The following is a 72,089-nucleotide window of genomic DNA, read 5'->3' as shown; positions in this document are numbered from 1 at the left end:
CTGGTGATTTGATACTTTCGTAATTGATTCTCCATGTCTGCCCACATTACCATAGCCTTCAAGTTTTTATTCCCAATTTGTTGATTGAAATTGCTAGCCACATGGCGAAGGCAAAAACGATGATACCAACGTGTCAATTGACATATAGTTCGTATCGCTGCCATTATACCAGGATGACGATCAGATATGACACATAACCCTTCTCGATTAGTGACATTAATCTGAATACAACGCAATAACATTTATTAGTGCAGTATTATTGAAAAAGTGAAAATAATAATTTGTTATCAATATTAGTGCAGTATTTGGATGTGTAAATAACTTGTTATCAATATTAGTGCAGTATTATTGAAAAAGCTAAAATAATAACCTGGTACATATGGGCAGCCGCCTCTGGTGTCGTGAATAGGTGACCATTTTGCTGGTACCATGTTGTGTAGTCCACACTTGAATCAAAATGGTCATCCCCAACTAGAAGTTCAGCTCGCATGTTCCAACGTTGGTAGTATTGTTCATGCTGCGTTCTCCAATTGACAGTGGACTTTCCTGTCAACTTTACACAATGCACAGATTTATCCAAATTGTCAGTAGGCCACCTTGGACATCTTTGCAACAACCTAAACTGTTGCATGACTCTTTCTGGGTGGTAATACTTTACAATTTGGAAGCACAGCAATGGCGCTGTTGTAGTTCATATATTTCTTTCTGCAAGACACCATGGATGCATATAGTTATCGTATGGTGTCCAAACAACCTGCAATTCCAATTACAATAACTATGTTATAATCAATCAAGACAATAATATAACTAGTAAATTAACCATTGATGCATTGTGATATATTACCTGTTGATTATTATGTGTGTCGTGATTAGAACGGTACACACGCAAAACATGCGTTGGTGTGTGAGTAAATGTTCTCTTGGTATCCACTTATACACAATTAATGATTGTCATACAATATTTAGGGTTTGGAAGTATCAAGGATTACAAAATTGTATAGAAATAAAAAGTAAATATTATACCTGCAACCGTATGGGTCGTCGCCATTTAAATTTGTTGGATTTATTGGAATTGGGGTCAGATATGCAAGATGCTCCCACACCCATAATTGTAATATGAAAACAAGACCTACAATCTCCGTGCTTTTTTTAATAGCAGCAGTACACAACTCTTTATAAAGGTAAGCAAGTGTAGCACTACCCCAGCTATATTCCCCAGCTACACTAAAGTCGTCTAACAGCTTGAGAAAGCAGCAATGCAATATACTTTGGCTCTTATTTCCAAATAGTAAAGTCAAAACCTGAAACATGTATGCCCTAGCATGCTGTTGGGTTGTTACAGCATTGGCACCCTCTGGTAGGTTTGAGAAAGTACCCCTTATCCATGTTATTTTAAGGCCACCAAAATTCAACGCTATTGCAGGTGGTGTCACCCCAAGTAAATTACGACATTCTGTACTCCAAATCAAATTTATTGGCCCGCACACTGCATTGCCATCAATAGGCAATCCTGTAGAGTTATAGTCATTTCACAATTAAGTAGGTGAAATGTATGGGTACTAGATTGCCATCGCTCCACCAAAGAAGTGATAAGAATCCAATCAATATCTATATGTGGTAGGCGGGTAACACGGTATAATCTACATTGATGCAAATATGGGGTGATACACTCGCCTAACTGCGGGAGGGGTGCAAACGATTAAGGTCGCACTCGTAAGGTGGAAACCTGAATTTTTTTTTAAAAAAAAAATATACAATGTTATATTGCTAATGTTTAAATTATTTTCATGTAAATTGAATAATTGTATATATTATTAGGACATTAATAAATTTGGATCTTGCAACGTACATTGCCTTCCATTGCATCATTAGAGATGTGGTATTGTTGTTGCTCCATTTCAAATATATCTACAACAAAATTGAAAGAAACTCAAATAAAGGATTTATGAAGCAAAATTTTTAATAATAATAATAATAATAGTTTTAGCAAAAATAATCATACACACAATAATTAGTATTAACTATAATTGAGATGCTTACCACAATTGTGATGCCAACTAAAAGAGTGAGAATTATAGAGTGATACTTGGAAAAAAAAAAAAAACACACAATCAGATAACCATAAAAAATAATTCATTAATCTAAAATTTGAATAACAAGAGCAACAACAACAACAACAACACCAACAATTATCATAATCATAGGCATACAAATAATATTAATTACAATTACAACAATACATAATATTTTACAATGTATTAGCTTCTAATATTTACAAAGCACATGTTTATACAATAATAATAAATTTGTTAATTTCTAGAGCTATAAGTTAATAAGCAAAGCAAAAAAACTTACATTAACCAAAAACTTACAATCCTTAGTTGTGGCACACTGAAACAAAGTAAAAGAGTAACTTTGCAACCTGAGGAATTGTGATGAGATGCAATTCTAATTTGCACTTCCCTTATCTTTTATTACCAACTGAACAATAAAAAGACAAAAAAGAATCACGTTGGAGATTTAGGCGTGGCAAAATATATTTTCTGCAAAGAATAAAAATCAGATGAGATGAGGAGCAGACAAAAAAGAATCATGTTGGAGATGAGATGAGGAGTAGACAAAAAAGAATCACGTTGGAGATTTAGGCGTGGCAAAATATATTTTCTGCAGAAAATAAAAATCAGATGAGATGAAGAGTTGAGGTGATTGGTTGATTGAATCTTTGTTTTTTTGGTTTACTTTCTTTGCTTTTTTTTGTTTATAGCGTACATGTAAGAATCTATGTACTTTCTTTGCTTTTTTTTTTTGTTTACAGCGTGCACATCAATCATTTTTTTTCTTCCGTAGTGTAAGAATATATGTACTTTCTTTGCTTTTTTGGTTTACTGTGTGCACATCAATAATTTTTTTCTTCTATATTGTAAGAATCTATGTACTTTCTTTACTTTTTTTGGTTTACAGTGTGCACATCAATCATTTTTTCTTTTCTATTGTAAGAATCTGTATACTTTCTTTGTTTTTTTTGTTTACAGCGTGCACATCAGTCATTTTTTTCTTCTATAAGAATCTATGTACTTTTTTTTTGTTTTTTTTACAGCGTGCACTTCAGAAAAAGATTCAATGTAGCAAATGTGTACTTGAATCTATCCTTATCTATTTCTAAAAGAACATGACAAACCAAACTGGTTCAGTCAAAAAAATATTGAAAGAATAATATGCGTACTTTTTTTATATCTCTCTCCTCTATTTCGGCAATGGGAACAATTTTTTTTTCTCCTATTTCGGCAATGCCATTGCCACAAATCCATTCCACATTTTATTTTTTAAAGAAATTACAGGTACACACAATTTTTACAATATTTTAACAACAAATTTTAAGTGGAGGTTGTTATTGTTAGATTAAAAAAGTAATATAGTGATAAATTCAAATTTGAACTAATAATAATTAATTACCTGTGATTTATTGTGAAAATATTATAAAAATATTGTGAGCGTAACACTTTTTTTTTTAAATTCCTCCCCAGATTTCGGCAACAACTTTTATTTTAAAAAACAAAATTTCACCTATTTCGGCAATGGCATTGCCACAATTCCATTCCATTATTCCCCTCCCCATTTTCGCAATGGCATTGCCACAATTCCCAAAAAAAAATTTCATCTATTTTGGCAATACCATTGCCACAATTACCCAAAAAAAAAAAAAAAAAAAAAAAAATTCGCCTATTTCAGCAATCCCATTGCCACAATTTCTTTTTTTTTTTTCCTCACATTTTTGCAATCCCATTGCCATAATTCTTTTTTTTTTTTTCCTCACATTTTCGGCAATCCCATTGCCACAATTGCTAAATTTTTTTTTTATACCCCTATTTCGGCAATGGCATTGCCACAATTAGGTTGTCACCGATTTTTTTTTTCCCTATTTCGGCAATGGCATTGTCACAATTAGTTTGCCACAAAATTTTTTCTTTCCCTATTTCGGCAATGGCATTGTCACAATTAGTTTGCCACAAAATTTTTTCTTTCCCTATTTCGGCAATGGCATTGCCACAATTAGTTTGCCACAATTTTTTTTAACTAATAATAACTAATTATATGTGATTTATTGTGAAAATGTTGTAAAAATATTGTGGACATGAAACCTTTTTTTTACTCTTCCAGAGATTTCGGAACCACTTTTTTTTTCCCTTTTTCGGCAATGCCATTGCCACAATTACCAAAAAAAAAATTTCTTTTTTTTTCCCTATTTTGGCAATGGCATTGCCGCAATTGCCTTTTTTTTTCGGAGCACTCCACGCTCAGGCACACAGGAGACAGGACTCGGGCAACAGAATTGGGTAGAGGAATTTCGGTATCCACATTGCTGAAATTCAACATTTTCTCTCACCACCTTTTTCTTCTTCTCTCTCATACTTTTGGCTGAATTTTGACAATGGTGATACCGAAATTCAGTCTCTCTCCTCAAAATCCCAAATAACTTTCAACAATTCCTATAACGCAAATTAAGTTCAGATTTTGCAATATTAACCCAAAAGACTCCCAAACAACACTTCCAATTATAATTGGGTCCCATGATCAAATCAAAAAAGTAATAATGGGTCCCATGATCAAATTAAAAAAAAAAAAAAAATTGGGTTCTTTTAAACGATTGATGGGTCCCATTAAATATAATTTAATTTCTTTATAAATTGGACATATATTTCAATAAGTTTGCCTTTTTTTTTTCAACTACTTGTACAATTCTACTCCTCTATTTTGCTTGTTCTTGTTTTGGAACTTTTGGTTTCATATTTCCTTTTCTCTATTTCTCTATTTTGAGGAATTTATATCAAACAAATTATAAAAGTATCATATTAACAAATGCCTTCAACATAATTGGTAAAAAATAATTTTAAAAAAATTTTAATACTACTTTCATGAAAAATATAAAAAACCATCAAAACAATTAATTATTTTTTTCTTATAAAAAGTTTTTAAAAATGTCTTATAAACGCCTTGGAGTATTCCTTAAATTTTCCCATTATAAAAATACCACAATTAAAAGATTTTTTTTAATAGTAGGACTGGATTCTAATTTCAAATTCAAAGATTCCTATATTATAAAAATACCCTAACAATAATATAATTTCTAAAACTATACTAGCATTTTTAAACCAATAGTTGAATCCACGATTTTACAGTTTAAAATTCGTAATTTGAGAACTTTATTCCACAGCTTATTTTTAAAATTTTCGTGCCACATTGGCAACGCGATTTAGGGTGAGTTTGGTTCAGCTTTTTGAAAAATCGCATAATGAAAAAGTGGAGTTTCAAAAAGCTGAGTGTTTGGTAAAAGCTGTTAAAAAGTGCATAATGAAAAAGCTGAGTGTTTGGTAAAAACTGTTAAAAGTGGCTTTTTGAGGGATAAATGACCAAAAAGGACAATGTATATATAAGGGAATTTATTTCAAACTTTTGTTTTGTTTTGTTTTTTTTTTTTTTTTTGTGGATGTGAGTTTATTTCATACTTATTAAATCATCTATTTCATATACTTACTAAACAATAATAATAGTATTAATTAAATCTAAATAATTTCCATCAACATGAAGCACAAAATAAAAATGTAAAAAGATGATAAAATATACACCAATAATCTAAGTTTAAATTGTACTACATAAAAATGTAAAAACATATAAAATACATATCAATAATCTAAGTTTAAATTGTACAACACAAAAATGTAAAAAAGATGATAAAATACATACCAATAACCCAAGTTTAAATTGTACTACAAGATATTATAAAAAAAAAAGACAACTACTAATTATTATCCCCCCAAATGGAATTAGCAATGGAATCACGAAGAACCACCATCGCAGGGTCTGTTGACACTTTCTCGTCTTTGACACTTATCAATCGAATCCTCGTCTTTGACACTTTCTCTATTTTCCAGGTTATATGTTGACATCAATATATAAGTGTAAGGTTGAATTTATTCAACCATCTAATTGGCTTTATTCCGTGCCAAATTTGCTTGTAATTCAGCATTTAGTAACCCTGTATTTAGGTGGGTTTGATGTAAGGGTAGTGAGTGAGATAGAGTGAAGATTGCTCAAGAGTGTGCAAGAAAACAGAGACTCGCGGTTGAGACTCGCGGGTGACTCGCGGCTGCAAGCCGCCAGAAGCAGCACACGTGCCAAGCATGCTGGAAGATGAACAGTCGTGCTAGCTGGAGCATTACAGGACAAAACAGGACAACTGGCCATACGGTTATCTCGCGACTGGATCTCGCGACTTGGTCAAGCCGCGAGGTCAAGCCGCGAGCCACCCCTGTTTTGTAAAACCTGACGTTTCACATTCCTCTCCCACTCCAGTATAAATACCCCTTTTACCCACGATTGAAAGAGAGCTTCCAGAGAGAATTTTGAGAGAGAAACCCTAAAGAAAAACAAGATTGATTCACCCACAATCTATACCTTAGAGTCTCTTCAAATTCCTCAACTCTCTTCCTCTCCATTGTCATATCCTTGAGAGGCATTATACCAAACCTGGTTCTCACCATCATCATCACTGTGAGACAGTTGTTTGGATTTCTGGGAAGCAGTTAGGAAGGAACCAATCTTCATTGGTTGATGCTATGGTCTAGTAGCGGAATCCGGGAAGCTAGAAAAGAAAAAGGTTCGGCGCAACCTCGTTGGAGCAAGAAGCTTGGAGGGCTTAGGTGCACTGGGTAGATTAGGCTTGGAGGGTCTATTGCTGTCCTTGTATCCCAACTGTATTTTCTAGTGGATTGCTTACCGCTTGGAGGGCGGCAGAGAGGTTTTACGCCGAGGGCTTCGGTTTCCTCTTCGATAACACATCGCGTGTTGTCTTTGTGTTTGCATCTTCCTTCCTCTCTATCTTTGCCTTTTCATTTATCTGCTGTGGATTTTAATTTGTTATGGCTTAGATAGTATTTAATCAATTTCATATTATAGCATATGTTAAGTTTCCGCACACTAGTTGTTTGACATATTGCTTGAATTGATTAAGTTGTATTTTGGGGGTCTAAACGTTCAAAGGTGTTTTTACACGTTTTTGAACTTTCAATTGGTATCAGAGCGGGTACACTGATATTGGTTTCATTACCATTGTGTGATCCTTGACTCCCTTTTGAGATGGATAGGTCTCAATCCCTAAATGCACCTCCATATTTTGATGGTAGTAATTATGCTTTTTGGAAGGTTCGCATGAGAGCTTTTCTGTGTTCTATTGATGAATCTGTTTGGGATGCTGTTGAGACTGGTTGGACCAGACCTGAGGCAGCCAAATCCACTTGGGATAAGGCAGCACTTGCTGCATCCAATGCTAACAGTAAAGCACTCAATGCTATTTTCTGTGGTGTGTCTCCAGATGAATTTCACAGGATTTCTCACATTACCATTGCCAAAGAAGCATGGGAGATTTTGGAAACCACCTATGAAGGCACGAAGAAAGTGAAGGACACCAAGTTACAAATGCTGACCACCCGGTTTGAGGAGCTCAAAATGAGTGAGGATGAGTCTTTTGACTCTTTCTATGGGAAGCTAAATGAGGTGGTTGTCAGTAAGTTCAACTTGGGGGAGAAAACGGAGGACTCAAAGATTGTCAGGAAGATCCTTCGATCATTGCTGGAAAGTTTTCGTGCTAAAGTGACAGCGATTGAAGAGAGCAAGGACCTTGATGACATCAAAGTACAGGAGCTGGTTGGTTCTCTGCAGACTTATGAGATGTCGCTGCCCAATCAACGGAAGAGTAAATCTCTTGCTCTAAAGACCATTAATGAGAAGGTGGAAGATCAGGACTCATCGGGAGAAGATGTGGTTGACAAAGATGTTGCATACCTTGTCAAAAATTTCAGAAAGTTTTTGAAATTCAAAAATAATGGCAAATTTGATGATAAAAGAAAATTCCAAAGTTCTGGAAGGGAGAAAAGGGATTTCAGAAAGAAAGATGGAAAAGAATCCCAACCCACACAAGGTGTCACTTGTTTCGAATGTAACGGGCATGGACACTTTAAGAAGGAATGTCCGAATTATTTGAAATCAAAAGGTAAAGTGTATGCCACGACATTGAGTGACTCGAATTCATCTGACTCAGAATCAGAAGAAAGCTGTGATGGAGAGGGGAACTATTCAGCTTTTATGACTATTGCTCATGTTGAGTCTTCTGATGAGTTGAATCTGCTTGTACAAGACCTTGGAGAACATAGTGATGATGAATCACTAGGAATTGTTGAAGAATCAGATGCTGAAGAAGATGAAAGCACAGCAAATCTTCAAGAGAATTATAACATACTCTTGGAGAAGTCGGGTGAGTACACAAGGGTGGCCAAGGCTGCTGTGAGAAAAATGAAGAAGGCTGAGGAGGACTACAAAAGTCTCCTAATCCGATATAGGGAGGCCAAATGTGAGATAGAAACATTGAATGGTGAGTTGTCCGAAACTTACACAAAAGTGAGATTTCTTGAGAATGAGGTTGTGCAAGCAAATGCTAAAATAGAGAGGGTCACTACCAAGAAGCTAGATGATGTTATCTCATCTCAAAAGAGCTTTTCAGACAAATCCGGATTGGGATATACCGGAGGAAGTGGTTCATCTGGAAATGTCACTAAAGAAGTGAAGTTTGTAAAGGCCAAAGATCCAGTTGTAGCTGACCCTACTTGTGAGAAGCTCGAGGTGGAGGAGAAGAAGAATGTGGTGAACCAACGGATGCTGAATCCCCGTAATCAATCTGTGGGCAGGTCTGAATCTCGTGCCAAGTCACGCCCACGACCACAAAGAGGTCCTAGAGCGACTTATGTGTGTCATTATTGCGGACTTCAAGGGCATACTCGACCAAATTGCCAAAAGCTGAGAGCAAAGAACAATGCAACTCCTCAAAGGTCAGGAGGACCTAGAAATGATAGAAGAATTTGGGCTGGAGATCAATCTAGAGATCAGAATGGTGATCCCGGAATGATGAACGTGATGAAGATGATTGGTGCATTCACCAACTGCTTGGAAAGCTTCTCACGAAGGTTTGAAAGCCCTAACTCCCGTACCCAATCCTATAAGGAAATCACCCCAAACGCAAGTGACGTGTGGGTGAAAAAGGGTACTCATGCATAAGCATTATAACATGTCCATGCATTAATACTTCCTATGCTTTGTGACAATGTTTGTTTGTTTGTGTTGCTTGCTGCTTTTGCTAGTGGTTGTTTGCTTGTCTACTTGTGCATTTTTTTAATTTTGTCTTAACAATCTTTTTGCTTCTTGTGTCAAAAATCCAAAAATCACATAAAAATTAGAAAATCAAAAAGCTTGATTGACTTTGTTGAGTTTTTGTCTCAAAACTTGTTTTGCCTTGTACCTTTGTGCTAATGGCTTTGTGCATTTTCGAGCATTGCTTGTTTTCATGCACTCATATCACTGTGGGAAAAATCTTGAAATCGTTGTGATTGTTGTAAATAGATCTTCAAACTTGTCATGAATGATTAGTGAATGGTTATGTTGATCTTGAGACATGCATAGACTTGTGTCTATATATCTTCCCACTATTTATTTTTGTTTTGCTAAACAGAGCTCACCAAATGTAAATCTCCAAATGAAAAGAGATATTGAGCTGCAAAAGCCTGTCGCACATTCTAGTATTTGACTAGGAAAAAGGGTAAGCGATCTTATATTAAAGTGAATATTTATTCAAAAAGCCAAAGGCTTATTCTTTAAAGTGAAATATCAAATATCACTCTCACAATGAGAGGTGATTGACTCAAAAGATCAAAAAGATCAATTGTTATGATTGAAAGTGGAGTCAAATGTAAAGCTCCAAATTATGTTATCAAGTTTTGTGGGAGGTCATATATACATACTTCTATAATTGAGATGGGTCACATGATCTAGTGCTAATTGTGTATGTTTTGGTTGAATTGATCATTGAAACTTCACATTAGACTAAGGACTATCTCATTGTTGATATCCACACACAACACACAAATTTATGCTCAATAAATGCCATATTCATTTGTGTGATTGTACTTGATGAAATGTGTTTTCACATGCTCAATCTTTGTTAATTCAAGCACAAAAAGATTTTTGAGTGTTTTAGGTGTTTTTGGAAAGTATTTTGTTTGAAAAATCTGAAAATTTCAAAAATCCAGTTTTGCCCTGTTTTGGCGGCTTAGTCGCAGGTATGTCAAGTCGCGCACCTCAGTCGCGTCTTCGCGGGTCATTTTTGGCGACTTGTTCGCGAGTGGAAGGTCCAATCGCGAGGTTCACTCAGAGTTTTTCGCGGCTCAGCTCGCGACTCACTCGCGGGTAGACTTTCCAGTCGCGAAAAACACTTAGAAGAATTTTTCAAATTTTTGTCCTTAAGTGTTTTGGCGGCTTGAACTGGCGACTGTGTGGCGACTTAATCAAGTCGCGAAAATCGCGTGTTTGGCAAAAACAGGAGCAGTTTTTAAATTTTTTTCAGTTTTCCCTCGAACATTTGTAACTGTTCATCTTCTCTCTAAACTTCCTCCTTTCCAAACACTCCGTAAATCCTGTTTCAACCCTCATTGGTGCTTCATTTCTTATCCAAATCATCAAGAAAAGGTATGGGTTTTGCTTTCTCAATCTCATTTTCTTTTTCCTGGATATTTTTGTTACAGTTTGGATTGATATTGTGTTTGAAATACTTCTCTCTTTGTGTAATGGGTATGGCGTGTCTTGTTTGATATTTGTCTCGCCTGTTTTCATGTTGAGCGGTCACAATGTGTCTTTCATTGTTCTGATTTTTGCCTATTGCTGAGTCTGATAATCTTTTCTTAAATGGGTTTGGTGTTTATTTGACTTACTCATTTCACTTGCTTGAGTATTGATGTTGGATTTCGGTATTGATTACTGAGTTTTTAAGATATCATAATGTGTGTCTCTCAACCAAGTGCTCTAGTGTGGATGATTTGTTCTTCATGCTGAAATATTTTCCCATATTCATGTCTCTTGTGCTGTACTTTATGTTATCTGCTCTAAATGATCGAATGCTGTATCTGTGTGCATATCATGGTCATGATAACTGTCTCATTGATAGTTGTTAGTTTTTTTATCCATCTATGTCTTTGTGCACTATCACCATTTTGCTGCACCTATCATTTTGTTCTCCTTTGTATTGTTGGTAGTTTGGTTGAGACTGCACTATCTTCAATTTGTGTTTATATATTGAAATTTTGTTTACACTGAATCTTGTTGACATTTATCTTGTGTGGTATTGTTGTTTGGTTCTTTACTGTGGGCTTGTTCTCTTGCAGATGTCTCGTCGATCTTCCAGGGGTAAAGACATTGTTACTGACGAACCAGCAACACCAGTTGCTAAAAGGACTCGACTATCATCTCAGGCTTCTCAAGACCCCAATGAGGATAGGTTCAGACTTCCGCTTAACTCACACGTCTACTCAAACGTGTTTGACAAGTCAACCACTATAGTGGAACGGGTGGTAGAGTTTAACACCTTAGGGACCACTTTCATCCCTCGAATCTTTGAGAAACGAGATTGGGCAAACTTGTTTGGGAACTTTGATGATCCAATGGATGAACTGGTCAAGGAATGCTTCTCCAATGCAACTGATCTTGGACCTCAACTCATTTTCTGGGTCAGAGGAACAGAGTTTAGTGTTTCCCTAGACTCCATCGCAGATCTTCTCGGCATCACCAGACCTGCAGAATGTGAATATAACTCCTTACGATGAACGAACTCCAGAAGTTGGAGAAATTCTTCAAATCCTAGGATACGATCATGAAGTATCCAGTGCAGGAACATCCATCAGCACCGCAAAGTTTGCACCAGAGCTGACCACACTGAAGTTGATCATGTTCACCAATCTCTACCCATTGTCCAACACTACATTCATCAATCTTGGGAGAGCTCTATTCCTGTGTGATCTTATTACAGGAGCCCCCATTGATATATGTGCTCACATCTACTACACCTTGAGGAAGACCGCGTGTAGAACTGCAGCTCGAGGAATTATTCCATTTTGCAGTCTCATCATGAAGCTCATTCTTCGTGAAGGCATTATTCCTCCTGCAGATGGAAAAATGTTGACCCGTCAGCGTCCCATTTCCATGTTCACTCTTCAAGCTAGCAGAAGTCACTCCTCTAAATCACCAAGGAGTGTTCACATCTCTCCGGTTACTCCTTCTGCCCCTGACTCAGAGACACCTGCACATACCACATCTACATCACGTGCTGTTCCTGAAGCTTCACCGGCTAGTATTCCGCAAGCACAGACTGCTCCTCATACTGATAGAGTCGGCAGTGTTCTTGAGCATATTCAGAAACGCGTTGATGAGCTTGTGGCACTTCTCTACTCCACAAACAACCATGTCCAAATGCGTCTCGAGACTATGGAGAATCAGTTGGATGATATTCAACGAAAGTTGGACGAGAGCCTTTAGCTATTCGTGACAAAAAGGGGGAGAGCATTCAGTAAGGGGGAGAAAGTTTCAAAGGGAAGTGTGCATAGTGATAGGGGGAGTACACACATACTTTTGTCATACTTTTGTTTTTAGTCTTATCCTCTAAACTTATAGTTTTTGGTTTATGTTTGTTGGACTAGTTATTGTTTATATGGGTTTGATACACTGTGTTTTGGTGTATAGTTGTTTCTAACTCTTATCATATACTTTTGGTTTAAACTTTAATATATTTTGATGATGTTATTCAGGATGTTTAGTGTTTGTACCCATGTGCTTTTGTAAGCTTTTAGGGTTTTTGTTTTATGCATAGTTTGTAGGCTTTATGGTATGTACCTTGCTTAATGCAGCCTTTATGCTATGTTGAAATCAGTACTTTAATCTAAATGTTCTGCATTTTGGTTTATGTACTGTCACTCTTGTGCCCTTGTAGGATTGTTCCTAGATGCATATACCTTGTGTGTTATGCATTGGTTGAGTGTTGAACATACAAGTGTCTTGCCTTGTGCTTGTTAACTTGTATGTCCTTGTGTTCATTCCAAGTGTGAATGAGCACTGTGATCACTACCTTGTGGTGTTCACTTGGTTGATCAAGCCATGGTTTGTTTCTTAAACCCCATCTATGCTTGATCACATATTGCCTGTTTCATATGCATTTTATGATTTTTTGCATACAATGATCATGGTGTATTGTTGTGTTTCAGGAGTATTATGTTCATATGATTCAAGTGCTTCACAGCTTCTAGAGTGTAAGGTTGAATTTATTCAACCATCTAATTGGCTTTATTCCGTGCCAAATTTGCTTGTAATTCAGCATTTAGTAACCCTGTATTTAGGTGGGTTTGATGTAAGGGTAGTGAGTGAGATAGAGTGAAGTTTGCTCAAGAGTGTGCAAGAAAACAGAGACTCCGCGGCTGACTCGCGGGTGACTCGCGGCGCAAGCCGCCAGAAGCAGCACACGTGCCAAGCATGCTGGAAGGTGAACAGTCATGCTAGCTGGAGCACTACAGGACAAAAAGGACAACTGGCCATACGGTTATCTCGCGACTGGATCTCGCGAGACTTGGTCAAGCCGCGAGGTCAAGCCGCGAGCCACCCCTGTTTTGTAAAAACCTGACGTTTCACATTCCTCTCCACTCCAGTATAAATACCCTTTTTACCCACGATTGAAAGAGAGCTTCCAGAGAGAATTTTGAGAGAGAAACCCTAAAGAAAAACCAGATTGTTTCATCCACAATCTCTACCTTAGAGTCTCTTCAAATTCCTCAACTCTCTTCCTCTCCATTGTCAAATCCTTGAGAGGCATTATACCAAACCTGGTTCTCACCATCATCATCATTGTGTGACTGCTGTTTGGATTTCTGGGAAGCAGTTAGGAAGGAACCAATCTTCATTGGTTGATGCTACGGTCTAGTAGCGGAATCCGGGAAGCTAGAAAAGAAAAAGGTTCGGCGCAACCTCGTTGGAGCAAGAAGCTTGGAGGGCTTAGGTGCACTGGGTAGATTAGGCTTGGAGGGTCTATTGCTGTCCTTGTATCCCAACTGCATTTTCTAGTGGATTGTTTACCGCTTGGAGGGCGGCGGAGAGGTTTTACGCCGAGGGCTTCGGTTTCCTCTTCGATAACACATTGCGTGTTGTCTTTGTGTTTGCATCTTCCTTCCTCTCTATCTTTACCTTTTTATTATCTGCTGTGGATTTTATTTTGTTATGGCTTAGATAGTTTTTAACCAATTTCGTATTATAGCATATGTTAAGTTTCCGCACACTAGTTGTTTGACATATTGCTTGAATTGGTTAAGTTGTAATTTGGGGGTCTAAACATTAAAAAGTGTTTTGTACACGTTTTTGAACTTTCAATTATCTCTCCTCATTTTATGTATGTGCAGGAATGGTGGGACTATCTCTGGGAGAAGAGCACTTCATACAAGGTGGCATTGCTCAAGACCTTCGTTCTAATGGTCGAAAAAGATTAACTTACCGTCCTATTTATGTTGAAATTGGAGTTATACCCCACGTATAGCGTTTTTTTCAAATACTTTATTGAAACATAGTCTGAATGCTGGAAATGATTCATATAGCCAAAACCAATTAGTTAGAACTAGTAATTTGCCTATATAATGTTGTAATGTTTTATTTAAGATAGTTTTGGAGAATGTTGTACATGTATTATAGCATAATTGTTATAAAACTTTGTTAGTAATGAGTTCATTATAAGAAACAACAATTATAAATTGCACACACATAACCATTGTAGTTTTTCAGTTTGAGGAATGAGAAATTAAAAAAAAAATCCTTTGGAGGATATTGTAGAATGAATGTTGATACAGAATGTCTCTCTCTCTCTCTCTCTCTCTCTCTCTCTCCTTAATTCTAAAACAAAATACACATCTCAAACACTCATAGTCAATGACAACCTTTACAAAACACCTAAGTCCACAATGTCCGACCTTAACATTAATATTGTAATTGCCTTGTCACTCAATATAAAATTCAAGTCTCTTCCTTGGTTGTAGCCAACTCATATGGGTTAAGATTAGATGGGACAACAGTGTTAGAATTAGGTAGGCTTCATGAAGGTAAATGACATCATTTTTAGTTTGTGTGTGTTTGACATATAATGACATGAAGGGATATGGGTAGGTATATATAAAGGAGTAAAAGTGAAAGAGGTGAAAATTGTGAATTGAAATACAAAGAGTTTTGTGTGTATGTGTGAGGGAAGAAAATTCTTGAAATATTAAACCAAAGGAAACAAATAATATTCATTTTTTAATTTAAAAAATCTTGAAACATTGAACCAAATAAAACAAAAAATCATTAAATATTATTTAATTTTGATAGGCCACAAACTGAATGACCCCTTGTGATAGAAATTAATTAATTAATTAGCCAAGTTATTAATTAATCAATTTATTATGCAAAAACGTGGTAGCACAAACAAATCACCAATAAACTAATTATGCAGCGGAAAATAAATAACACAGTGATTTGTTTACGAATGGGAAAAACCTAACGGCAAAAATCCCACCGGGTGATTTTCAGGTCACCACTCTTGAAACTCCACTATTATCACAACAAGCGGTTACAAGTAAAGGAATCCCAAGTACCTTACCAATCTATAGTTGAACCTTTACCCCAATACCCAATTGGACTTGTTCTGTAGTGACAGTTCCCCTTTCTGATGCACGACACCCAAGTACGTGACTAACCAATTGTGCGGATCCCAGTACGCGACTTCAATCACCAACTAAGAAGATTGTTGGTTGCAAAGTTTTTCAGTTTATCCACACGATGAAGATCAAGAAAATGTTTGGTCACAAAACCCTACGGTGTACATACACAGCAACTTCTTTAAAGGAAAGAGATGAACTAAGACAAGAACTTCGTCTCCGGTCACAATTTGCTTGACAGAGTTTGCTCAATGCTTGTGCAACTTGTGAACTGTTTGATGGCCCTTAAAAAAATTCTTTTATATGTCTATGGTTAGGAGAAAAGAAAGCCCAAAGACATATTCACAGATCCCAAGAAAATCATATTAGAATTCTGAAATTCTTAAACCTTGACAGATAGGAGGTGTCGAGCAGCTGTTGAGCAGGGGTGGGCACACCAGTCTTTGAACAACTTTCTTAAGCTTGATAAATGCAGCTGTCGAGTTTTAATAAATTTGCACTATCAACTTATTTTCTTGGATAGACTTGAAGGTTTCAACACTTGATCTTGAAAGATGGTTTCTTGAAGTATTTAAACACATCCTAAATCTACCCAAATACAAGTAAAGTGCGTTTTGTCAAAGGATAAGTCAATTACATAAAGTAGTGACATATGTTCTTAACAAGTGAAACACATATGTCCTAACAATCTCCCCATTTTTCAATTCGTGACAAAACCACAACAAACAAATGAACATATGAGAGAAGTCATAAATCAATCAACTCATATTCACTTGTTGAATACAATAAAATTTATCCTAATACAAACTCTTGAAAAACTTTGCACAAAGAGAGTTTATGGCAAGTAGACTTTGACAACCTGTATTTCTGAAACACTTTAAACAAAACTCATCAAGGCATCTTTGTGTGAAACAGAAATAATAGATTGCATACAAGTAATAAGAAGCATGTGTATAAAGGGAGAAAAGATACAACACATGAAGGGTAGGTGAAAGAAAAACATACATCAAAATAAATAGGAGTAAAGTAAAATGTATGTCAATAAATGGTCACAAGACCTCATGTACAAGAATAATTTATTTAAAAAGAGAGAAAAGAAAAGATACATACTATTCTCACTACATCCCTCAAAACATATCAACATTCTCCCTAACAAAATGGTCCTATACTAACTCTCCCCCTAAGAATGACTACTCTCATATCAAAATTACTTCCCCTTTTTGTCACGAGTGACAAAGGGTAAGAGTGTCAAGTAGACATCTTATCGGTAGAGTTAGCATCTCCATCAGCAGAAGCATCATCGTCATCACCATCATCATCATCCTCATCCTCAAAATCAAAAGCCACAGGAGAAGGTGGTGAAGGAGTAGCCTCTGGAGCAAAACCACCCATGGACGCCTATCGTCGTACAATACGACCAACACAAACGTTCAACTGATACAACTTCGTAGAGAGTGTATCTAGGCGAGCATCCATGCGCTGCAGCTGTGCCATGATGTCTCCTAACGTCACATCGCCCGAAAAAGAGGGAGGAGCAAATGTGGATGGAGCTGAACGGGAGGGAGGAGTTGCTGAATCCGACTGCCGTGACCGAAACTGGGCCTCCCTACATTTAACGGTAGCGTAATCTATGGCACATATAACGGTGAAATGGTCAGAAGAGGGAAAAGGAACGGAAAAATGGCGTAAGATACTCGTGATAGGGGAAGGAAAGATGAGCTTATCACAGGACGCTGAATCTAGACAAACATCTATAATAGAAAGAATGAAATAAGAAGGGAAATTTATAGTAAGATGTTCAAGAAGAGATAACAAAAATGAGCACGAGGCTCTGTAATGGAGTTATAGTGAGAAAATAGATGCAAAACAAAGGTTATCACCATGTTCGTGAATCTAGGACCTTTAGCAAAAGGTCGACATGGTGTAAACTAACGCTCACCCCAGTCGGCTGGCGCTTCTGTAGGCTTAGTCCAGCCTATCTCCACAGCTTGCCACACTTTCTCATCTCAAGATTGCAAGAAAGCTCTCATGCGTACTTTCCAGTATGCATAGTTAGTGCCATCAAATAAAGGAGGTATGATTAATGACTGTCCTCTATCCATGACAAATAGGGGTCAATGGATCAACACAGCAAATATTAAACCCTAATCAGAGTGTGCCTGCTCTGATACCACTTGATAGGCCACAAACTGAATGATCCATTGTGATAGAAATTAATTAATTAATTAGGCAAGTTATTAATTAATTAATTTATTATGCAAAAACGTAGTAGCATAAACAAATCACCAATAAACTAATTATGCAGCAAAAAATAAATAATACGGTGATTTGTTTATAAATGGGGAAAACCTAACGGCAAAAACCCCACCGGGTGATTTTCAGGTCACCACTCCCGAAACTCCACTATTATCACAACAAGCGGTTACAAATAAAGGAATCCCAAGTACCTTACCAACTTACAGTTGAACCCTTACCCCAATACTCAATTGGACTTGTTCTGTAGTGACAGTTCCCCTTTCTGATACACAACTCCCAAGTACGTGACTAACCAATTGCGCGGATCCAGTACGCGACTTCAATCACCAACTAAGAAGATTGTTGGTTGCAAAAATTTTCAGTTCATCCACACGATGAAGATCAAGAAGATGCTTGGTCACAAAACCCTACAGTGCACATACACAACAACTTCTTCAAGAGAAAGAGATGAACTAAGACAAGAACTTCGTCTCCGGTCATAATTTGTTTGAACAGAGTTTGCTCAATACTTGTGTAACTTGTGAGCTATTTGACAACCCTTAAAACAATCCTTTTATATGTCTAGGGTTAGGAGAAAAGAAAGCCCAAAGACATATTCACGGATCCCAAGAAAATCAGATTAGAATTATGAAATTCTTAAACCTCGACAGATAGGAGGTGTTGAGCAGCTGTCGAGCACACCAGTCTTTGAACAGCTTTCTTAAGCTCGATAGATGCAGCTGTTGAGCTTTAATGAATTTGCACTATCAACTTGTTTTCTTGGACAGACTTGAAAGCTTCAACACTTGATCTTGAAACATGGTTTCTTGAAGTATTTAAATACATCCAAAATCTACCCAAATACAAGTAAAGTGCGTTTTGTCAAAGAATAAGCCAATTACATAAAGTAGTGACATATGTTCTTAAAAAGTGAAGCATATATGTCCTAACAAATTTGTTCTTATCTTTGATGTGGTACTTGAGAATATATCAATTTTCTTTGCAAAGAATGCTAATTCTATTATTGTTAGTCACGGTTAATCTACAAAGTTTGCTTGTAAAATTAAATTCAAACTAAACCCTAGTCATTGGACATATTTTTTATTCCAAAACTGGGTATCCTTTGTCTATGTAGTGCTCTGTCATGAGTTGTAGAAGGGTAATAAGACATATATTTACAATGCTTAAGAAATTATAGATATCAACATAAAAGAAAAAAAAAGTACCACTGTCCTCCAAACGTCAATGTTTAATCAAATCCTGTTAAAGCTCAAGATTAAGAAAATTTTCTAATGAGCACAATTAGTGCAAAATTTCAAATTTAGCAACACTGTTATTTTCTGTATGTATCTCAAACTAATATGAAAATAACCTTAGCAATATGCAGTCACTTATCAACCAAAAACCACAGTGGTTGAAAAGTGATTCTTAGAACATATATATAGATGCCCTCATAAAGCTTTCAAATCTTCATCATACATAGAACTTTTGTAAATTTACGTAGCAAACTGCCAAACATAAGCATGTATATGGATACTCATACTCCTTTCCAAAAGCTAAATTTAAGAGACCATATTCTGGATTCCCTCACTGCAATAACTGTAGCAGATATTGCTGCCACTGGTACAATTGTGGCAACTGTAGGTGCCACAACCTCAACAAAATGAAAAATTGGGCACCAAAAAACAATTTTTTGACAATTTGCTTTGTTTGTCAAGATGTCACAAACTTGCATGTATCACTATGAAATGAAAAGGTTGATAAGGTCCTTTATTTATATGTTGATAAGATGGGAGAGACCTGATTAGTGATAAGCCTAGTTCTCTTGGACCAATGCACCTCCAATGAATTCATCTACTTCTCATAAATTCAAATACATTGACTTACTTTGGGAAATTAATAATTCTATGATAATTCTTTCAATTTACCTAGAATTTTGTAACTACCATGTCTGCTATTTATTACTATTTAGATTGATTGCAAGAATAATGAATACTTTTTATATGTAATACTCCCACACACTTGTGTTTATTTATTGCATTAGAGTGGCTGAATTTATCCTTTGTGAGCTTAAACTCACTTGCTGTTTCATGCTTTAACACCAATGTTTTATTTGCTGCAATATCATATCACAGAATAAAAATAAAAATAAAAATAAAATTATTGATTTTATTTTTGAGCATTTTTTGTATAATAAGTTTGCTAATGTGTTTAAGGGCCTACTTCTTTTAGCACAAAATAAAGCTTATTTTCACCAACAGCTTATGTATATCTTTTTAAATCTGAACTTTTTCTTGGTACAGCTCTAGGTTTTCCTGGTTAAATAAGCCAATAAAAATACCTATATATATATATATATATATATAAATCCAATAAAAATAACTCATCCAAAAATACACACTAATTTTGGCTATTGCTCTATCTGTCTATAAGATTTCATTTTAGTTTTCTTTCAATGGAATTTGGTTTGAAACCCTGTCTACATTTGTGAAATGTCACATTTTTGGGGGACGACACTAGCAAGAATGTCGATTTGCAAGCGCTTAAAAGGCTGATGAACTTAAATAATGGCATAGTATCGACCAAACTTGTTTCAAAATTACTATTATTATTTTTAAAATCCTGTAGACGCTTATGCAGAATCTAGATAATAATGTGTTTGTGGTAGGCGTTATCGTTGTACTAAAATCAATTGTAAACATACGCTTAAAACCACTGCGTCAAGAGTACTTAGTCCTAATATGTGTGAGTCCTTTATTATTTCCATTGCTGGAGCCCTAATAAACAAGTAATACTATTGGAGAAATTTCTAGGGAGAAGGCTGGCATGTTCTATGTTATTGTAATTTGGTTATGCATATGATAAGATTAGTATACTGTTTGGATTCCAAGAAACTGAAAAATATGTTCCATATCCCTTTTGATGGGATCCATATCACCATTCATAATTAACCAATCAATTAATACCAAACAAAATCATAAACCTAGAAGAAATCAAGTGGTTCTTTATTCCAACCTTTGCACTGAACCCCCTTAAGTGTGATATTCTTTTCCTTAGCAAATCATTTACTCCAGTTAGTTACTGTTACAAACTTAGCCAAGCAATGGACTGTTATGGATATGGCCAATGAAGCATCTGGATCCCTCTGGCATACAATAGTTTTCCCGTCCTGTGTCCATTCTTTAGTTTTTTCTTTCATTATTCCCTGCACTTATGTCCTTGTTTTGAGGATTTTGAAGGGAGATCTACCAAATTATTACTTGATGCGTATATGCTCTTACCATAAAAGGAAAAAATTACAAATATAGACACAATCTCACTACAGTCTGGTGGTAGAAATGATCTTTGTAAGGAGCACATTGTGCATGCCCTTTTAAAGAAATTAGGTTTATTGACTTAATGTGCCTTTTGTTTTTCTGCCAATAAGGGGTCTTCTTCTCCTTGATAAAATATGGGGTTATAAAAGACTTGAATTTATTTTTGACTTCAAAAACTATTGTTTAAGGACAACATCTTTTTAACACCTAATGGTTTCCTTTAGCATTTTTGCTGTTCCTCTATTTTTCTCGCAGTAATTTTTGTTTTATGATTTTTTTTCCCAGTACTTACAAGATCTAATTATGTGTAACATTGCAACCATTATCTCTCCTCATTTTATGTATGTGCAGGAATGGTGGGACTATCTCTGGGAGAAGAGCACTTCATACAGGGTGGCATTGCTCAAGATCTTTTTTTCTGATGGTCGAAAAAGATTAACTTACCGTCCTATTTATGTTGAAACTGGAGTTATACCCCAGGTATAGCATTTTTTTCAAATACTTTATTGAAACATAGTCTGAATGCTGGAAAAGGATTCATATAGCCAAAACCAATTAGTTAGAATTAGTTAGTTGCCCGTATAATGTTGTAATGTTTTATGTAAGATGGTTTTGGAGAATGTTGTACATATATTATAGCATAATTGTTATAAAACTTTGTTAGTAATGAGTTCATTATAAGAAACAACAATTATAAATTGCACACACATAACCATTATAGTTATTCAGTTCAAGGAATGAGAAATCTAAAAGAAAAAAAAAAAAAAAAAAACTGTTGGAGGATATTGTAGAATGAAAGTTGATACAGAAATCTCTCTCTCTCTCTCTCTCTCTCTCTCTCTCTCTCTCTCTCTCTCTCTCTCTCTCTCTCTCCTTAATTCTAAAACAAAATACACATCTCAAACACCACCTAAGTCCACAATGTCTGACCTTAACATTAATATTGTAATTGCCTTGTCACTCAATATAAAATTCAAGTCTCTTCTTTGGTTGTAGCCAACTCATACGGGTTAAGATTAGATGGGACAACAGTGTTTGAATTAGGTAGCCTTTGTCGAAAGATTGAAGGTAAATGACATCATTTTTGGTTTGTGTGTGTTTGACATATGATGACATGAAGGGATATGGGTAGGTATATATAAAGGAGTAGAAGTGTAAGAGGTGAAAATTGTGAATTGAAATACTAAGAGTTTTGTGTGTATGTGTGAGGGAAGAATATTCTTGAAATATTGAACCAAAGGAAACAAATAATATTCATTTTTTAATTTAAAAAGTCTTGAAACATTGAACCAAATAAAACAAAAAGTCATTACATATTATTTAATTTGTTCTTATCTTTGATGTGGTACTTAAGAATATATCAATTTTCTTTGCAAAGAATGCTAATTCTATTATTGTTAGTCATGGTTACTCTAGAAAGTTTGCTAGTAAAACTAAATTCAAACTAAACCCTAGTCCTTAGACATATTTTTTATTCCAAAACTGGGTATCCTTTGTCTATGTAGTGCTCTATCATGAGTTGTAGAAGGGTAATAAGTCAAATATATCTACAATGTTTAAGAAATTATAGACATCAACATAAAAAGAAAAAAGTACCACTATCCTTCAAACGTCAATGTTTAATCAAATCCTGTTAAAGCTCAAAATTAATAAAATTTTCTAGTGAGCATAGTTAGTGCAAAATTTCAAATTTAGCAACACTGTTATTTTCTGTATGTATCTCAAACTAATATGAAAATAACCTTTAGCAATATGTAGTCACTTATCAACCAAAAACCACAATGGTTGAAAAGTGATTCTTAGAACATATATATAGATGCCCTCATAAAGCTTTCAAATCTTCATCATACATAGTACGTTTGTAAATTTACATAGCAAACTGCCAAACATAAGCATGTATATGGATACTCATACTCATTTCCAAAAGCTGATTTTAAGAGACCATATTTTGGATTCCCTTACAGCAATAACTGTAGCATATATTGCTGCCACAGGTAGGAATGGCAACGGGTCGGGTTCGGGCCGGATTTCTTAATGTCCGAACCCGACCCGCGGGTCTGCCCAAAAAACCCGAACCCGCCCCGTTTAATAAACGGGTTTTTTTTTTGCGCCCCAGACCTGCCCCGTCGGGCTCCACGGGCCCCGCGGGCCCCGCCACCTCAGGCGATTCCATGGCCCAATCAAAAAAAAAAATTTTGCCTGAATCTTTAAGTCGTGTAGAACAGAAACCATCACAAGAACAATGCAAAACAAAGTAAAAAGTACAAAAATTCTGCTCAATACTACAGATCAGAGTCTAAGACCATAAATACAGATCAAATCTTTCATCAAAAAAACAAAAAAATACAGATCAAATCGAAGTCTAATCCTACCTCTATTTTAACCACTCCAAAACTCCAAAAACAGAACCATGAAAAACCCCCCAACAGATCAAAGTTTAAGACCATAAACACAGATCAGATCTTTCATAAAAATAAATATAAAAATACAGAACAGATCAGAGTATAAGCCGACAACTATTTCAACTCCTCCAAAACTCCAAAAACAGAACCACGAAAAACCAACAAAAATTCCTTCTTTTTCCAATCAAGGCGAGGTGAGAGAGGTGGGAGGAAGGAGCGGCGTCTGCGGCGAGATTGAGGAGTGAGCGGCGTGGTGAGGGAGGAGCTAGCGATCTCTGCGGCGAGGTGGATGAGTGAGTAGCTCGGTGAGGGAGGCAAGGACCGATTAGACCGGTGAGGTGGAGGAGGGACCGGCGACAGCAAGTGAGAGAGAGAGAGAGTGAGGTAGAGGGAGGGGTGGCTGAGAGTGAAGGAGAGAGAGGCGGCTGAGAGGTGAGAAATTAGGGTTAGGGAAATGATTTTTAGAAGTGTAAGAGTAGTATTTATACCTAGGGTTTTTTTTTTTTTAATAATATTATATATACGGGTCGGGTTCGGGTCGGACCGGGTCGGGTTTTTACAAAAACCCGAACCCGACCCGGACCAGGTTCGGGTTTTTTTTAAAAAACCCAAACCCGACCCTATTTCTTATCGGACCGGGTTTTACCCGGTCCATTAGGGTCGGGTCGGACCGGGTACCCACGGATCGGGCAAAAATTGCCATCCCTAGCCACAGGTGCCACCACATGTGCCAGAATTGGCACCGTTGTTGCTGCCATTGGTACAATTGTGGCAACTGCAGGTGCCACAACCTCAACAAAATGAAAAATTGGGCACCAAAAAACAATTTTTTGACAATTTGCTTTGTTTGTCAAGATGTCACAAACTTGCGTGTATCGCTATGAAATAAAAAGGTTGATATGGTCCTTTATTTATATGTTGATAAGATGGGAGAGACCTAATTAGTGATAAGCCTAGTTCTCTTGGACCAATGCACCTCCAATGGATTCATCTACTTCTCATAAATTGAAATACATGAACTTACTTTGGAAGATTAATAATTCTATGATAATTCTTTCAATTTACCTAGAATTTTGTAACTACCATTTCTGCTATTTATTACTATTCAGTATAAGATCATGTATATAATCAATGATTCAATGCAGAATATTAACCTCAAGCCCAATGGTCAACTGTCAAGGTAAAAAAAGAACCTTTGCTTTTAGAAAATTAGACCAAAGGTTACGAAGAGTCAGTAATAATTAACACCCCTCTATCTTTTCTATTACTTGAAGTTTAATTAGTAAATTACTGATGTTGCATCTAAAAAGGGTAGTAAATTAATGATGATGCATTCACCCAAAAAAAAAAAAAGTAATTAATGACAATTTAAGATTGCGGTGAGAGTTCAATTCTCCTTTTAAGGAGTGTGCTACTTGGCAGGACCTTATGCTCTCCCGCATGAGGTCTCTGTTTAAAATATATATATATATATATATATATATTTATTTATTTATTGATTAAGTCTAATTTGAGTTTCTTATTAGTTTACCTCATGTAAACAAGGAAATAATTTTTTTTTACATTTGCATTGGCCTGCTTTCTTCCAGACAAAGTGAACTTTTTTCTGCTGGTTTTTACGTTATCATGGACTTAATGGCAGGCAAATGGTTCAGCAAGAGTCAGGTTGGGGCAAACAGATGTTATTTCCAGTGTGAAGGTATTTAATGGTTTGAGATTCTGGATCTTCCACACATATCTACATTAAGCATTTTCCTCCTGTGTTTTGTGAAGACTTGTAATGTTGTGTACTAATTTCTGTAAATGCAGGCTGAACTTGGAAAGCCAAGTTCATTGCAACCTGACAAAGGAAAAGTTGCCATTCATGTTAATTGCAGTCCAAGCGCAGCACCAATGTTTGAGGTTGTATATCTATACTATCTTCTAATGCTATCAATTTTTGTTGATTGAGCTCATATAGTTCTTCTTCTTATAATTGTCATTAGGTTGAACTTATTTTCATTGGCTTATTTTGTTTAAAAAATAAGGTGTATAAAAGTACATTTGTACCTAGAAAAAGTGAGTTTTTAAAAAGCCGTAGTAATGAAAATAAGTTGGTATTTTAGGCTAAAACAAACAGTTCCTTTATCATTTTTTGTTTGTTTGTTTTTCTATAAAAGAATTCATTATGTGAAATACCAGTTGAAATTCATTATTCTTTGTTCATTATTTATATATATTTCTAATTTAGATTTATTCCTTACTTAGGGTAGAGGGGGTAAGGAGTTGTCCACAGAACTCTCAGTTGCTCTTCAGCATTGCCTATTAGGTGCTAAAGGTGGAGCTGTTATGAATCTAATTTGAGCAAGAGAAGTCACCATCAATTTATTGCCCTACATATGCTTTCTATCATTTTGCAGTTCGTCCTCTAATTTGTATTTTGATTATAGGTTCTTGCTTTGCTTGAATTGAAAAATGAGGTCTTATTTATTTTTCATAGGGGCTGGAATTGATCTCTCATCTCTAATAGTTGCGGAGGGAAAAATCTGCTGGGATTTTTATATTGATTGTCTTGTTGTATGTTCAGACGGGAATCTGCTTGATGCCCTAGGTTCTGCCATTAAGGTATTTTTTCTCCACATACATCCATACATTTGCAGTTTAATTTTTCTCTTAATTTTGTCAGGATGTCAAGAATTTTTCTGGCTGTTGATAAAGTCTAGAGAGCTGATGAGCCATATCTCCTGTGCTTGAAACATGTCTAAACCAGACTGATCGAATTTCAACTTCACTGAGCTTCATTTTTTTTTTTTTTTTTTCCTGATAAGTCTAATAGATATTGGTCATACTCAGTGCAGAAGGCTTCAGTTTTGTGGGGTCTAGGGGAGCGAATTGGTTGGCATCCTCAACCCCTATTTCGGAGAGGCTCCCCATTTAAACGATCTTCATGCCTATGTTGCATCTATTTTACCACGATAGCAGCATGCATATAAATTTTTGACATCGTTATTCTCCCTAGATTCTCATTGTTGTTCCTTCGTTTTAATTAAAATTCAAATGTAAACAATTTTTTTTTATTAATTTCCTTAAAATTAAATAATAAAAACAATAAAAAATAAATGAAGATTTTACTTTTAAGTTATATAATAAATGCATATTGTGTGAGACTAAAGTGTTTTAAAAGCATATATATATGTGTGTGTGTGTGTGTGTCTAAAATAATTGAATGAAAGATGGTAGATAACTACATAACTAATATAAAATGAGATACATAAAAGAAATATAAAAGGATTTTTCATAATATATTGAGATTTAAGGCTCAAGTAATATTTAAATGGAAAAATCTCAAATTTAATTATTAAAAGCTATTAAAAAAATGATTGAAAGCATATTTAAGTGGAAACCTCAATTCAGTAATTAAGAATAATCTAAATAGCTAAACATTTAAAAATATAAAGTAGAGAGATATACATGAAAATATAATTTTTGTCCTTGAAAGCATGGGAGAAGATATTGAAACTTGAGTGATTTTCACCAAACCAAAAAAATAAATAAAATAAATAAATTCATTAGCATTGAGATATGATGAGAATTGAGAAGTGATACCTTTCAATAGTAACATCCATTTTGGCCTTTAGTTGTGAACAATAATCTCTATTATTTGATCTCAACCTCTCTCTCTATTAATTATTAACAAACCAAAATAAGTAGCACAAAAAAAAAAAAAGAAAAAAAAAAAACCTGCTTAGCATGATATTTCCAATCTAGTTCACCAAATTAAGATTTTTCAAATAAGGCTTAAATTACAAAAAGAATGGTAGACAGTAGTTTCCCAATTAACAATATGAGCAATATGGATAAATAAAAATAAATAAAGAAGAAGCAAAAAGACCAACAGCATACAAATGATTGAGGCATAAATAGAATAAAATAAGTGAAGGGGAAAAATGTGTTACTTTTTCTTTGGAGATCATTGAGTAATTTTTTACTTGCAATGGACAATTTATCTAGGCGTGGTGTTAATGTTGAAGCAGTGTGTCCAATATGCAGAACTTCATGAAACTGTACTAAACAAAAACAGAAGTGTGCTATTGTTGAGTGTAATTCATATATGATATACAAAATAATAAAAATTCATGTCTAACTCTATTTAATGATTGATGCTCAAACAATAACCACATAAATAGGATAAAACTTTAGGAAATTAGGTTAAACAAAAGACAAAAAATACACAAAACCTATTCAATTTGATGGAAAAAAAAATTAAATTAAACAAATACATTAAAAAAAATTAGAGTAAACAAATACATATGTGTAAGGTTGTAGGGAGAAGAAGGGAATAATAGAGGAAAAAAAACTATATGGTAGGTATTTATTATGAATTATCTTATATATATACACTCTACATTGAAGAAGTTGATATGAACAAAAGGTCTCATGTCAGTCTAATTTATAGAGGTGTATGAAGCTGAAATTAGATGGACTTTAACATGTACTTTAAGAAAGGATTAGATGAAGAATTTGGGATTGTAATTAAATTATGATTTTAATTAAGATTCTTATCAACTTATATATTATAATAAGAAAAGAATCAAATGAAGAATTTGGATTGTAATTAAATTATGATTTTTATCAATTTAGAAATTATAGGAGAAGAAAAATAATATATATTTAAAAAGCATCAAGATGAAAGAATCTCTTTTTTATTTAAATTTTATCTTTAGGTAATTCTATTCTATTGATTTTAGGGTTTGTTAATAACATTTTAGATAGACACAACTGTCATAGTTGTAAATCAAATACTACTTTCTTTTATTATTTGATTTGACATATTTATCCAAAAAATATGTATATATCTATTCTTAAAATCTAAAAATTTATTAAAATTTCTGCAATTTGGTGAAGTAACATGGTGCAACCATGGCATCTAAACCCAACTTTTATTATATATAATATGATATGATATTGTAGGGACACGATTTGTAACGACCCAACACGATACCGGGTTCGCACGTAAATAGGCCCAAACAATATGATTTGTAGAGCGTGGGTGTAAAGAACTAAGTTAACTTCTGTATAACAAAAAGACTCACCCTTACGTATATTGAAGGCCCAAAGCAGGCACAACGATTGTTTTCTTTGGTAATTGCTACAGTTCTTTTTCTCTTTTCGTTCTTCTTCTTTTGTCTACGTTTTCTTTCTTTCTTTCTTTCTTTTTTTTTTTCTGATCCCCCTTTTGGATGTTCTTCTCTCAGTTTATATACCACCCTCTGTGTTCCATCCTCACCGCACACGTGTAGATTGGGTTCGGAGGATCTCTTTTTGTCTCATCTAGCACCTCCTGGAACTTCCTATGGGCAGCTCTCCCAGCCCGCCTCCAGGAGAAAGACTCCTAGGGCGAACACGATTTAAATTATGTATGACCACCACGACGAATCCACTGTCTTGTGACTGAGGCCTAGCCTTTCAAACCCACGCTCTATAAATGATATTGTTTGGGCCTTTTTACGTGCGAACCCAACACTATTATGGGTCGTTACAAATCGTGTCCTTACAAATATGATTACTCAACTTGTAGAAAAAGATAACTATTAAGTTAACCCCCAAGATTTAGCAAAAAATAAAAAAGTTAACCCTCAAGATAAATCATCCACAAGCAGATAAATAATTGAAGGTTGTCCGGGTCTCTTCTACGTTAGGTTATATATCAAATCAATTTCTTTTCTTTTTCCTTCGTTCTTACTTGCAAGTTATAATATGAAATCACTTTCTCTTTATTTTTGGCTAAACAACAAAAAGAAATTTCTGGTGTGGACTCATCAACCTCACGTCACGTGACAGCAAGGATAATACAACATGTATTACCGGAGTCTTAATGAGGATATTGTTGTGGGCTCAACACATTCATTGAAGTGTTACTACTTAAACTATTTAATTCTTGTCAAACATCATGTGAAGCAATAAGATGACTCCTACCATCAAGCCACATCCGCACCATAGCTTTTAAAATGCTAATGATTCTGGGATGACATCATTAGATGCTTACAAAATTGTTTTAAGTGCATGATATTTCTATAAAAGAGTGTTTAAATTACACCATAAACCTATCTAGAGTTCACAAATTTTAAGAGCTTCTTCAATGTCCATAATGTTCAGGTACCGTCTTTTACTTCAATCCTTACCTGTGTCTTCTTCCTTTTGGTACTGGTGGCATATTGGAAGAGAAATAAAGCCCGAAGTGCCATCCTGAAGTCACCACCAGGGCCGTGGAAGATTCCTCTTATAGGGAACTTGCATCAATTAATTACCTCAGGATCATTACCTCATTCTTCCTTGAGAGATTTAGCAAAGAAGCATGGACCTGTTATGCAGCTACAGTTGGGTGAGGTATCGGCTGTGATCATTTCATCACCAGAAGCAGCTAGACAGGTACTGAAAACACATGAACTTTGTTTGACGCAAAGGCCTGACTTTTATGTGAGTGAATTTCTCTCATATGATTATTTAGGCATTCTTGCCTCTCCCTACGGCGATTGCTGGAGACAAATGAGAAAAATTTGTGTATTGGAACTCCTAAATGCTCAGCGAGTTCACTCATTTAGATCAGTAAGAGAAGAAGAGGTATGGAATCTTATTGATACTCTTTCTTCGTCCAACGGGCTTCCCATCAATCTCAGCAAGAATATATTCACCATGACAAATAGTGTAACTTCTAAAGCAGCATTTGGAGAAAAGTGCAAAGGTCAAGACGAGTTCATATCTCTGGTTAAGGAGATAATGGTGCTTAGTTCAGGTTTTAATGTGCCAGATTTGTACCCTTCACTTAAATTTGTTGCTTCAATCAATGGGATGAAGACTACCTTGAAGAGACTACACCGAAAGAGGGACAACATTCTTCAGGATATCATTGATGATCATAATATGAACATGATAACCGCTAGCACCACCAATGACTCCTCATGCAAGGAAGATCTTGTTGATGTTCTCCTAAAACTTCAGAAGTCGAGTGACCTCAAATTTGAGATCACAACCAAGCACATCAAAGCTGTCACTTCGGTATGCCTTAATTTGGCTCTTGCAATACTTAGTGTTTTTCAACTATTAATAAGATTTATATCACTCAAAAGTTAGATCAATTTTTTTTTCAGGAAATCTGCCTTGCAGGGGGTGAGACTGCAGCAACAACCTTAGAATGGGCAATGTCAGAGTTGCTAAGAAATCCAAAGGTAATGGAGAAGGCACAAGCTGAAGTGCGCAAGGTCTTAGAAGGAAAGAGGAAAATTGAATATACAGACATTCAGAAGTTAGATTATGTGAAATTAGTTGTTAAAGAAACTTTACGATTACATCCTCCTGCAACCTTAATCCCAAGGGGATGTAGGGAGAGATGTGAAATCAATGGATATGACATACCTACTAAAACCAAAGTTATTGTCAATGTGTGGGCTTTAGGGAGAGATCCAGATTATTGGGTTGATGCCGATTGCTTTCAGCCAGAGAGGTTCCATGGTTCTTCTGTTGATTTTAAAGGGAATGACTTTGAATTCCTTCCATTTGGGGCTGGAAGAAGGATGTGTCCAGGCATAACATTTGGTATTGCAATTATTGAACTTGCACTTGCTCAATTGCTATATCACTTTGACTGGAAACTACCAAATGAAGTCAAACCAGAAGAACTTGACATGACTGAGAATTTTGGATCAACCTGTAGGAGAAAGAATGATTTGTATTTAAATGTTACTCCTCGTATTCCCTTTCTTATGGAGACATGTAGTCAATAGGATGTACATCTAAAGGTATCTGACATGGTACCTAGTTTTAAGTGTCTGTTTGACATTAATGGAGTATGTTTAGTTTGGGTGGTATGGCAAATAAACAAATTTTAAGAGAATAAAGAAGATAAACTTCTATCTTCATTTGAATGTCAGCTTGTGTGTTATAAACTTATAGATACAATATTCCAACAATTTTTGAGCCAGTTCCTCAGGTTGTATGATCGTCACTTTCTGATAGATAAACTAAACTAGAAGTTCATTTTTGTACCTATCTTTTATCCCCTTAATCATGATGATAACAACTTTTGAACCATCAATATTTTTATATTCATGATTTCAGAGGTATTTTTATTGTTCTATACATTTTTTTTCCCCTGAAAGTTTACAACTAAACAAAAAGACTCGTACTCACATTTCCCCATCTAAGATTTCTAAAGACATGCTCTAAAAAGTAAAGAAAGTTACAGGTGGAGAACTTTTAGACCTTAATTGAAGCAGATGATGAGACAAAATAGAAGGTCAAATGAAATAGTAAAAGACAAAAATACACCTAGAAAAAGAAAAGCAGATAAGCTAATAAATTTTTTTTAGTCATGGATTAGCCAGAGTACCTCATGAATACCAGTAAACACAAGAACTAGTTTCAGCCTCAGTAGAAGCAACTGCCTGCTTTGGGAAGTCCGCATTGCTTTCAAACTTGACCGACTGGTGCCAACCTTTTGACCTCCTCACTATTCTGTGAAGAGGACAGTAGTAATCTGAGTAAGATCATCTATACAGATTCTGGCAAAGCTGATTCTGTTCTTGGAGACTTGGACTCATAAATTGTATCAGCATGTAATGGCTTACCAATAGCAAGAGCTATGTAACTAGGCCGTGATTCATTTCAATACTTCCAAGGTCGTTTAATTAAAGCTAAAGCCAAAGAGATTTTGCATAGCTCTTTTCTTGGATAAGGTCATATGCTCATAGCTAGATGCCATTTCTTCAACACCAAAGTGCTTGTTTTGAAAGAGCCAAGAACCCCTTTTCAGAATTGAATTCATTGCTTCAAAGTTGCATTTGAAGCAGAAAGCATTACTTGTTGGACAACACCTTAACTTACTACATCTTCTATGAGCAAGGTTCCTCTATAGATCGGCACTTTAGCCTTTAGATGCCCAAAATTAACTGTTTTGTTTAGTTTTCCAATTTGCACTTCTATCTTATCATCTTGAACCATGATGGACAAACATGAATTCAATAACTTTGAAATGGAAGAGCTTTGTTTGAACTCTAATACTTTGAGATCCTCCATCTATAAATAGAGGAAGAATCAACACAAAAAGGCACTCAATTTGCATGCAGAAAACCCTGCAGAAAAGACTAGAATAAAGAAGCCAATTAATCATGGGAGCCATTCGAATATGGAAAGGAGATCATGCTTTTATTGAAAAATTAATCATGCTATTAATTATTTGAACACTATTAGCAGGATTAATCATGCTATTATATATTAATTACTAATTATTTGATTAAAAAATTATTAATAATATTAATTATTTAAATATTATTACAACAAAAGCCTCTCATACCCCTTTTTACATATCAAATGTTATACTGTGTCTTTTTCAAAACATGTTTAACAAAAGGAAGTGAAGAGATGGTTTGCCTGAAAAAGATATCACATTTGAAGTCGAAGCCACGAGAACTGTCGGAAAATCTTGTGTGGAAATGTGATTGGACGTAATTTGTGATTGAAATTTCAATAATATATTAATATGGACTTTCTAACATGTGTAGACACTCCATCATCTTGTACTCCCTATGGTGGCGGAGCTAAGAATTGTTTCTAGTGGACCAAGTTAAAATAGAAAAATTCTATAAAAAAAAATTATTATATAATTAACGTTAACTTAACAAAGTTGTTTTATAAATAAATAAATAAAAAACAAACAAACAAATAAAGTTGTGCTCTTCTTTCTTTCATGGTTATATAAATCTTGAACTAAATTTTTTAGTAATCTATTTTTTCGACATATATAGTTAAACAATCACTCAAAAACTCATTCTCATATCTATCATTATTATTTATGATCACGTTCAATGAAAGTGATATCTATTTCTTTAAGACTTGTAATGTTGTGTACTAATTTCTGTAAATGCAGGCTGAACTTGGAAAGCTAAGTTCATTGCAACCTGACAAAGGAAAGGTTGCCATTCATGTTGATTGCAGTCCAACCGCAGCACCAATGTTTGAGGTTGTATATCTTATACTATCTTCTAATACTATCAATTTTTGTTGATTGAGCTCATATAGTTCTTCTTCTTATAATTTTTATTAGGTTGAACTTATTTTCATTGGCTTATTTTGTTTAAAAAATAAGGTGTATAAAAAAGTACATTTGTACCTAGAAAAGGTGAGTTTTTAAAAAGCTGTAGTAATGAAAATAAGCTGGTATTTTAGGCTAAAACAAACAGATCCTTTATCCTTTTTTGTTTGTTTGTTTTTCTATAAAAGAATTCATTATGTGAAATAGCAGTTGAAATTCAATCATGGTACAATGGGGAAGAGTTATTCTCGTTGCCAATTTTCTTTGTAGTTCATATATTTTATATATATTTCTAATTTAGATTTATACCTTACTCAGGGCAGAGGGGGTGAGGAGTTGTCCACGGAACTCTCAGTTGCTCTTCAGCATTGTCTCTTGGATGCTAAAAGCCTAAAAGTGGAGCTGGTATGAATCTAATCAGAGAAAGAGAAGTCACCATCAATTTATTGCCCTACACATGCTTTCTATCATTTTGCAGTTCGTCCTCTAATTTGTATTTTGATTATAGGTTCTTGCTTTGCTTAAATTGACAAATGAGGTCTTATTTATTTTTCCCATGGGCTGGAATTGATCTCTCATCTCCAATAGTTGTGGAGGGAAAAATTTGCTGGGATCTTTATATTGATTGTCTTGTTGTTTGTTTGGACGGGAATCTGCTTGATGCCCTTGGTGCTGCCATTAAGGTAGTTTTTCTCCACATATATCCATACATTTGCAATTTAATTTCTCTCTTAATTTCGTCAGGATGTCAAGAATTTTTCTGGCTGTTGATAAAGTCTAGAGAGCTGACTGTTAACAGGAAAGGGCATATTTGTGGGCTGACTAAACGAGGTGGTGCAGGCCTGGATCCAAGCGTCATTCTTGATATGATGTCTGTGGTAGAACATGTAAGTGAGCAGCTAATAAACAAATTGGATTCTGAGATAGCTGCTGCTGAAGCTGGGGAAGAAGAATCATGACATGCAATTGGTGCATTCAAACGAACTGGTGCGCTGAAGTTATAGTTTGGATAACTTACTAGGGGATGAGGATAGAATGATATGTGTTGTAGACTTTGCACGTTAACCAAAATTGTCCAAGCTATTCTATGCAATTTTGCATTTTTACGAGTTAGGTCTGGTTACCAGTTTATGAAAGCTTACCTGCCTGCTCTTAGATTTTGACTGGAAGATGCCAGACATGTTGTCATTATAGTTATAAAGATAAATTTCCTGCTAGTGGAGTAGCATTGCTGTTTGTTGCATACCTAGAAATCGTTTTCACTTTTTTGAACTGTTACCATGCATAGTAGAGCCCAATCTTAAAGGACATTTCACTATTCTTGTGCTTTTTGGTTTTCTGTTATGGATGTAGGCCATCAAATTGAATTGGGAAGAGAATATCTTAGTAAGACTCCAATTGAGTATTTAATAATTTAGTATAACATATAAAGACACTATTTAATGCAAAATATTTGAGCTTACAAGTTTGAGTTCAACTATATTCTATTAACCACTTATTCTTGTTATTATTATTATTTAATGTTGGACTTCACTCACATGTATACCCAATAATAAGCATAGCATTATAACCCTAAGTTTCCTTTTAGTGTTGTCATTAGGCTGGTATGTAGGTTTTAAATTTCATCATAGACTCAAAGTAATACAAACATTACTCCACATTCTATACTTTTTGGTAACAAACCTCGATATACTCTCTAATACATGTTGTCATTTTATTAGAACTAGTCGTAGACCCATGTGATGTGTGGGAAAATTTGATATGATTATGTTTTATTAGATAATTATTGAATTAATATATTAAACTGTATATTTTTAAAAGTCAATATGTGTTATTTGAAATTATATTTTATATTAGAAGTTTTTTTTTTTTTTTTGGTAGTGTAACAACTAACAAATTAAATATATTTTGTAGTTGGATATTATATATAGTGTGATATGTATAAAAATACAATGCAATATATATATATATATTAAATTACTGTGTGAGAATGGTTAGACCAAGTTCTTTTTTTTATTTTTTATTTATTTTTTTTATACAAGATAGAAATTCTACTCTAATATAATTTAAGTGTATATGTGTGTGAAGCTCTCTTGAAGATTTGAACCTTGGCTCTCGCCTCCCACACCCCACAAGCATTTGTACTTGTAGAGTGACTATCACACCAAAGGTGTACAATGGCTATTAGACCAAGTTCTAATCATGTATACTTTGTTTATTATTATATATTTGTACGTGATTCAATACTTATAGGTATATTTTTCTCCAAAACATAGATCCACCTATTTTTCTTCCACACAATTGAAACTAAATGAAAATGTATATAAAGATAACTATGCAATAGATCATAATCAATAAATCATATATCATAAAGTGGAAATATAAAATAAAATAAAATGCAAGAAGCAAACTTTATTTCATCATATGAACAAATAAACAAATTCCACAATATATAACTCTTCAAATTCATAAATCACATGATTACTTAGATTTTATGATAAAATAAAGACCAATCCATCCATCATGACATTGCAGTATAAACTAGATATAATTATATAAAAATCACTTTTTTTTTTAGTTTTTTTTATCATGTTTCATAAACCAAAAGTACCATCTATACATCTAATAAAATCTATAAAGAGTAACACATGAAAATTCTTAATTTGAAGAGCTAATTATATATATATATATATATATATATATATGAAAGTTCAAATATGTGTATAAACACCCTTGAACGTTTAGACCCCCAAATTACAACTTAACCAATTCAAGCATTATGTCAAACAACAAGTGTGCGGAAAATTAACATAAGCTATAATATGGAATTGGTAAAACTATCTAAGCCAAATTAAAATCACAACCCACAGCAGATAATAAAAAGGCAAAGATAAAGGGGAAGGAAGATGCAAACACAAAGACAACACACAATGTGTTATCGAAAAAGAAACCGAAGCCCTCGGCGTAAAACCTCTCCGCCGCCCTCCAAGCGGTAAACAATCCACTAGAAAATATAGTTGGGATACATGGACAGCAATAGACCCTCCAAGCCTAATCTACCCAGTGCACCTAAGCCCTCCAAGCTTCTTGCTCCTACGAGGTTGCGCCGAACCTTTTTCTTTTCTAGCCTCCCGGATTCCGCTACTAGACCGTAGCATCAACCAAAGAAGATTGGTTCCTTCCTAACTGCTTCCCAGAAATCCAAACAGCTCTCTCACAGTAATGAAAATGGTGAGAACAAGATTTGGTAAAAGGCCTCTCAAGTATTTGACAATGGAGAGGAAGAGAGTTGAGAAATTTGAAGAGATTCTAATGTATAGATTGTGGGTGAATCAATCTTGTTTTTCTTTAGGGTTTCTCTCTCAAAATTTTCTCTGGAAGCTCTCTTACATTTGTGGGTAAAAGGGGTATTTATACTGGAGTGGGAGAGGAATGTGAAACGTCAGGATTTACAAAACAAGGGTGGCTTGCGGCTTGACCTCGCGGCTTGACTAAGTCGCGAGATCCAGTCGCGAGATAATCGTATGGCCAGTTGTCCTGTTTTGTCCTGTAGTGCTCCAGCTAGCATGACTGTTCACCTTCCGGCATGCTTGGCACGTGTGCTGCGTTTGGCGGCTTACAGCCGCGAGTCACCCGCGAGGCCAAGCCGCGAGTCTCTGTTTTCTTGCACACTCTTGAGCAAACTTCACTCTATCTCACTCACTACCCTTACAACAAGCCCACCTAAATACAGGGTTACTAAATGCTGAATTACAAGCAAATTTGGCACGGAATAAAGCCAATTAGATGGTTGAATAAATTCAACCTTACAATATATATATATAAAGAGAGAGAGAGAGAGAGAGAGAGAGAGAGAGATGTAGATGGTGGTGGAGGGGGGATGGTGGGATTTGAACCACAAATAGGGGACACCATAAAGAATGTTGCTAGGCTATCACTTGAACCCCAAAAAATTAATCCAAGAGGCTAGACGTAAGGATAATAGGAATTCCAAAAAAGAATTAATAAAGTTGCTTACGTATCTATACATAAAAACATTGATAGCACAATAATGCTCTAAAGTAAATTATATTTTGTCTTATTCTCTTTTTGACTTTTTCCTTAAAGATGTTCAACTAAACAAAGTAAAAACTTACTAAGAGATCTCAAATTAGCTAAAAATTTAATGGTGGAGATGCCTATTAATTGTAATAGAATGAACAAAATAAAAATCACAAACAGATTTGAGAAAGACATAATATTTCTAAAAGAAATTTTACCAAACACATGGGATAAAACAATAATAAAATTACTACATATAAATATATAATACTTTTTGACTTTTTAACACTCTACAAATATGCACATAAAATGTTCATTATCAAAATATTTCATATCAACATCGGGAATTCCCACAACAATGATAGGCCAAATTAAACTGCATTAACAATTTTTAAGTCAATTAACAATAACAAAAGTCTATATCATTGAAAATTTTGAAAAGGAAAACAATAAAATCACTTCAAAAAATGCAAGAATACTAAAAATAAAGGAAAAAAAAAAAAAAAAAAAAAAAAAAAGAGATAATTTTTTATTGTGCATTTTGTTCACCTCAATGGTTTTCCTATTGTCGCCTTAACTTTGAAAATTTCTAACAAAATCAATTGATGTCTTCTCAAAATGGTGAAAACTTAAGCTTGTTGAAAAATATGTAGAACAATTAGTATTGTGGTAAATTTTTTGTTGTAGATGACAGGTGATTGTATTTAGAATGTGCATTGGTATATACCACATTGTAAAACTTAAATAAATAATCAATGTATGAGTGAGAGAGAGATAAGGTTGTGAAAAACTGAAATTTTGGAAGAGAAAATAGTATAACAGTAGATAAACGAAGAGAGATGTATTGCTTGATGTCTTCTCAAAATGGTGGAAACTAAAACTTGATTGAAAAATACTGAGAACAATTAGTATTGTGCTAAATTTTTTGTTGTACATGATGGATGATTGTATTTAGAATGTGCATTGGTATATATAACATTGTAAAACTTAAATAAACAATCAATGTATGAGTGAGAGAGAGATAAGGTTGTGAAAAACTGAAATTTTGGAAGAGAAAACACTATAACGGTAGATAAATGAAGAGACACATAATGCTTGACGTCTTCTCAAAATGGTAAAAACTAAAGATTGATTGAAAAATATGGAGAACAATCAGTATTGTGCTAAATTTTTTGTTATAGATGACAGGAGATTGTATCTAGAATCTACATTAGTATATATAACATTGTAAAACTTAAATAAATAATCAATGTATGAGTAAGAGAAAGATAAAGTTGTGAAAACCTGAAATTTTGGAAGTGGAAACATTATAATTGTAGATAAATAGACACTTAATACATCTCTAGGCTGGAGATTTGGGTGCTAAAACTTGGTTTGGATACTTGAAATTTTAATTTTATCTACTAAAAAGATAATGAATTATTCAATTTTAACAATAACTTGAAATTAGAACAAAGAAAACAAAAAGGTGAAATCAATTTGGGTAACTGAATAGTCAAACATTTGTATCTAAAGAATAATAATGTTTGTTTATGACCTTATTTAATTATTTTATATAATTTTTTTTTAAAAAAAAAATCATAAAGAGAGAAATGATTTAAAAAGAAAAAGAAAAAAGAGTATGATATGGCTGATAAGTTAGCTCAATAGGAGCATAGCAACATTACTTGTTATGTATTAGTTTTTACATATTTATAGATTAAGGATTAAGGATATTTCATATTTGTCAACTTTGTCAAGCAGTTCAGCTTTGGCTATGTGTTTTTGGCTAATAAGTACTTGTTTGCCACTTGTCATGATATATGAAGCATTATCAAAACGGTTCAGCTTTGGCTATTTGTTTTTGGCTAATATAGGGACTCGTTTCCCACTTGTCATGATATCTGAAGCATTATCAAATGTTTGTTTTTTATATTTTATCACTTTAACTTGCAGAAAAAGATAACTATTTAAGTTAACCCTCAAGATAAATCGGCCACAAGCAGATAAATAATTGAACGTTGTCCAGGTATCTTCTACATTAGGTTATATATCAAATCAATTTCTTCTCTTTTTTCTATTTTCTTACTTGCAAGTTATAATATGAAATCAATTTCTTTTTATTTTTGGTTAAACAATAAAAAATGGTCTTTAACGTGAACTCATCAACACCACGTTACATGATAGTAAAAATAATACAATGTGTATTACTGGAATCTTAATAAGGCTATCGTTGTAGGCTCAACATATTCATTGAAGTGTTACTACTTAAACTACTCAATTCTTGTCAAGCATCATCATGTGAAGCAATAAGAGAACTTCTAACACATGTCACACCCCGACAACCGTACAGTGGCTTTTAAAATACTAATGATTCCGGCATGACATTATTAAATGCTTACAAAATTGTTTTAAGTGCATGCTATTTCTGTAAAAGAGTACTTAAATTACACCAGAAACCTATCTAGAGTTCACAAATTTGTAAGAGCTTCTTCAATGTCCATAATGTTCCAGTTAACATTTTTACATCAATCCTTACCTATTTCTTCTTCCTTTTGGTACTGGTGGCATACTGGAAGGGAAATAAAGCCCAAGGTACCATCCTGAAGTAGCCACCAGGGCCGTAGAAGCTTCCTCTTATAGGGAACTTGCATCAGTTGATTACCTCAGGATCATTACCTCATTCTTCTTTGAGAGATTTAGCAAAGAAATATGGACCTGTTATGCGGCTACAGTTGGGTTAGGTATCAGCAGTGATCATTTCGTCACCAAAAGCAGCAAGAGAGGTATTGAAAACAAATGAACTTTGTTTTGCACAAAGGCCTGACTTTTTTTGTGAGTGAATTTCTCTCATATGGTTATTCAGGCATTCTTGCCACTCCCTATGGCGATTGCTGGAGACAAATGAGAAAAATTTGTGTTTTGGAACTTCTAACTGCTCAGCGAGTTCACTCATTTAGATCAGTAAGAGAATAAGAGGTATGGAATCTTATTGAAACTCTTTCTTCGTCCAACGGGCTTCCCGTCAATCTCAGCAATAAATTATTCGCCATGACAAATACTGTAATTTCTAGAGTAGCATTTGGAAAAAAGGTGCAAAGGTCAGGACGAGTTCGTATCTCTGGTTAAGGAGATAATAATGCGTAGTTCAGGTTTTAATGTGCCAGATTTGTACCCTTCACTTAAATTCATTGCTTCAATCAATGGGATGAAGACTACCTTGAAGAGACTACACCGAAAGAGGGACAAAATTCTTCAGGATATAGTTGATGATCATAAGATGAACATGATAACCACTAGCACCACCAATGACTCTTTATGCAAGGAAGATCTTGTTGATGTTCTCCTAAAACTTCAGAAGTCGAGTGACCTCAAATTTGAGATCACAACCAAGCACATCAAAGCTGTCACTTCGGTATGACTTAATTAGACTCTTGCAATACTAAGTGTTTTTCACCTATTAATAAGATTTATATCACTCAAAAGTTAGATCATTTTTTTTTTTCAGGAAATCTACCTTGCAGGGGGTGAGACTGCAGCAACAACCTTAGAATGGGCAATGTCAGAGTTGCTAAGAAACCCAAAGGTAATGGAGAAGGCACAAGCTGAAGTGCGCAAGGTCTTAGAAGGAAAGAGGAAAATTGGATATACAGACATTCAGAAATTAGATTATGTGAAATTAGTTGTTAAAGAAACTTTACGATTACATCCTCCTGCAACCTTAATCCCAAGGGAATGTAGGGAGAGATGTGAAATCAATGGATATGACATACCTACTAAAACCAAAGTTATTGTCAATGTGTGGGCTATAGGGAGAGATCCTGATTATTGGGTTAATGCTGATTGCTTTCAGTCAGAGAGGTTCCATGGTTCTTCTATTGATTTTAAAGGGAATGACTTTGAATTCCTTCCATTTGGGGCTGGAAGAAGGATGTGTCCAGGCATAACATTTGGTATTGCAATTATTGAACTTGCACTTGCTCAATTGCTATACCACTTTGACTGGAAACTACCAAATGAAGTTAAACCAGAAGAACTTGACATGACCGAGAATTTGGGATCAACCTGTAGGAGAAAGAATGATTTGTATTTAGATGTTACTCCTCGTTTGCGTTTCTTATGGAGACATGTAGTCAATAGGATGTAATAATTAAGTGTATCAGAAATGGTACCCAATCTTAAGTGTCTGTTCGAGGATTGATTTATTTTCATGGGATTGATTAATTTTTTCTTTTTGTATTTGAAGGAATCCTGACTTTCATGGGATTGATTAATTTTTTTCCTTGTTGAGCTGATTTCGGATTTTGTTACAGTTTTTTTTGGTGCTGGCTCCCTATGACTTAAGCCTCTGGCCCAATAAATAGCTTGACAATTGGCTAATTGAAGTATTCTTAAAATTTAAAAGTAATCATAACACAAAAATGCTCAAAATTGTTTCATATACGATGTTGGCAATTAAATTAATCATTCTTTTACCAATATCTCTTGAATCACAATAAATTTTTGAGTGAGATACGTTGGTTTGAAGTCTCACTCAAAAATTTGACCCAAATTGTATTTAAAATAAGTGAGAGACGTTGGTTTGAAGTTTGTGCAACAATGTAGTCAACATGTCAAATGAATGAATGATATGTACACATCTGCATGGGTGTGTACTTAAAAAGCACACGTAGACGGACATAAAGCTCAAAGCTCATGGTCTACTGAAGCGTGTATCAGGCACACTTCTGTGGTGGAACATGTGAATGCTTCCTTTTTTATTTCTTTATTTTTTGAGGAAAAATGCTTCCATTTTCTAATTCCTCCATCTTCTCTTAATTCTAGTAGAAATTCTAACGTGGTATAACAACCATGTCTCATCAATTTTAACAATTATAAAATTTATGTTAATTGTACGAAGTAATGGCCATAAAGATTCCAGTTCAAAGTAAACATATATTGCTATTCAGTGTTGTCATTTTCTAGTCGGTAGGTTTTTATTTTCATCAGAGATTCAAAGTCACCCTAGGGACCGAAATTTGTTAACAAATTTCGGTCCATATACTATACCAGTTGGCAATAAACCTCAACACAACCTTCAATATAGGTCTTCATTTTAGGAGTATGATAATGGATATTTGTAAACTGTGACAAGCAGTTCAGCTTTGGGTTTTTTTTTTTTTTTTTTTTTTTTTAAATAATTTATATATTATACGTACTCGATTCCCACGTCATGATATATGATATAAAATGTTTTTTTTTTTTGGTAGCAAAAAAATATTAGTACTCGTTTCCCACCCCACATGTCATCATATATATAATATCATTATCATATGTTCCTTGTTTGTTGTATTACTCCAACTTGTTAAAAAGATAACCAGTTAGTCAACCCTCAAGATAAATCGACCACAGTTATGCAACCAAAGCATTGACTTATTTGTAATATGAAATCGATTTCTTGTTTGTCACTTGCACGTTATATGATATGAAATCACTTTTAAAATGCCAATGATTCTTGGATGACATTATTAGATGCTTACAAACTTTTGTATAATATTTCTATTAAAACGAGTACTTAAGATTCACCAGAAACCTATCTAGAGTTCACAACTATGTAAGAAAGGAGAACTTTAAATAAAAATCCTGATGCTTACAATAAGATCTTCCTCAATGTCCATGATGTTCCAGTTGCCATCTTTTACTTCACTTCTTACTTGTTTCTTCTTCCTTTTGGTGGTGGCATATTGGAAGAGATATAATAAGGCCCGAGGTGCCATCCTGAAGTCACCACCAGGGCCGTGGAAGCTTCCTCTTATAGGGAATTTGCATCAATTGATTGGCTCAGGATCACTGCCTCATTCTTCCTTGAGAGATTTAGCAAAGAAACATGGACCTGTTATGCAGCTACAGTTGGGTCAGGTTTCGGCCTTGATCATTTCATCACCAGAAGCAGCTAGAGAGGTATTGAAAACACATGAACTTTGTTTTGCGCAAAGACCTGACTTTTTTGTGAGTGAATTTGTCTCATATGATTATTCAGGCATTCTTGTCTCTAAATATGGCGATTACTGGAGACAAATGAGAAAAATTTGTGCTTCGGAACTCCTAAATGCTCAGCGAGTCCAGTCATTTAGATCAATAAGAGAAGAAGAGGTATGGAATCTCATTGAAACTATTTCTTCGTCCAATGGGCTTCCAGTAAATCTTAGCAAGAATTTATTCTCCATGACAAATAGTGTAATTTCAAGGGCAGCATTTGGAGAAAAGTGCAAAGGTCAAGATGAGTTCATATCTCTGATGAAGAAGATATTGGAGTTTGCTTCAGGCTTTAATGTGCCAGATTTGTATCCTTCATTTAAGTTTATTGCTTCAATCAATGGTATGAAGACTACCTTGAAGAGATTACACCAAAAGAGGGACAACATTCTTCAGGATATAATTGATGATCATAAGATGAATATGATAACCACTAGCATTATCAATGCCCCTTCATGCAAAAAAGATCTTGTTGATGTGCTCCTAAAACTTCAGAAGTCGAGTGACCTCAACTTTGAGTTAACAGCCAAACACATCAAAGCTATCATTTTGGTATGACTTTATTAAGAGCATCAATTTTTTTCATGATTTCTCTTTCTTTCACATATAATAATCACCATTCACTCTCTTTCTTTATCATCCAAAAACATAAAAAATAGTGTCGGTGTAAATTTGTACAATTACTATAATAACAATGCATTTTTACACAACTTTACATGACATGATCGATATAGGTGAATTATGAGTTTAGTTGGTTAAAATGTGATTTTTTTTCTTTTTTTCTTTTTTTTTGAGAGTGGATGTTTTTTCTATCATACAGGCAGTCAAGCACTGATACGAGTGCTTAGGTGCGCTTTTTTTTTTTTTTTTTTTTTTTCAACTACAATTAAGATTTAAAAAAAATTGAAGTTAATTCAAATCTTTTTTTAGGACATCTACCTCGCTGGGGGTGAGACTGGAGCAACAACCTTAGAATGGACCATGTCAGAGTTGCAAAGAAACCCAAAGGTAATGGAGAAGGCACAAGCTGAAGTGCGCAAGGTCTTAGAAGGAAAGAGGAAAATTGAAGATACAGACATCCAAAAGTTAGATTATGTGAAATCAGTTGTCAAAGAAAGTTTACGATTACATCCTCCTGCAACCTTAATTGCAAGAGAATGTAGGGAAAGATGTAATATAAATGGATATGACATCCTTACTAAGACCAAAGTCCTTGTTAATGTGTGGGCATTAGGGAGAGATCCAGATTATTGGGTCAATGCTGATCGCTTTCAACCAGAGAGGTTTTATGGTTCTTCTGTTGATTTTAAAGGGAATTACTTTGAGTTCCTTCCATTTGGGGCAGGAAGGCGGATGTGTCCAGGCATAACATTTGGTATTGCAACTGTTGAACTTGCACTTACTCAATTGTTGTACCACTTTGATTGGAAACTACCAAATGAGGTTAAACCAGAAGAACTTGATATGACTGAGAGTTTAGGAGGAACCTGTCGGAGAAAGAATGATTTGTATTTAATTGCCACTCCTCGTATTCCTTTCCTCATTTAGACATGCTATCAATAGGATGTAACCGTTAAGAGTATCTGAAATAGTACCTAGTTTTAAGTGTATGTTCAACATTAATGGAATATGTTAGTTTGGGTGGTACTCATCCAAAACAAAATTAGAGAATAAAGAAGATAAACTTCTATCTTCATTTCAATGTCAGCATGCGCATGTGTTATCAGCAATGGCGCCCAAAGCGATGTTGCCAGCAGCAGCAGCCAAATCAGTATCCAACTTGCCCGGCCAGCTCTGAACTGAATGACATGAAGGCTTTTGTCTTAGCCTCGATCAGTCCACGTATTGTGTATTTCTCATCATTTGTTAGCTTAAAATTCCATGCTTAGTTTGTTAAATATGGTATGATGAACTAGAGTTTTATGTTGTGTAAGACTGTGCATCTCTTTTTTTTGTGCTGAAGTACTGTTGCAACTCTTTGTCTAATTTATTCAATCAGTTTTTGGGTACGTACATGAGTTATTTATTTGATTATGCTATGATCGAGCTGATCTAGATTGATCAAATCTTTATCCAAATTCCAGTTATAAATATTAAGAGAAAATTTGTCTGTAACTGTACGAGGAAAATAAAGAGAGACACCGAAGTGTGGTGTTTGGCGAGTTTGTTTGATTTGTTTTTGTTTGTTTTGTTTTTCCGTTTTGGCAACAAACATGATGTCTTTTCTTTTATTAAAAAAAAAACTAAATTAAGATGAAAAATTAAAATTATTTCACTATTTAGTTTATTTTTGCTACTATTTATGAGCCCACTGCACTTTTTGGCACTATCCATAGGCTTCACTGTATTATTTCAACTAATTTTTATCTTTATTTATAGTACTTTCAACAATAATTTTTCAGTTTCAATAAAATAAGTGGTATCCAAACAACCTGAAATAAAGTTGCTTCGAACCGCATCTAAATTCTAAACATTTTATTTATTTATTTTTTTTAAGCGGTTATGCGGACTAGTCAAGAAGGTAAATCTTTACTTGGATTTTTTATATTTATTTTTTACTTGGATCTTTTTTAATTATTTAAAAAGGATTGTATTTTTTTTTTTTTTGTTGCTAAAATTCTATTTACAAGATTGTCACTTTTTAAATTTTTAGTGTTTAATTTAGTAATTTTAAAATTATATATAATTTAATTTGTTGCACCCTAACGCGTAATTTTTCTATTTATATATTTTTCATGTAATATTTCTAACCAAAAAAAAATATGTATTTCAAGCTTTTATTTTATTTTATTTTTTAACTTGTAATCCTCTATTTTGCTTTTTATTTTTTTTAAGTGACTTTAAGGGCATCTTCAATAGCCTTCTCCAAAACTATATTTGGAGAGCAAATCCACAAAAATTAGCTCCAACAATCTCTCTAAATTGTAAAAAATAGTGTAGATAAGTTACAGTACTCTCCACACATGAAGAGTTACTATTGCTCTCCAAATGAATTTTTAAGACTAAAATATTCAACATCTCTCTATTTTTTTTGTGCACATTAAGAATAAAGAATAAAATAAATATGAAAAAATAATATTTAAATGTAACAAAGAATGGTATTTGAAAAAACAGATAAATAAAATTGTTTACTCTTCAAACCGTGTAAAAATTTGGTTAAAAAGGTCATTACCCACTACAATTATTTTTTATTATTATTTTTTTATAATTTTTTAAAAGTCACGATTTTACGAGTACAAAATGGTGATTTGAGATCAAGATTCCGTTAGCTGATTTTTAAAAAAATTCTCTTGCTACTCTGAAAACGGCATTTGGAGCCACAACTTCAGCCTTTTTAACCTCATTTATTACTCCCTTCCCCTTTCAATTCTTCTTTAACTCTCTCTCTCTCTCTCTCTCTCTCTAACTCTTCTACTCACGGAGGCACCGGCTTCGTCTCCGGCGGAAGAACAAAACTCCGGCACCAATTCCTTCACCGTCGACCAGCACACACATTTATCATGGCAAGTTTATTTCTTTGTTTTTCTTATTTTGATTTTTAGGCATTTAAAAAAAAAAAGCTTGTTCATATTATTAGATGTGCTATGATTCTTCCTTCAAGTCTAGCTTTTGAGATGGTCTGCTGTTAATTATTGGAGAAATTACATATTGGAGCAACAGAGTGAATATTTGGTAGTGATGTTATGTTATTGTTTCCTAAAAATTAAAGAAATTTAGGTTCACTACTTCTGCAAATTCTTGTATACTGTATAAAATGGCTGTATATGGTGACACAAAATCATTCAATCAGTGAGATGTTGGTGCTGCTGAAATTTGATTAGGCATATGAATTAACTAGATAATTAGTGATAACAATCCTTAATTTTTGGGACAGGAATTCCTCAACCATCTAAGTAAGGATTCGAATAAGCATCAGTTGTGTACTTTTAATTGCGTAATCTATTTAGTGTTCATGTGTGTAATTTAAATGAGTTAATGAGTTATGTAAGTAAAATCCAGACAAATGGTCATATGAACTGCCAAGTGATCGGTTGGCGGAGATTTCTACAACACAGTTTTGGAAGAAAATTTGTCCTAATTTTCTTGCTGAATAAATCCTGTGAGATGATTCAAAGTGGTAGGCTGATATAAGGGTCTAACATGAACAAATGAAGATTGTTGCTATGGGATACTATTATTATTCAGTAGTTGTGCTGCAGATTATTGTGTATGACTTTTTTTGTGTGGTTCTTTTCATTTTTTTGATGAATAATAAAATTGATTTTGGTTGGTCTTTTAATGTCAAGGTCAAATTTAAGGATGTAGACATGTAGTGCATGGCCAGATAAGGGTCAAGTGAAAATAGACTTGTGAACCTTGCCGCAATAAGCCTTTGTGGAGTTAAGTTGAGTAGCAGATCCCTGATTAACGTAGGATGAACCTTGCTGCAATAAGCTTCTGTGGAGTTAAAAGGTGGTTTTAGTTGGAAATTGGCTTTGCTTAGGCTATTTGACCAGATGAACTTGAACCAAATTGATGTAGGATCTTGTGGTGGGTTTAGAATTAGGAGTTGTGGATCTAGGGTTTAAAAATTGTCAAAGAAAGGGTTTTGGGGTTTTGTTAGAACTAAAAGGTAGTTTGATGAGTTATTAGAAGGCTATTTGGTAGGAAAAAAAATTTGTGGGGTATTATGGTTTTGATAGGTAAAAGGAATGCATTGATTTGAGGTCGTAAGGAAGAAGAAAAAGAGAGGATTTTATGGTGTTCAAGAGTTGTATGAACAATACCACAACAAAGAGAAGAAGAAAAGAGAGAAGAGAAAGGAAGGAAAAAAAAAATAGTCCAACAAACCTCAATACCAAATACCCTTAATTCACAAGAATTGTAGAAGTCATAGTTTTTCCCTTGGATACAAATTTCACCATAACTTATTATATAAAAACCAAATAAAAAAGTTTGTTTAAGCCTAGGATACATATAACTAGTCCTTTAAAACCACATGACTTTCATTACAATTGGAATTTCACTCATGGACCCCATAAAATGAATCTTGAATGATGAATTTGCAAAGTAGTAACAAATCAATCTTCCATGGTTGCATCATTCTCCCTCGGTTGAGAAAAATACTCATCATTGAGGTTTAAAATACTGAAATATAAGAACCTTTAAACTTTAAACTTGTACCAACTTAACAAAAAAAAAAAAAACTTGAAGGTTGTATCAATCCTTCGTTCACTTTGTAAGCATTAAGATCAAGCAATCTTTCTTTCTCGCCATATTGGTAAATTCATTTGGAATAATAAAATGAATGCTTGGAAGGCTTTTCAACTTAAAGTCAATATCTTCCTTGGTCTTAACTTTTCCATGATCAACTTTTTGCTCATCTTGCTCCTTTGTGGTTGCTATTGTCCATGTGATACATTCCTTTGTTTTTGTTTTTTTTTTTTTTTTTTTTGAAGTTGGACTTGTGGTGAATCATTAGGCTGAGTTTATCTCTCCTTAATACCAGACCTTGACGAACCGATCCAATTCCAATACCTGAGGTTGCTGTGGCAGCTAATTGGTAAGGCCATTTCCATCAGATTTTGAATTGATAACAGGTGCAATGTTTGCAAATGGGGTGGTGATAAATTTGGGTCTAACTTAGAATATTTAAGTTCTTTATAAGTTCCATCCTATCAAGATATCTAGAATAGCTAACAAATCTTCTAGCTTTGTTTCTATTGAACACACCTTTTCATTCAATTGTAGCAAAGTCTTCTTTGTTACTTTGTATTTTTGAGAAAAAGTCTTGAACTCAACTTGGAATCTGATTCTGCATTAGAAACCATTATCTTGGATTAAAATTTTGTCAAGTGGTTGGCGGAACAACAAAAATAAGTCTTGAATGAACAAAAATGCAAAGTAAAAACAAATCAATCTTCCATGGTTTCATCAAAGATTGATTGTCAAAATAATGAAATTTTTTTCGTATGCAACACACACACATGCTCATGTATTTATTTATTGCATTAGGGTGGTTTGACATTGTGAGCTTAACACCTCACCCGCTCTTTCATGCTTGATACCAATGTTTATTTGCTGCAATATCATATTGCTGAATTAAAAAATGTTCTTGATTTTGTTTGTTAATCATTTTATTCTTTTGCATAATGAGTTTGCTGATGTGTTTAAGGGCCCACTTGTTTTAACATAAAATTCAGATTATTGTCACCATTAGCATATGTACATGTTTCAAAGCAGCACCTTTTCTAAGTACAACTATACTATTTCTGAGCTTATTTTTTAAGCAAACTTAGTTTTCAAGCCAATAAAAATAAGTTATTCAAATACGCACTAATTTTGGTGGTTTCTCTGTGTGTCTAAAAGATTTTATTTTAGTTTTCTTTCAATGGAAATTTGTTTTCAAAACCCTGTGTCTGCATCAGTAAACTGTCACATTTTCCTGGGATAACACTAGCAAGAATGTTGATCTGTAAGTCCTTAACAGGCTGATGAACTTGAACAATGGCATAGTAATGACAAAACTTGATTTACACCTTTTTAATTTTTTGTTTTTCAAAAGTCTTGTAGATGCTTATGCAGAATTTAGCTAATAGTGTGTTTGTGGTAGGATTTGTGGTTGTACAAAAATTAAATTTAAGCATGCCCTTAAAACCGCTGTGTCAAGAGTAATCAGTTCTAATATTTGTAAATGCTTTATTTTCATTGCTATCCCTTAATAAACAGTAGAAATTATTGGAGAAGGCTGGCATGTTCAAAGTTATAGTAATGTGATTATGCATCTAATAAAAAGTTGGAAATTCTCCCCTTTCATCAAGTTACACAAAATATTAGAGAAGTTGAATCTCACAAACTTTGTGGGCTATTATTATTACATTATGGGTCCATTTGGATACAACTTATTTTTGCTGAAATTGAAAATTGAAAACACTGTAGCAAAATAATTTTTAAATGTGTGAATAGTACCGTAGGATTCATTTTTAATATTTTTAAATACGTGAACAGTACATGAACAGTGTGTGAACAATGATAAACAGTAAAATTTGTCTCTAAAAGCTGAATGCGTGGAAAAAAAAAAAAAAAAAAAAAAGGAGCAAAACGCAAACGCCAGACGTGGACAAACGCAGATCCAAATGCCGCTTATGATAATTTTGTGTTGGAATTACTGAGCTGTTATTATGCCATAGAAAGAGGAATTTGTGGATCAAATAACTCTTAAGAATTTGTTTACATGAGGAACTTGTGCATTCTAAGTTTTATTAGTATACTGATTGGATTCCAAGAAACTGGAAAATATGTTTCTAATAAATGTATTTAGTTTTTATGCAAGTAAATGGTTTGATGCTATAGTTTTTCTTATGTGATGTCAATGCTTTAGGGAGTTGAGCTCAATGTTTTGATGACATTGATGATGGTGATAATTGTGACCATCTCGCATGTGTGCCTATGCAACTGCTGGAAAGCACCGATTCATTGAGCCATCACTATTGATTAATCATTTTTTTATTATGGATTGATTGTATTTGATGATATTCCTTTGCTAACAGGGCTTCATGATCTATATTGCAGATCTTGCATGCTGGGAAGACAATAAAAATTCTTTCAAGACACTCATCTCTGTTGAGTACACTGGTGTGAAAGTCAAACTGTCCCCAAATTTTGAGATGGGTGTCTGTAATAAAACTCTTGAGTTTCTCAAGATGAACCTATTGGGAAGGTATTTTCTATATTGTGGAATTTGCGGTAATCTATACTACTAATTATATGTTAGGTTGATCAAAGGCTTTACTATTAAATCTATTCTTCTTGTAGGTTCCTGTGTTGGAAACACCTGTTGGTCCAATATTTGAGAGCAATTCTATAGCATGTTATGGTAAGACTATGAATTTTCCTCCCTCACCCATTAATTTTGGTCATCCTTCGAAGATTGTTATGTTGGAACTTATGGGCTTTTTATCTATTGCTGTAATTACTTGCCTAAAGGGTAACAATCCTCTTTATGCTTCTTCTCATATTGATGTTTGGTACTACTGATGGTGCTCTCTCTCTCTGAATGTATGTGTGTTATGATACTTATTGTTTTGTACGCTTGAATTTTCTGTTCCACATAGAGCACTGGATTGATTTTCCATCATTGGAGATTGATACTAATATTCTGGCGTGGTGTAAACCTAGAATTGAATGTGCAATATACCTTCCTCTGGTGAGCTACATCTGATTTTATTATGGAATTGTTCTACTTCCTCAGGCATCTAAATGATGAACAAGTTTTATGGAAAACTTAGATAAAATGAATGAAATAAGGATTTTTTTTTTTTTTATGCAAATTCAAAATTAAAGTGGGACATATATATATATATATATAGGTAAGTTACACACACCTAATGAGTCTTGAATTCACGACTTCACCCTCCACCTAAAACTTATATGGGGAGGAGGTGTCATTTGAGTTAAAGCTCATAGCCTAATGTGGGCTATATATATTCTATTGAAAAAAGTCAACCAATGAAGATCCAAATATCAAAAGAGGCTCAATGAAGTACACTCCAACTTTTCCAAATTTTATTAAATACTCCTTCTGTCCTACTTTGTTTGTCCTCTATTCCATTTTGGGATGTCCCAAAATATTGTTCTGTTTCTAAAAATAAAAGTTATTAGTTTACTAATGTTCCTATTATACCCCTAAGCCTCATTAAGAATAACTTCTTTTAAAAAAAGCTAATAAATTTATTTAAGGGTAGTTTTGTAAACTTATATATTTTTATAAGACAGACAAGATAATAAATGATGTTCCCTTAAAATGTTTGACTTTTCAAACAGGACAAACAAAGTGGGACGGAAGGAGTACATAAAACAATGACTATGCTTGCCCACATCATAAACATGCTAACATATAGCCCACATTAGGCTATGAGCTTTAACTCAAATGAAGTGATTCAAGTGAATGTGTTTTTGTGTGAACTGTGAAGGCCGAGGAAGCTGCAATTTCTTCATTGAAGAGAGTGCTGGATGCTCTAGACACTCATCTTGCTTCAAACACTTTACTTGTTGGGAATTCTGTAATCCTGGCTGACATTGTTACAATGTGCAACTTATACATGGGCTTCACCCAACTCATGACTAATAGCTTTATTTCTAAGTTCCCTTATGTGGAAAGATACTTCTGGACCATGTGAATCAACCAAATTTCAAGAAGGTTCTGGGAGAGGTGAAACAGATAAGTCTGTCCTTCCTGTTACGAAGAAGCATCTCAGCCAAAAGAATCTGCTAAACCAACGCCTAAGGATGAACCCAAAAAGGAGGAATCAGCAAAGCTGAAATCAGAACCTGGTGAGGAAGAGGAGGCTTCAAAGTCGAAACCTAATTAAGAATCCTCTTGATCCACTGCCCCCAAGTAAGATGATACTGGAATCTGGATGAGTGGAAGAAGCTGTACTCAAATACCAAGACCAACTTCAGTGAGGTTGCTATTAAAGGCTTCTTTTGTCATCTTCTTTTGATAATGACCTAGGTATTGTGGATGGTGTCTCACTTTCTGCATGCATGTGTGTTATGATGCTTATTGTTTTGTATGCTTGAATTTTCTGGTCCACATAGAGCACTGGGTTGATTTTGCATCATTGGAGATTGGTACTAATATTCTGGCATGGTGTAAACCTAGAATTGGATGTGTAGTATGCTGTATAACTTCCTCTGGTGAGGTACATCTTATTTTATTATGAAATTGTTCTATTTCCTTCTGGCATCTAAATGATGACCAAGCTTTATGGAAAACTTAAATAAAGTGAATGAAATAAGGAATTTGTTTTTTCTTTAAATTCAAAATTAAAGTTGGATATATAATGCTTGCCCACAACATAAAAATGCTAAAAAAACCGGGTACTTCTTTGAATAATCAAACATCAATATAATCTCAAAAAAGATTACGGGATCGTTGAATAGGATCAATGATTTACCAGAAGAAATTTGTATTTAATTTCGAGAATAATTAAACCTATTATTGAATTGTAAGTATATTTATTTATTGATTAAGAAAACAAATGAGTACTTCTTTGAATAAACAAATTTTTGCCAATGTTATTAGGGACTGCTACCCCCTGCTCAAATTTTCACCTTTTTTTTGTGTGTATGGAGACTGCTATGCCCTGCTCAAATTCCTCATGATCATTTAGCTTTTGAGCCTAAATTTAAGGTTTTATATTTTTTTTCTCCTTAAAATAATAATGTTGTGCCATATTGAGATAAGTAGTATTTATTTATGGAAATTGAATGATCAAAATAGAGTAGTTTTTTTGTCATTAAAAAAAAAAAAAAAAAAAAAAACTTAATTAGAATAATTTAGGGTCTGTTTTGATACCGTTTATTTTGCTAAAAATTGAAAATTTATTGTTGAAAACACTGTAACAAAATAATTTTAAAAGGCCAAAATACTGTTGCTGAAAACTTATTGCACTTCTCACTTCATGGCTGGTCCATGAGCAGTGCCTCTCCCAAACGCAAAACGCGCAACATCCTCTCCCAAATGCACGCTTTTAGTTTCCATTCCTTTCGGCTAATGGAATTATTTTTGTTACTTGGGCCAGGTTGGACCATATCAATAATGGCCTAAGTAATATGCTTAGCCTTTTTAATTGTCTCTTGTCTCTCATTTGACATTTCTAGGCTAAGCTAATTGAAATCGAAGTTCTCATTTTCAGAAATTGCTTCTGCATGCCTTACGACACAAGCCAATAAGGAGTTATATAAGACATTGTGCATGCCCTTTTAATAAAGAAATTGGGTTTATTGAATATTGACTTAATTAATGTGTGCCTTTTGTTTTTCTGCCAATAAGGGGTCTTCTTTTCCTTAACAAAAAATGGGGTTATAAAAGACTTGAATTTCTATTTGACTTGAGGAACTATTGTTAATGACAACGTCTTCTTAACACCTAATGACTTCCTTCAGCATTTTTGTTGTTCCTCTAGTTTTCTTCCAGTACTTTTTTTATTTTATTTTTTTTATGAATATTTTCTCCCAGTAGTTAGAAGTTCTAATTATGTGTAACATTGCTTATCTCTCCTTGTTTTTATGTATGTGCAGGAATGGTGGGACTATCTTTGGGAGAAGAGCACTTCATACAGTGTGGCATTGCTCAAGCCCTTCGTTCTGAAGAAAGATATAGTCTGAATGCTGGAAAAGGATTCAAATAGCCAAACCCAATTAGTTAGAATTAATTCTTATTTGAGTTGCATAGTAGTTTAACTCATGTAAACAAGGAAATTAAGGACCTATTTGGTAATATTGTTCTAGTAACATTGTTTATATTTTTTAGAAATACATGTGAGTGAAAAAGTGTGTGAAATACGTGTAATGTTATTTAAATACTGAAAATTATTGTTTAAAATACACTATCAAACAGCCCCTAGTTTTATTTTACATCAGCTTTGGCCTGCTTTCTTCCAGATAAAGTGAACTTTTTTCTGCTGGTTTTTACGTTATCATGGACTTAATGGCAGGTAAATGGTTCAGCAAAAGTCAGGTTGGGGGAAACAGATGTTATTTGCAGTGTGAAGGTACTTAATGGTTCAAGATGTTGGATCTTCCACACGTATCTACATTAAGAATTTCCTCCTGTACGTGTTTTGTGAAGACTTGTAATGTTGTCTACTAATTTATGTGAATGCTGGCAGAACATGGAAAGCCGAGTTCATTGCAACCTGACAAAGGAAAGGTTGCCATACATGTTGATGGCAGTTAGCACCAATGTTTGAGGTTGTATATCTGATGCTATCTTCTAATACTATCATTTTTTGTTGATTGAGCTCATATAGTTACTCTTCTTATAATTATTATTAGGTTGAACTTATTTTCATTGGCTTATTTTGTTTAAAAAAAAAAGGTGTATAAAAGTACAATTACAACTAGAATAAGTGAGATTTTAAAATGCCATAGTAGTGAAAATAAGTGGATGTTTATTTATTTATTTATTTATTTTTTGAGGAGCATAACTTGTATCTCTTAATAAGTCTAATTCATCATTTCATCATTGCCACCTTCTGCTTTTTGAAGGACATTCCATGCTACCCCACCATCCCTCTTCTCTCTCTCTCTCTCTCTCTCTCTCTCTCTCTCTAGGTAAAGAACAATAAAGTCTCTCTCTGTTTGCTCTCTCACTCTCTCTCATAAGTAATATTCATTTTTCTTTTCTTTTTTTCCTTTTTTATGAGTCATATTCCTACACAAATTAATTATATGAGAGAGAGAGATTTGGGGCTCAAATAAAATTACATTAATTATGGAGGTTTGTTGGACAGATTATATTTTAAACTACAAAAATTTCATTGGTTGCCCATTCGCTAAGAGAATCCAGAAGTACATCATGGATCTCTTACACCAAACAATAGTAGGTTTATGTAAAATAGAAAAAGACAATCTTAAAGGGAATACAAGATTACATAGTTTGGCTCTAGGATCTTGAATTATCATGTAAAAGACAATCTAAGAACATATTTCATATTAATGATTTGTTTGAAATTTACTTATTTTATTGAAATTGAAAACTTTTTGCTGAAAGTACGTTAGATAAAGGTAAAAGTTAGTTGAAATAGTACAGCGGGACCCATGAATAGTATCAAAAAGTATAGTGGGGCCGTGAATAGTAAAAAAATAAGCTGAATGGTAAAATAAAATGTTTTTTAAGTGAGTGCCAAACACACTAAGTGTAGATTGTAAATATTTTTTTTATGTTGTTAGATTATAAACAACCATAATGTAAATTCTAGAATCTCAAATTAATATAATTTCAGAATTACTCAAATTAATTATAACGCTTACCTTAATTTATTGTTGAAATTTTCTAAAGATCAAGTTAAGGACAACCCCCTCTCAAAAAAAAAAAAAAAAGTTAAGTACAACCTCTTCTTTTTTTCTTTTTTTTTTTTCTTTATTCTTTTTTATGAAAGTCGTATTCTTCATTGCCATAAGTCTAACTCATCTATCATAAGTCTAATGACTCTAATCCATCATTTGCCACATTCTGCTATTTTAAGGACCCCACATTCCACGCTACCCCACTATCCCCTCTTCTTTCTCTCATTCCTACCTAGATATTATAGAGAAACAAAACTCTCTCCTTCCTGTCTCACTCTTTATCATTCCTACCTCGGTAATAAAGAACAATAAAATCTCTCTCTCTCTCATTTCTATCCTGATAAAGAAAAATAAAACCCTCTCTCTCTCTCCTTCCTTAATTTTTCCCTTTTCACACCTGGGGACTTACCTATTCAGAATCTAGATAATAATGTGTTTGTGGTTGCACTAACATCAATTGTAAACATACAATTAAAACCACTACTCAAGAGTAATTATGTTAAAGTTCTTTATTATTTCCTTTGCTTGAAATACTATATATTGGTGAAATTGCTTGGGAGAAGACCACCATGTTCTAAATTATTGTAATTTGGTTATGCATATGATATTTAATTTTTTTTTTTTTCAATTCAAAAACTATATATATCATAGAAGTTGTAACTCACGAGCTTTGTGGGCTATTATTGTTACATTATGATGACAAATTTTTGTTGGTATTATTCAGTTGTTATCATGCCATATAAAGAGGAATTTGTGTCTTCTCAAAAAAAAAAAAAGTTGTGTAACAAATAGCTCTGAAGAATTTCTGTATATGAGAAACTTGTGCGTTCTAAGTTTTATTAGTATAATTGTTTGGATTCTGAGAAACTGAAAAATATGTTCCATATTCATCAAAAAAGAAAAATATGTTCCATAACCCTTGCAACAAGATCCATTTATCCAAACTTAATTAACCTATTAAAAACAATTGATAAGATTAACCAATTAATTAATACTAAACGAAATCATAAACTCAGAAGAAATCAAGTGCTATTAGAGTCTTCTAATCTGGAACTCATAAGTCGGCTCATTCATAAAAAATAAAAAAATAAAAAAACAAAAAACAAAAAAGTTAGCTCATTCTAAATTTCTAATTATAGAACCCAATCACGTGGCTCTACGTCGCTGCCTTTTTTGAATGATCCCAATTATCCCAGATCCTACGCCACCCGTCTATTTGATAATTTGATTTGATACAAATACTGTTGCCTCTGTCTCTCTCTCTCTCTCTCTATTTATTTGATAATTTGATACTAATACGTACTATTGCCTCTCTGGCTCTCTCGGCTTCTTTCATATTATTATTTTTGAGGGATGAGTTCTCCTAGTTAAGGATAAGAAAAGCATGAGACCAAAATGTAAGGGTGGAACCCACACATTTGTCTTCCACTCTCTCTCTCTCTCTCTAGCCTGCAAAGCTGACAAAAATATCTCTCTCTCCCTCCTACAAAGCTAAGAGGGTGTTTGGATTAGGTTGTTTTGAGTTATATAACTCGAAACTGATAACTCAAACTCAAATTTCGTGGGCCCACTGAGTTGGTGATGTTTTCAGTCATGGTTTCTAAAACTTGTTTCTCAAAAATTTGAGATATGGGAATGAAAACTGAGAACAGGTTTCATGGTGTTTTCAGTTTTCAAAAACAGGATTTGATGGCATTTTGGTTATTATCTCATCTATGTGGGACCCGGTGGCAGTATATAGTTACAACCAGCACAATAACTAGTTCAACTAACAGCACCTATAACCGAAAAAGACAAAAGCTATTGCAGGCTGTGGGCTCCATAAAAAAGTAAAAAAAATTGGGAACTAGGATGTGGGGCACGGTTTTGAGATATTGGAGTCAAAAAACTTTTTTTCAGTTTTGGGTTTTGAGTGATATAAAGTTTTGAGAATTGAGTTATGTTTCTGAGTCACATGTTCTAAGTTTAGAGTTTTTGAGTTTTGAGATATTTCGAATCCAAACACCTCCTAATTCACTCAAGACCAAAACTCTCTCTCTCTCTCTCTCTCTTGTGGCTACAAAGCAAGTTACCCGAGACCAAAATCAAAGGGTGGAACCCACACGTTTGTCTTCCGAGAACATGGATCTCCCTCTATAGTCTATATGCCATGTTATAACAGTATAAGTCATAATAAGTCATAATTAGGCTTGTCTCGTATTTGATATAAATAGTTGTCTGTTAGTAACTTAATTCAGTAGCTTGTCTTATTTTATTGTTTACGATAACTGCTTGGTGCCTTTTCAAGATGAGTTGATTTTTTTTTTTCAAGATGAGTTTATTTGAATCTTGGTTAATTAGTTGTTTAAATTTGATAAAATTAGTTGATCATACAATATGTTGTGTGAATTGTAGAACAATGTTGTTGTGTTTTGTGTTGTGTGCATATAGTACTTGTCTTGTGTGTATATGCCACTTTTTATTAGTTCAATTATTTGTTTATTTGTCATTTATCTTTAGCATTAGGAAAATGAGATTTTCACAGACTCTTTGATTTTATATAATGAAAGGGATTCCTCAAAAAAGAATAATAATAATAATGAAAGGGAAATTACTCTGGACATTTAATATGAATTTAATTATTAATGATTTTTAAGATTTAAATATGTTAAGATAATTGTATTTTAATGTATTAAGAAACAATTATTTTGTATCTTTTTATTTGCTTATAGTTTATTAATACTAAATAGATGCTTATTTTATTTTTATAATTTTTTTATACTTCACCCTACTTGTAGCAAATACTAACATTAGAATGACTTAAAAACACGAATAATATTAAAATGTCCTCTTCACTAGAAAGCTATTTTATATGATTAGTGTCATCTCTCTCGTTATTAGGCAACGCGTCTTCTATGGTATCTCATGCCAGGTTCCACCCATGTCCAACACCTACTCAATATTGTTTCACCATTCCTTGTCTTTTTGTGCTCACCCTTGAAAAAACTAAAGAAGGATTTGTAGTAATTTTCGTTCGCAATCTTAAGATGGATTACTTTGTGATTTATGTTCAAGCTCCAGCTAGCGATAATGGTAGTTTGATCCAAGAGAAAAGTATACAAGAAAAGAATTTGAGTTCTATTGAAATATACTCTTTGTGACAAATTAAAATTTTTTCCTACCATAATAATACAGAATTCCCACATAAAAAGGAGAAAAAAAAGGACTTTCATGCTTCAAGATCATTAGGATTAAGATCCAGTGAGTGAGAAAAAATTAAGATATTTGGCCAACAATTTAAGTAAACTAACACCCATAATGACACTTTCATTAAAAAGTAAAAAAACAACTTCAAAGCAGCTTCCAAAAAATAAAATCCATCCCATTTTATTGCGAGTTCAGCATTAGGGATTAGTCAAACCACACAGAAAAGTTTGGTGAAAATTTGACATACGGAGTCTAATACTATTAAACTATTAATGTCTTTCGTTTTATTGTGTGACCATATCTAAATTGTGCCTCAAATTAAAATGCAATAAAAAGAAGCTGAAAAGAGAAGGTCTTGTTTAGATTTGGCATCCAAAGCATGATACTATAAATTAAATAAATGGACTACTTGATTGTCCTTAATGGAATCATCAGCTATTTTTGAAGGGTGTGGGTTGAAGATATAAATGAGAACACAATTAATTTATAGTATAATAGCAAATGAAATCGCATCCTACAACAACGTTACTCAAATCAATAACGTGATGCAATTTAATAGTAGATCAGCTCCATGATCCTTAATTGGTGGATTGGAAAGGGGCCAAACATAAAAAATCCTTTAAGTCATCAATAACATTCTCCAAAGCTTTTACTCATCAGTAAGCAATATATGTTTTCAAAGCATTAGATCAATTCGAAGACTTGGATCCAATCATCCAAATCCCTCATTGCAACCTTTTGCTTTTTCAAGGACCCCACACCCCACGCTACCCAACTCTCTCTCTCCTTCCTAGCTAGATAAGAAAAATAAAACTCTCTCTCTAGACTAACCTTTTCAAAATCTAGATAAATATTATGTGTTTGGGGTAGGCTTTGTGGTTGTACTATTAAAACCACTGCGTCAAGAGTAATAATTAGTTCTAATATGTTGAAGTTCTTTATTATTTCCTTTGCTGGATGCCTTAATAAACAGGTAATAGTATTGGAGAAATAGCAGGGGAGAAGGTCATCATGTTCTAAATTATTGTAATTTGGTTATGCATATGATAAGAAGTTGGAAATTCTCCCTTTTCATTAAGTTACACAAAATATTAGAGAAGTTGAAACCCATGAGCTTTGTGGGCTATTATTGTTACATTATGTCATTATGATGAGAATTTTGTGTTGATATTATTAGGCTGTTACCATACAAAGAGGAATTTGAGAATCAAATAGCTCCGAAAATTTTGTGCATGAAGAGTTATTAATGTTTGGATTCCAAGAAAAATAATATTTATTAATTCATAATTTTTGCTACAACTTACAATATAGAGAATTATGAGTGATTGAAGTGTAAACTCACCATTTTACTTTCACAACTCATTGTGTGACAAAGTGTAACAAAAATTAAGAACTCTTTTTTTCTTTTGGTAGTCCAAGTAATTTTCTTTCTAATATTGAACTCATAAGCCAGCTATGAATAGCATGGCTCTACATTTCTGTCTTTTTTGAAGGACCCCACATCCCTCGCTACCCTTTATTGATAATATGATACTATTGCTTCTCTATCTCTCTCTCTCTAATGGCCTGTTTGGATGTTAAAAAATGGAGGGAGAGTAGAGTAGAGGGAAGGAGAGTAGTTCAATTACCTTATTTGGGAGTTTTTTAAGGAAGGAGGGGGAGGGGTTTGGAGGGGTTTCAACTACCTCCAACCCCTCATTTTTAATTCCTCCAAATTGGAGAGATTTGGAGGGAGAGTAGAGTAGATAAATTATTAACAAAATGAATTCTCAGATTTACCCTTTCTAAATTAACAAAATTACAAACCAAAACATTTAACATATATCTTTTTTTTTTTTTCTTTCTTTTCTTTTCCTCAGTAACAACCAATTAAAAAATTATTTTTCTTAGTAACCAAAGATCAATTATTTTTCTCGAATTATTTTTCTTTTCAATCTGTACTTTCTTCAAATTCTGAGGTCCGAAGTTTATGGGTTTTTCGGATTCAAATGGCGGGCCTACAAGCCTTGTGAGAGCAATCATCGTCGACGCAAACGCAAACACCTTTGGGTAAAGGTCTGACCTTGCCGCTATACAAGTAAGCCAAGATGGCCAAGAGAGCATCGAGATCGACCTCGTGATCTTTGGCTAGGTCCTTCAGCTTCAGCTCCACCTCTTTGGAATTGAAGAAGGCGTTCTTGAAGAAAGGCTTCGCGCTGCGAGGAGACAGCGGTGGACGGTGACTTGTTCGGTTCCGACTAGGATCTTGGCGTCCACGAATCGGTCTAAGGAGTCGTCGTTGAAGTGGGATTCGAGGTTTTGGGAGAGGCGGCGGAGAGCGGAGATATCGGGTGGTGGCGAAGGGTGGTCGGGGGAGGTTTTGAATCGGTCTGAGGAGTCATCGTTTGTGGCTGCAGCCATGGCATACAAAATTTTCATTTTTCTTTTTTCTTGGGATCCAAACAGCGAAAGAACAAATTAAAAAAAAAATTGCTTTATTAATTAGATAAAAGAAAATTCAAATAGGGGCAAATTTGTCAATTTAAATCATTTCCTCTCCTCTCCATCCTAATTTTTAAAACATCCAAATAAGAGGAAGGACTAATTACTCCTTTCCCCTTTACTAATTTTAAAAACATCCAAACAGGTAAAGGGGAACCATTCCCCTCTACTCTCTTCCCCATTACTCTCCTCCCCTCTACTCCACTCTACTCTCCTCTCTCTCTAAACTTCCAAACAGGCCATAAGAAAAGAACACTATTTTTCTCTCTCCATGACTTCTTTCTAACCCTAAAATTTATAGAAAAACATGATACCGATATCTAAGGGTAGGACCAACACATTTGTCTTCCACTAGACAAAAATCGTGGCTCTCTCTCTCTCTCTCCTTTCTAATCTCTTTCTACTTTCAAGACAAAAAACATAGTTTTATCTCTCCTTTTAATCTCTTACTTCTCTCTTTCTCCTTCAGTCCCAAAGCTAACCAAAATCTTTCTCTCTCTCCGCATTCTTGTTAGAAAGCTTACTAAAATATATTTTTCTTTCTCACACTTCTACCTACAAAGCTAATTTACACAATACATTTCTCTCTCTCTCTTTTCTACTTTCTCTTTCTAGTCTCTGTCTTTTCTACTCTCTCTCTCTCATCTAACCACAAAACTAACCAAAATCTCTCTATCTCCTCTCTCTCTCTCTCTCTCTCTCTCTCTCATTTAGCCACCAAACTAACCAAAATCTCTCTCTCTCATCTAGGCCACAAAACTAATCAAAATCTTTCTCTCTCTCTCTCTAGCCACAAAATTAACTAAAATCTTTCTTTCTCACTTTCTTTTCTACTCTCTCTCTCTCTCTCTCATCTAGCTACAAAACTAATTAAAATCTTTCTCTCTCTTCTAGCTAGAAAGCTGACTAAATATTCTCTGTCTCTCTGTCTCTCCTAGCTAGAAAGCTGACTAAATTCTCTCTCTCTCTCTCTCTCTCTCTCTCTCTCTCTCTGGGTGTGCTACAAAGCTAAGTTAGCCAAGACTAAAATATATGGGTGGAACCCACAAGTGGATCTTCCGAGAACGTGGATCTCTTTCCATATATATGCCATGGCATAAGTCATATCCCCCATTGCCATTGTGTCCATAAAGAATAGCTTAATTAGGCTTGTCTCGGATTCAATTCCAATGGGAGGTTCTGCCATGCCAAAGCCATTTCCCTACTTCCCTCCTCTTCCTCTCAACGGGTAACAATGGCTATATATATTGTACGGTTATTTCTGTTTGTTTGTTTTATTTTTGGGTGTCGATACAATTTTCTTTTGTGACAGGGAAGAAAAGTTGCTGTTGTACCTTGACGTTGGGGGGAAAATAGTATACCTTCTGATACTTATTGCTATGCTCATTTTCGCACTGCGCAAGTGTAAACGTAATGGTGGCCGTCGCCAAACTACTCTCCGTTTCAATGGCGCCACCAGTGATGATGACGGTGATACCTGCAGCGGCCAAATCGCTATGACTCCAACTTCCCTAGCTGTGACTACCACGATGCCTTAGTAATTACAGACATATACGTACTGTCTAAGTGGTCGTGAAGCTTCCACTTTTGGAGGAGGAAATCTGCTTTCATGCCTTGAAAATAAAAATATAGTTGTCATTATTTAGATTTCTATGTTTGGTATTTGTCGGTTTGTAAAATATAAAAATGTAATGGTGTGTTATGAACTAGCGTTTGAGGTGTGTGAGGGTTTGCAGCTTTTTCTTTCTGTATTGTGTTAAACTCTCTGTTTGATAAAATCGGTTTTATTGGTTTGCTATTAGCTGATCTAAATTTTCCAACTCATTATCCAAATTCTACTTGTTTTTTTTATTAAGACTACTTTTGTTTATCTGAGTCTAACCGGTGCAAATGACAGTGAAACCAACGGAGGCCAAATCTCCATGGGTTCAAGTATTCCCTAGCTCGATCTCAAGACTCAACTCAATACCGCCATGGCTTGTTAACTGCTAATTACCAACATACTACTGTCTACTGTCTAAGTGGTCGTGGAGCTAGCCTTTTTACCTTCGGAGGAAATTAGCGTTCATGTTAACTTTAAGGTTAATAGTTATTATTTAGAATTTCATTTTTGATTTTTGTTGGTTTGTTAAATATATGGCATCATAAAATATCAGCCTTCTTTGTTGCCTTGAATCCTTGGTGGTTGGGTAGCAATTATAGTCGTCCTAGTTCGAAGATTGGTAAAAGGTTCGAAGGTTAGTATTTGAGTTGTGAGAGGTTTTGCATGCTTTTCTTTCTATATGAAGACAGATCTTTTTCCTGCGCAACCAAAAAAAAAAAGAAAAAAGAAGAAGAGAATATTACTATGTCTTTTCTGTTAGGAGGGCCCCAAAGCTAATCTTAGTATTATCACATAATTTAATCTATATATTTCAAGTTTGTGTTTATAATTTTTTTTTTTTTTTTTTTTGGGATTCATTTTTCCTTTTTTATTTTTTAAGGGACTTTAAATAGGGTATTTTGACAAAAAGTGTGTTTTCCAAATAGATTATAATTTGATAGACAGGCCAAGATGTGGGAAAAGAGAAGAAGAGAAAGGAAGAGTAGCTCTATATTTTCCTTGGTTTGGTTGGAAGAGGAAGAGAAGAGGGGCTGACTTGGAGTAAAGTCTGTTCAGCGGGACCCAGCATTTTGGGGAAAGAAAGAAAGATGGACATGACATGAATTTTTATTTTTATATCTTAAAATTACTAAAATGCCCCCTCATGAGTTAAAAGTATGTCATGTATTCACCTTTTTTTAGGGGCATAAATGTAAAATAAACAAAAATTTTTTTTCACCCTTTTGTAAATCAAACAAAAATATTCATCATATCTCACTTCCTTTCCTTCCTATATCCAAACACCCCAAAGAAAATGTTTTCTTTTTTCTCTTTCCCTTCTTTTCCTTTCTCTTCCGTTCCCTCAACTTCAACCATAGCATAAATGTCTGTTGAAGACATCGAGATGTGCCAAATTCACTATTTGCTTTAAAAAATGGAGATTTGAGACCATGATTCCACGGCCTATACTTATAAACTCTCTCAAGTCACACAGAAAACGCGATTTCGGGCCACGATTTTAGCTTTCTTGACCTCATTCATTGATACCCCTCCCCGTCAATTCCTTCTCTACTTTCACTCACGGAGGCACCGGTGGCGTCATCGTTAGTCTCCGTCTCCGACGGAAATACAAAAATTCCGGCATCAATTCACCGGCGGCCAACACAGTTTATAACTCGGCAAGTTTTTTTTTTTTTTTTTTTTAGACATTTTGGCTTGTTAATGTTATAGGATGTGCTATGATTTTTCCTTAAAATTTTAGCTTTGTAGATGTTAATTGCTTAAAAATTAAATATTTACTTATGCAAATTCTTGTATACAGTAGTAAAAAATACAAATTTGCATAAAATGGTTGTATACTCTGCGCAGATTCATGGGATCATTCTCATTCAATTAAGTGAATTTCAGTGAGAAAGAGTGAGTTGATTTAAGTTGAGAGCGCGAAAAAAATTATATGTAAATCAAGGAAGTAAGAGAGAGTTTGGCTCTGGATAGAATAGACTTGTGGGAAAATTTTACATGTGACCAGCATGACTAGTCTGTTGAGGATCCATACCTGACCTCAAAATTTTTGGACTAAGGTTTGGTCGTTGTGGTTGTTGTATATAAATTCATTACCCAATCAGAACCTATTTAGTGAGTTATGTGAGTAAAATCTAGGACATTCCTCCAACCCAGTTTGGAGAAAAACTTTGTCCTAATTTTTGGCTTCTCAAATCTCATTGCCATTTAAAAACTCTCACAGCTGCCATTTTTGTTTTTGGGTGTGGTGGATTAAAGAAAAATTTTAGAGTAAATCCAGAGATATGATTCAAAGTGGCAGGGTGGTATAAGGGTATAACATAAACAAATAAAGATTGTTGGCATGGGATATCACCAGTCTTATTAATGCACTCGGTTCAGTGCAGTTCCATCCAGCAAACCAAAAGTAGTTGTGCTGCTGAGCACTAACTATATGATTTTGGGGGTTCTTTTTTTTTTTTTTTGGGGGGGGGGGGGGGGGGGTTGGGGTTGTGGGAATTATATTGATGTCAAAATCAAATTTAAGGATGTAGTGCATGGCTAGATAGTGGTCAAGTGGAAACAGACTTGTGAACCCTGCTGCAATAAGCCTTTGTGGAGTTAAGTTGAGTAGCAGATCCCTGAACAATGTAAGAATAGGTGGTTTTAGTTGGCAATTGGCTTTGCCTAGGCTATTTGAACTGTTGAACTTGAAACCAGATTGATTGCAAGAAAAATGAATATTTTGTGTATATTCATATCACGGATTTTTTGCCGCCATATCATGGTTTTTATTTTTCTTTTTTAGTCTTGATTTTGTTTGTTGAGAAATTTTTGTATAATAAGTTTGCATGTGTGTTTAAGGGCCCACTTATTTTAGCATAAAATCAAGCTTCTTTTCACCAGCAGCTTATGTACATCTTTTTAAATATAAACTTTTTCTTGGTACAGCTCTATGTTTTCCTGGCTAAATTTTTAAGCAAATAAGCCAATAAAAATACCTATATATATATAAAAAAAAAAAAAAATACTCATCCAAATACACACTAATTTTGGTGGTTGCTCTGTCCGTCTATAAGCTTTCGTTTTAGTTTTCTTTCAATGGCATTTGTTTCAAAACCCTGTATGCATTCGTGAACTGTCACATTTTGGTGGGACTACACTAGCTAGAATGTCTATTTGTAAGCCCTTAGAGGCTGATGAACTTGAATAATGGCATAGTAATAATAAAACTTGTTTCAAAATTATTATTATTATTTTTAAAAGTCCTGTAGATGCTTATGCAGAATCTAGATAATAATGTGTTTGTGGTAGGCTTTGTGGTTGTACAAAAATCAATTGTAAACATATGCTTAAAACCACTGTGTCAAGAGTAATTAGTTCTAATATGTGTAAGTTCTTTATTATTTCCATTTCTGGATGCCTTAATAAACAGGAAATACTATTGGAGAAATTTCTGGGGAGAAGGCCGACGTATTCTATGTTATTGTAATTTGGTTATGCATATGCTAAGAAGTTGGCAATTCTCCCCTTTCATCAAGTTACTAATATTAGAGAAGTTGAAACTCACAAGCTTTGTGGGCTGTTCTAGTTACATTATGATGATAATTTTGTGTTGGTATTACTCAGTTGTTATCATGCCAGATAAAGAGGAATTCGTGGATCAAATGGCTCTGAAGAATTGTGCATATGAGGAACTTGTATATTCTAGGTTTATTATTATACTGTTTGGATTTCAAGTAACTGAAAAATGTTTTCTTTAATAAAGGTTTTGAGTTTTATTAGTATACTGTTTGGATTCCGAGAAACTGAAAAATAAGTTCCATATCCCATGCGATGTGATCCATATCACCAAACATAATTAACCAATCAATTAATACCAAATGAAATCATAAACCTAGAAGAAATCAAGTGGTTCTTTATTCCAACCTTCGCACTCAACCCCTTTACGTATGATATTCTTTTCCTTAGCAAATCAATTACTCCAGTTAAGTGTTACAAACTTAGCAAAGCTATTGACTGTTATGGATATTGCTAATGAAGCATCTGAATCCCTCTGGCATACAATTTTGTTCCCATTCTATGTCTATTCTTTAGTTTTTCTTTCAATATTCCCTTCACTTATGTCCTTGTTTTGAGGCTTTTTATGGGAGATCTACCAATGTATTACTTGATACATATATGCTCTGGCCAACTAAAAGGAAACATTACAAATATAGACACAAGTTTACTACAGTTCTGGTTGTAGAAATGATCCTTGTAAGGAGCACATTGTTCATGCCCTCTTAATAAAGAAATTGGTTTTATTGACTTATGTGTCTGTTGTTGTTGTTGGTTTTTTTTTTTTTCCCCTCTGCCAATAAGGGATCTTCTCTCTTTAACAAAACATGGGTATAAAAGACTTGAATTTCTTTTTGACTTTAGGAACTATTGTTAAGGGTAGCATCTTTTTTAACACCTAATGGTTTCCTTCAGCAATTTTTCTGTTCCTCTAGTTTCTCCCAGTACCTTCCTTTTTTTATTTTTTATTTTTTTTTCAATATCTTCTCCCATTTTTTACAAGTTCTAATTATATGTAACATTGCATCCAATATATCTTTTCGATTTATGTATGTGCAGGAATGGTGGGACTATCTCTGGGAGAAGAGCACTTCATACAGGGTGGCATTGCTCAAGACCTTTGTTCTGATGGTTGGAAAAGATTAACTTACAGTCCCATTTATGTCGAAACTGGAGTTATACCCCAGGTATAACATTCTTTTCATATACTTGATTGAAACATAGTCTGATGTAGGAAAAGGATTCATATAGCCAAAACCAATTAATTAGAATTAAGTCTAATTTGATTTGCTTAGTAGTTTACCTCATGTAAACATGGAAATTAATTTCTTTTACATTAGCATTGACCTGCTTTGTTTGAGACAAACTGAACTTTTCTGCTGGTTTTTATGTACTTCATGGAGTTAATGGCAGGCAAATGGTTCAGCAAGAATCAGTTTGGGGGAAACAGATGTTATTTCCAGTGTGAAGGTATATAATGGTCCGAGATGCTGGATCTTCAACACATATCTACACTAAGCAGTTTCCTCCTGTGCTTTGTGAATACTTGTAATGTTGTCTACTAATTTTTGTAAATGCAGGCTGAACTTGGAAGGCCGAGTTTGTTGCAACCTGACAAAGGAAAGGTTGCCATACATGTTGATTGCAGTCCAACTGCAGCACCAATGTTTGAGGTTGTATATCTTGTGCTATCTTCTAATATTATCTACCAATTTCTTCTTCTTCTTCTTCTATTATTATTATTAGTATTATTTTTATTTTGTTTGGCTGAGCTTATTTTGTTTTAAACAATAAGGTGTATAAAAGTACAGTTGTTCCTAGAAAAAGTGTTTTAAAAAATGATGTAGCAGTGAAAATAAGCTGTATTTTAGGCTAAAAAAACCTCTTTTTTTAAAAAAAAAAATATAAAAAAAAGAAAAAAAAAGAGTTAATTATGTGAAATAGCTATTGAAATTCAATCATGGCACAATAGGGAAGAGTTAGTCTCATTGCCAATTTTCTTCATAGTTCATATATTTTATATATATTTCTAATTTAGATTTATACCTTACTCAGGGTAGAGGGGGTGAGGAGTTGTCCACAGAACTCTCCGTTGCTCTTCTGTGTTGTCTCTTGGGTGCTAAAAGTGGAGCTGGTATGAATCTAATGGGAGCTAGAGAAGTTACCACCAATTTATTGCCCTATATATGCTTTCTATCTTTTGGCAGTTCGTCCTCTGATTTGTTTTTTGATTATAAATTCTTGCTTGGCTTGAATTGAATATCTTATTTAATTTTTCCCAGGAGCTGGAATTGATCTCTCGTCTCTAATAGTTGTGATGGGAAAAATTTGCTGGGATCTTTATATTAATTGTCTTTATAAACAAAATTTTGCTACTGTTATTGGGGACTGCTAGGGGTGTTCGTGGTGTGGGGTGGTGCGGTTTTGGGCCATTTTTAGCACCGCACTTTGCGGTGCGGTTTAGCTAAAACAATATGGAGTTTTTACAAACATATAATCATCAATGCAGGGGTTGGTCCAATAGGGTTTTTTTTTTTTTTTTTTTTTTTTTCTTTTGGTTGACAAACGAGGATATGCAGATATTTTTGAGTATCTCAACTCTCGGGTTTATGTAATCATCCCGTCCCACACACACCAGGTATAGGGAGGAATTCCTTGAGGGTGGCCCCAAGATACAAGGCTTTTAATTATTTTGTTTTTCTCTTTTAGGAGATCATGAGTGTGTGCATATTAATTTGAACCTTTTTAAGTTGCAATCTTTTTGAACAGTAAAGTCTCTGTTGTAGACTTGAAGTCAGTAGTCTAGTAATAGCAATATAGCAAAGACTTTGAAGTGCAATATTTTTTATCTTTTGATAAGTTTGGACATTTGGTCTTGTGATAGGCATTGTCATGATTCTTCGTTGACTAAAAAATGAAACTATTATCTTGCTGTTAATTATTTCTATTCATGAACATTCTGAGTATCATATGCTTGCTTTTGAGATGGTAGGTCTAGGATAAATCTATTAATCAGAACATTGATTATTCTTCTCCCTTTTTATTTATTTATCCAAAGAAATTTTACCATAATCTAATCTAAGTATTTATGTGTGTGAAGTTCTCTCCTGGAGGCTTAAACCCTGACCCTTGTCCCCCTCCCCCTCCCCACCCCACCCCACCCCACCCCACCCCACCCCATAAGAACTATGTATTTGTAGAGTGACCATCACGCCGAGGGTGCATGGTGGTAACATTTATTATTCGTAGTATTTCTTATTTTACTTCTCATTTTAAAGTGAATCTATTTGTTTTGCATTTATTAGTTTCTTGGTCCTAATGATCAAAACTTTTATATTTTGGGTTATATACTTATATTTGATAAATTCCTTAGTGTAAAAAGTGAAAACGTCAAACCTAAGCACAAAATCGTGTTTAGAAATTTCTTTATCATTCTCTGTCTCTGTATGTTCTCTGTATGTTATTTTTAAACTGTTGATTTAAGAACAAAATAAATAATGCATCATTTTTTAGATAGGATCCACAACATGTGAACACTTCAAATTAGTGGTAAAGGTATTTAGCTTGTTTCCATCAAATCAGACATTGATTTCAATTCCACTACAGATCAAAACTTTTATATTTTTGGTTATATACTTATATTTGATAAATTCTTGAGGGTAAAAAATGAAAATATTAAGCACAAAATTGTGTTTAGAAATTTCTTTATCATTCTTTGTCTCTGTATGTCATATTTAGACCGTTGATCTGAGAACAAAATAAATATTGCATCATTTTTTATATAGGATCCACAACTTGTGAACACTTCAAATTAGTGGTAAAAGTATATAGCTTGTTTCCATCAAATCAGACGCATTGATTTCAAATTCACTACATATGGCAATATGAAAATTTACTAAATTTTCTTTCCTCTCATCCTTTCACTTTCAGCATTGATAAGTCCAACGCTTTCATCTAGAGTACAATATAAGTTACATGCTGTAGAGGTATAGCCAGGCGTGATAAACCCGGAAATTCATGGGAGAAGGGATCAAGATGTCTAAGGCTGAAGCTTTTAAAGACACAATAAGCCTTTAAATACCATGGAAGGAGGGACGAAATGTATGAAACTATGGCCTACGAGCGTGGTATAATTGGAAAATCTGGCAGAGAGGGGATCAAAAACATTTTATTTGCCTTAGGCCTACAGCCACGTTAAGAACTACTTAGCCACTGTCAGAAATTCAAGTGTTTATATGGCTTAGAGTAGTTTGCATATTTGGGTATAGCTTATATTTATCTTTCCGCTCATATATTGTTTGAATATAAGCTTGTGTTGTAAAATTTGAATTTGGAGTCTAAACATTCGTAAGTGTTTTATACACTAAGTGAGCTTTCAGTGCCAAATTCACTATTTGCTTTAAAAAATGGAGATTTGAGACCATGATTCCACGGCCTATACTTATAAACTCTTGAGTCACACAGAAAACGTGATTTCAGGCCACGATTTTAGCTTTCTTGACCTCATTCATTGCTAACCCCTCCCCGTCAATTCCTTCTCTGTTGTGGCACAGGCAGCGTCATCGTTCGTATGCGTCTCCGACAGAAATACAAAAATTTCAGCATCAATTCACCGGCGACCAACACAGTCTTTATCACGGCAAGTTTTTTTTTAGACATTTTGGTTGTTAATATTATATGAGGTGCTATGATTTTTCCTTAAAATTTTAGCTTAGTAGATGGTGTTCTGTAAATTATTGGAGATGTTGATTGCTTAAAAATTAAATATTTACTTATGCAAATTCTTGTACACAG

At 34.2% G+C, this 72,089-nt stretch overlaps 6 protein-coding genes and 2 pseudogenes across 6 annotated transcripts in view; 7 read left to right on the top strand and 1 right to left on the bottom strand.

The window, feature by feature from the left end:
* The window catches only part of LOC115974062, a 1,433-nt gene extending 802 nt beyond the window's left edge, over positions 1 to 631 (bottom strand). Inside the window, exons 1-2 of the mRNA XM_031094282.1 lie at positions 371 to 631; positions 1 to 221 (exon numbers count right to left, since the gene is read on the bottom strand). The exon at positions 1 to 221 is cut by the window's left edge and continues 802 nt beyond it. Coding sequence (XP_030950142.1) covers positions 1 to 221; positions 371 to 631 — 482 coding nt within the window. The remainder of the gene's footprint in view (positions 222 to 370) is intronic.
* A 13,683-nt stretch (positions 632 to 14,314) lies between these two features.
* Positions 14,315 to 26,242, top strand: LOC115974061 (exosome complex exonuclease RRP42-like). The gene is made up of 6 exons (XM_031094281.1): positions 14,315 to 14,440; positions 25,193 to 25,249; positions 25,360 to 25,452; positions 25,798 to 25,874; positions 26,028 to 26,154; positions 26,216 to 26,242. The coding sequence occupies exons 1-6, from the start codon at positions 14,315 to 14,317 to the stop codon at positions 26,240 to 26,242; spliced, it is 507 nt and encodes a 168-aa protein (XP_030950141.1).
* A 1,281-nt stretch (positions 26,243 to 27,523) lies between these two features.
* Positions 27,524 to 31,451, top strand: LOC115974060 (premnaspirodiene oxygenase-like). Its single transcript, XM_031094280.1, has 3 exons — positions 27,524 to 27,562; positions 29,686 to 30,585; positions 30,678 to 31,451. Exons 1-3 carry the CDS (start codon positions 27,524 to 27,526, stop codon positions 31,308 to 31,310), a joined length of 1,572 nt encoding a protein of 523 aa, XP_030950140.1. The 3' UTR covers positions 31,311 to 31,451.
* Positions 31,369 to 34,575, top strand: LOC115974059 (exosome complex exonuclease RRP42-like). The gene is made up of 5 exons (XM_031094279.1): positions 31,369 to 31,373; positions 31,480 to 31,516; positions 33,452 to 33,544; positions 33,935 to 34,021; positions 34,393 to 34,575. The coding sequence occupies exons 1-5, from the start codon at positions 31,369 to 31,371 to the stop codon at positions 34,573 to 34,575; spliced, it is 405 nt and encodes a 134-aa protein (XP_030950139.1).
* A 5,389-nt stretch (positions 34,576 to 39,964) lies between these two features.
* On the top strand, positions 39,965 to 41,783 carry LOC115974058 (annotated as a pseudogene).
* A 1,502-nt stretch (positions 41,784 to 43,285) lies between these two features.
* On the top strand, positions 43,286 to 45,199 carry LOC115974056 (cytochrome P450 71D8-like). The gene is made up of 2 exons (XM_031094277.1): positions 43,286 to 44,203; positions 44,582 to 45,199. Exons 1-2 carry the CDS (start codon positions 43,286 to 43,288, stop codon positions 45,197 to 45,199), a joined length of 1,536 nt encoding a protein of 511 aa, XP_030950137.1.
* Positions 45,200 to 45,380: 181 nt separating this feature from the next.
* Positions 45,381 to 53,329, top strand: LOC115974055 (annotated as a pseudogene).
* Positions 53,330 to 68,356: 15,027 nt separating this feature from the next.
* The window catches only part of LOC115977579 (exosome complex component RRP42-like), a 19,510-nt gene continuing 15,777 nt past the window's right edge, over positions 68,357 to 72,089 (top strand). Inside the window, exons 1-4 of the mRNA XM_031099511.1 lie at positions 68,357 to 68,482; positions 68,709 to 68,765; positions 68,876 to 68,968; positions 69,351 to 69,429. Of these exons, the coding sequence (XP_030955371.1) occupies positions 68,357 to 68,482; positions 68,709 to 68,765; positions 68,876 to 68,968; positions 69,351 to 69,429 (355 nt within the window). The remainder of the gene's footprint in view (positions 68,483 to 68,708; positions 68,766 to 68,875; positions 68,969 to 69,350; positions 69,430 to 72,089) is intronic.

The sequence above is a fragment of the Quercus lobata genome, chromosome 2 (assembly GCF_001633185.2).
Source record: "Quercus lobata isolate SW786 chromosome 2, ValleyOak3.0 Primary Assembly, whole genome shotgun sequence".
Lineage (NCBI taxonomy): Eukaryota > Viridiplantae > Streptophyta > Magnoliopsida > Fagales > Fagaceae > Quercus > Quercus lobata.
The sequence above is the reverse complement of the archived record's forward strand: the minus strand, read 5'-3'. Positions and strand labels throughout refer to the sequence as shown.

Bases quoted from the DNA above. Each gene is read 5' to 3' on its own strand.
- LOC115974061 (XM_031094281.1), top strand. From the start codon at position 14,315: ATGGTGGGACTATCTCTGGGAGAAGAGCACTTCATACAAGGTGGCATT. The intron at 25,453-25,797 runs GTTGTATATCTA...TTCCTTACTTAG, and splicing joins GCGCAGCACCAATGTTTGAG to GGTAGAGGGGGTAAGGAGTT. The intron at 26,155-26,215 runs GTATTTTTTCTC...TAATTTTGTCAG, and splicing joins CCCTAGGTTCTGCCATTAAG to GATGTCAAGAATTTTTCTGG.
- LOC115974060 (XM_031094280.1), top strand. From the start codon at position 27,524: ATGGACAATTTATCTAGGCGTGGTGTTAATGTTGAAGCA. The intron at 27,563-29,685 runs GTGTGTCCAATA...CATAATGTTCAG, and splicing joins GTGGTGTTAATGTTGAAGCA to GTACCGTCTTTTACTTCAAT. The intron at 30,586-30,677 runs GTATGCCTTAAT...TTTTTTTTTCAG, and splicing joins ACATCAAAGCTGTCACTTCG to GAAATCTGCCTTGCAGGGGG.
- LOC115974059 (XM_031094279.1), top strand. The intron at 33,545-33,934 runs GTTGTATATCTT...TACCTTACTCAG, and splicing joins CCGCAGCACCAATGTTTGAG to GGCAGAGGGGGTGAGGAGTT. The intron at 34,022-34,392 runs GTATGAATCTAA...CTGTTGATAAAG, and splicing joins AAAGCCTAAAAGTGGAGCTG to TCTAGAGAGCTGACTGTTAA.
- LOC115974056 (XM_031094277.1), top strand. From the start codon at position 43,286: ATGTCCATGATGTTCCAGTTGCCATCTTTTACTTCACTTCTTACTTGT. The intron at 44,204-44,581 runs GTATGACTTTAT...ATCTTTTTTTAG, and splicing joins ACATCAAAGCTATCATTTTG to GACATCTACCTCGCTGGGGG.